Here is a 72089-nt window from a genome sequence, read left to right as displayed (position 1 = left end):
CTTTTTGTAAATATTTTGACAGCTGGTAGCGACCTCTAAATCTTAACCAAAAAAAAGCTAATTTCATATTTAGAGGTTATAATCGAATGAGAAAGTGCCCCGGGGATAATTCAAAAGTCGAAAAATAAGGACCACCCTAATAAACATACTTAATGTCTTCATAAGCCCGACGTACCTACGGACGTGACGGGTTCCCGTCCTTCTCCCAGTTTCAGTGTGTATCGCCCTTAAACGTGCTCGCATCACGGGAAAACGTTGATGGTTAAACACTACCGGAGTGACAGGCTCTCCCGCTGCTCCCTCCGTGCCCGAGACGAATTAGGTCCTTACATCACTCGGGAACGGCTCGCTGCGGGAGATAACTCACGCTAATTGTGAGCACTGACGGTGAACTGTAGAATCCAAGCTTTACATTATGGTCTTAGCCAAATAAACACTGGATTTTGAACTGATGTTTTTTGAAATATTAATACAACATTCATCATTAATGAAACCTTCTTGGAAACACCTATAGTTAATCTATACTAATAATATTGTTAAGCTGAAGAGTGTTTGCTCGAACGCGCTAATTTCAGGAACTAACTGGTTCGATTTAAAAATCTTTTTGGCTCTTTCATTTCTTTTTTGAATGCCTTATGCCCGTTTTCACTATCAATCCCTAATTTTTAAGTGACCCCTTTGTTAACAAATAATAGGGATTTTGTTTTCATAGGGGTAACTCAAAAATTAGGGATTGATGGTGAAAATGGGCATTAGGCTATTAACATCACCCTACAGCCCATAGAAGCAGTAAATAAAAATGTTGCAACAACGGGAAATATTATTCAAACTATTTTCACGCGTAGTAAATCGCGGGCACAACTAATGGTTTATAATACGAGTAGACTAAGAGAAGGAAGTTTTCTAGCTCCAGGCGTATCTAGAATTCTCTTCTTACCTTGGATATTCTGTCATTAAGTTTGTTTATCCTAGACAGTACGAGCGTCGTTTAGCTACGAGTTATTGTGGCAGTACAAATACACTTACACAAATCAATTACGTTACGTATCTGTTATTGAGGAGGTATTAAAGTAGTGTTTATTCTGTAAAATAAACAACTCCGGAGCACTCTTCCCTCTCCCGGCCTCGTGTAAAGCGAGGACGATTCCGCAACATGACAGCGTGATGTAAGGAGCTAATTCGTCTCTCGAAGCGAGCGGAGGGAGGGCAGTCACTCCTGTGGTGTCGTTAAACAACACTAAATAAACGAAGTGTACCTACTGGTGTTGTATACTATCATTTAATTTACTATACCATAACACTACGAAAGAAGTTTGTCCTTAGATAAAATCTTATTGTAGAATCTATAGAGTTAATTATAGTCTTTTAGTTGTAGAGATTGACAATTAGTAAATAGAAATAGGGATTCCCGAATGGCCTTTTTCAGTAAGGATCGTCAAAAAGCCTCTGTTTGAGATAAACTTGAATTTTGAGATGAATTTAAAACTTAATTTATTTTCCATGATGTTAATATGAGTAACCTACATGTCTATCTGGAAAGAACGATGAATTTCAAATCCGTGTACATTTACAATTCTACACGACTAAACGGCGGTTGAATTCAAAATGACTTGAAATCCAAAGCTGCCATGATTGTAGGATAATAATATCAATTTCCCCTTCCGATATCTTGCGAAGAATAATTTAGACGTATGAAGTCTATTGTCTATTATTACGGTCGTTTTGGATCACGCGATGCTTGTAATGGAGCTATTAAGGAGCCTTTGTAATGATTGCTAGCACAACCCAAGCTATTGACATCGTAGGTGTCATTATTACTAACTGGCTAACAAATTTCCGGTGTAAAAATAGCGAATTACATAGTGCTATTACATAATAGTGTTTTGTCTTCCGACCAAATCAGTTTATGTAAGATTTTACTTCTCAAGCGGTACCATCTATTTATTATACCTATATTAGTATCATTTCAAAGTTAACAGTAGATAATCACTCACAATCATTATATTGCTAAGGTAGGTACAGATTTTCATCAACCCGCTTGTCAGGCACTGCAGCACTGGGGGTGGTACAGGAGATCGTGCTTATGACACTCTTTAGCTTAAAGGAATACATCCAGCAGTGAACCGAGATGAACTTTAACAATGCATCCTATTAAAAAAGAACTGCATTGTCACCAAAATTTAAGAATAAAAATAAATGAAGTGCATAAACAACAATAGGAAATCTAAAATTCTATAACCATTAAACTCGACCATAACCGTGAATGAAATTCGGCTGCAGCTCAACACCGTTCAGCCCCATTAGTGTGGCGATTCAGACCAATAACAAGCGTCATACCGGTATGCGGCAAATACCGGTCGGTGGTATTTTACCGGTATTCGTTGGCACCGGTAACCGCGGCGTTGCGGGCTCGGCTGCGATAGGGTTAAAGCCACTTGCATCGGAATCCGAACTGTAAACATGGCAGTTTACAGCAGTCCATTTGCTGTAGTGGGTTGTACTTAGTTTATAACTGTCTGTTGATTCTACCTGGAGCATATCATACCTATTTACACTTTCACAAAGTAACGTCACAAAACAAGGCGTGTTCGGATCTAACTTTAACGACTCTACCTACGTCTACGTATACATATTTATACGACCTAGAAGATCTATATGTATAATATGGCCTATGGTCTAAAATTTTTGTCTTATTATTTTATCTAGCGCACCGGCTAGTAGCATGATTCCGCTATCGGCTTGCATGGCCATGATACCGGATGCTCGTAGCGGGATATTTAATAGTTTCCTACCATTTCACGTATACGGGCTTTTATAATTTGGTAGTTTGATGAATTTAATCAAAGACTTGCTGGATATCGCTGTTTTATTCAGATTTTCTACGAGTAAAATGGTATGAAATACTTGGCATTAATCACTTTTATAACCTCTGCCTTCATATTTTGATCGTTGGGAACAAAAGTTTCTCTATTGATTTGAAAAGATAAGCATTCTATACCAAAGGTATTCAAATTGTATGAGTTTTACAAACCGAAACATATGCTCTAAACATTTCTCGGAATAAAATCACTCCAGCCTCATTTAGGTACTTCAACATAATCTTTATAGAAATCAAACGAAATGATATTGTGGAGAAATCGCCCTTATTGAAATTACTGATCCAATAACTTTCTTTGGACCTCGTATAATGTCTCGTGACATTTGTGAGTGATTTACTTTTTCTTTTATTATCTATACTTATAATAAATCTGTAGAGAGGTCAATTCTGTACATGAAATATATTTTCAAAATAACTATCAGGGGATGATTAGTGACCGATACTGATGCCAAAAATGCAATCAGTAAAATTTTTGTCTGTCTGTCTGTCTGTCTGTCTGTCTGTCTGTATGTTCCTTATAGAAACAAAAACTACTCGACGGATTTTAACGAAACTTGGTACAATTATTCTTCATACTCCTGGGCAGGTTATAGTATACTTAGGAATTCCCACGGGAACGGGAATTTCCTTTTGTATGAAAAATCTAAACCGCTTAAGTTAGACGCTTGAAATTTGGCATGTAGGTAACTTAGTAAACTTAAAGCTTAGTTACAACAAGGAATTCCCGAAATTCCCACGGGAACGGGAATTATCGGGAAAATCCTTTTGTATGAAAAATCTAAACCACTTAAGTTAGACGCTTAAAATTTGGCATGCAGGTACCTTAGTAAACTTAAAGCTTAGTTACAACAGGATATTGCAAAATTCCAACGGGAACGGGAGTTAGCGGGAAAAAATATTTGTATGAAAAAATCTAAACCGCGTGAGATAGACGCTTGAAATTTGGCATGCAGGTACCTTAGTAAACTTAAAGCTTAGTTACAATAGGATATTGCAAAATTCCCACAGGAACGGGAATTAGCGGGAAAAAACATTTGTATGAAAAAATCTAAGATGAAGGGGGTAAAACGGGATCCACGCGTACGAAGTCGCGGGCGGCCGCTAGTAAGAAATAAACATGTTATTTTTATTAATAAATAAATAGTAATTTGATATGAAAACAATGTTATTACAAGTATGTAAATACATTTTGGGTATAGCTAAGTTATTAAGCATAGCTTTAGCAGACTCAACTCAAATACTCTGTTTTTGTTCAAATACTCAAGCAAGACTCAATATTTGCATTAAGTTTGCTTTTGTACCTGTTTTCACTTGAAATCTTACGTAATCATCATCATCATATCAACAAAAATACGAGAAGCATAATCTATGTGTATGTAATATTATAAGGTCACAGCAAAATCACGGCTTCCAATCTTTCCCTCGTTTGTTTGACAAAACCAAACAACGAGGCCGGGATTATAATCAATACCGGAATTATAATCCGGTTCATCCAACCGTAAAAGTCTAATCCGGAGTTCCGGACAATTAAATGCCCCTATTTATTATCCGACCCGGCCCGATATTATCAATAAAGGGATATTTTGCCACTACACGCCCTCCGAGGGCAATCTTGGTCATTTTATTGGCGGACCGAGTGTTTCAAGTTAGGAGACCTATTCTGGTAATGGCGCCCGATTTGGACGCAATGGTTTCGAGTTTGATATTTGATTTTACGGCTTACACGGACCCGGGTAGAATGTTGACTATCAGTGAAGAGGTCTTCAAGTATTCTAACAGAATTTCAGGCAGACATACGGAATCCATATGTTGTTATTGACTTGAAGTATTCTGAAAGCTCTCTGCCTACAAAAGAAAACCCTAAAGAAAATGTAGAGTATGGTATCCAAGAAATACTCGTAGCAATGAAGGATGTGTCTATATACATTGTACACGTCTCGAACACATTTCGTTCTACGTATTACCTAATGTACTCCTAAGCACCTACGCCAATAATTGTATTTATTCAACACTCGAAAAAAGGTCAATACAATGTGGATCCGCGAAAATAAATCAAATCACAAACCGGAGCGGCGTGGATACAAATGGAATTTGTCAGAATGCTCTCTAGAATAAGACGCGTGCTGTACCTACACCCTTATTGGGCACATTCGGTTCGCAATTTGACAAATTGATTCGCCGAGATTCGCATCTGGCAATTATTAGGGCGTGGATCGGTTCGCTAGATACGCGCCCGGCTCGCCACTTACTGTCTGTGGACCGATTGAGGCCTTTGTGTTAGGGAATGAGCTACTGAACGATGGTGGCCTTGGTTAGAGTATGTCAAAGTTAATTACAAAACAATAATTATAGCAGCGTAAGATCGTAGATCCGATTCCCACTTTGGCAATTATTTTAAGTATAAATCTGTAACTCCAACGGACTAAATCAGCTTGCAAATTTTATTTCCCAACAGATAACTATATTTATAAAGTCTAATTTTTTTTTAATACACAGGGAGATACATAAAAAAAACTATTATCTCTTTAACAGTCCAGTATGCCCAAGTTGTATAATAAATATGCTCATTGTTTTGCTGTTATGTCTCATTACAATGTGTTAATTCCTTCCTGAAAAAAAAATACACAGTACCATTTTAATACCATTAATGAGACATTAATGGTATTAAAATGGTACTCCAGCTTCCATGATCAAACATTCTTAATAATCATAATACGCTTTAGACAGCACTTAACGAGCATTAATTCAAAGTAAACAAAGTGTAATAATTTAATCATCAAGTTTTTCATTAAATTAGCGGCAAACAACTGAAAATTCGATTATAAAGGCCCGTTATAAATTCAAAAGGAAATGAGTTTTGATGGCGACCGTACAGATTAACGAATTAAAATATGCGTTAATTAAACGCAAAACAATACTTAATCGGTTATGTAAAATTATTAAAAAGCTATTTTCAGCTTTAAAATTCAGCTTTTGTGAAATAAAATTAATGCAGACGTACATGGGTAGGGAAACGTACATAACCTGAATAACCTGATTATTAAAAAGTACCTAAATGATTTAGCAATTCTACGAGCTATATCGGTCACTTTGGTTCTCCTGCGGATCTCCTCATTTCTGATTCGATCACGCAGGGAAACTCCAAGCATGGCCCGCTCCATCGCCCTTTGGGTGACCTTGAGCCTTCTTATGAGGCTCATAGTAAGCGACCACGTTTCAGATCCATATATCATCACTGGCAACACACACTGCTCGAAGACTTTTTTCTAGCTCGCAGAATTGCTAAAATCAAGTGGCAGTGGGCGGGGCACATAGCTCGTAGAGACGATGGCCGTTGGGGCAGAAAAGTTCTCGAGTGGCGACCACGGGCTGGAAGACGTAGCGTGGGCAGGCCTCCTACTAGGTGGACCGACGATCTGGTAAAAGTCGCGGGAAGAGCCTGGATGCGGGCAGCGCAGGACCGTGCATTGTGGAAAACCTTGGACAAAGGTCCAGCAGTGGACGTCATTTGGCTGAAACGAACGAACCTAAATGAAATTTTGCTAGCCATGTCTTCAGATCACCGACATTATTGTCTTATTTCTTAAGACACGCACGCGGGAATCTTCATGAAACAAGACATCGTTAATTACACTGCCTCATAAAATAATGACAAAAATGAACCCAAAATAAAATTAACAAACCTAACCATTAACGATGAAAGATGAATAGTATATCTGTGAGCGGAGCATAATAATCCGTCTAAGCTTTCGATTCATTCGTATCGAGTTGAACAATACCGATGGCCGCCGCAGCGCCGCAAACCACGGCCGGAGCAGGCTCAATGCACGGCATAATCACTTCATTTCCCGCCCAGTTAATAACGGGACCTTTTGTCGTCCATTTTCCGCAGTCCAGCTCTGTCTGATAAGGGATTCCCACTTCGCGATTTACATCCTGTTATTGGATGAACATTAAGGACATCGATGACATCATCATGATCATCGTTCATTGATAAACCGGCAGACAATGGTGACTGAGTTTGTTGCGGCGCTTCTTCTCAGCACTTGCCAAATGTTTGTCTCGAAGCGCTGGTAGGGCAAAAAAATAATGAGACATGTATAGGCTCCTTAAGAGCATTTGACGATTTGTAAGTACTTTAATTAGTCTACCACAAATAAAGATAATTTTGATTTTTTTATGGCTGGCTGACCTGGTTGTTCGCGTACCAGGTTAAGACTAATAGTGGTTTCTGGTGGTTCACATAACTGACACGAGGCCAGTATGTACCTACACTCACGCTTGAGATCTCTAAATTATTGTTCTAATGCCAGAAATTTATCGTTTCAATCATACCTTATTGTTACGAAGTAACAATCTAATATTTTTATGCACACCAGCTACAAAAACTGAAAAAAAAAAAATCCCAACCATTGCACTTTCAATGATACGTATTGTATCATTAAAAATTTTTAAAACTGACAGGCGTCAGGAAATATTTGACGACGTGAATAATGCTCTTTCCAAAGTATTAGACTGGTTTACAACTAATAATTTGCTATTAAACGCAAAAAAAACCAAATGTTTAAAATTCACTATGCCTAATGTCAAACAAGTTAATACTAATATTACAGTAAATAATGAACGCATTGAACTGATAAACTCTACTGTCTTTCTAGGTATTACCCTAGACTGTAAATTACAATGGGGCCCCCATATTGCTGCCTTGGCGGGAAGACTTAGTTCAGCTGCCTTTGCGGTGAGAAAGATCAGAAACTTGACTGATGTTGAAACAGCAAGGCTTGTATATTTTAGTTATTTTCATAGTATTATGTCTTATGGTCTTTTACTGTGGGGCTCAGCAGCAGACATAGAATCAATTTTCATTTTACAGAAAAGAGCTGTTCGGGCAATATACGGTCTTAAACCACGTGACTCGCTTAGAGAAGTTTTTAAAGAAATCAATATACTGACTGTGGCTTCGCAATACATATTTGATAACATTATGTATGTCCGTAAACATATACATTTATTTACTAAGAAAAGTGACGTCCACTCATTTAACACGAGACATAAGAATAAACTTGCTGTTCCATCATTTAGGTTGCATAAGATAGGTAATTCATTCTTGGGGAAATGTATTAGCATATTTAACAAAATACCACACAACCTTGTCGAATTGCCAATAAACAAATTTAAGAGACATATAAAAAATACCCTTATGTCCAAAGGGTACTACAAGGTTCGAGACTATATTGATGACAAGGATGCGTGGTCAGTTCAGTCTGCACATATTTGATGTACTTAAATTTGACTATTCTTACCGTTAGATAATTCCTGGCAATAAGTGGTGACTGAGTTTGTTCCGGCGTTTCTTCTCAGCACTTGCCATATGTTTGTCTCGAAGCGCTGGTAGGGCCCAAAAGATAAGGAGACATGTAAAGTGCCCCATAAGGGCTACCTTTTTCTTTTTTTATTATTTTCTATTGACGTTCATAAGTGCCACTTGTGGTCTAAACTGAATAAATATTTTTGATTTTGATTTTTTGATTTTGATTAAAAGTGCAGACCGACAAAGTTGTTACGTCATTAGACACAAAGGATTCCATTCCGATCGGATCCAAGACGGTAAGTATCGGCTAATACGGCGCGGTCGTTAGTCGCCGCAATAAAATCTAACTCCGCCGCAATCGGGCTGACGCCGGCGATGAATGCACAATGAGGATCCGATGGCCGTCTTAATTCGCCGGATTGATTCGCTGCGAGCTGTCTGAGCAGATTAGCGGGCTTTATCAGCTTCTTTAGCTTTTACGAGCGGGTGCTTGAAAAGCTATGGACAATCTATTCGTAAGTGCCGTTCTGAAGCTTGTATTTGGACGATCTAAATTCAATTTATAATCAAGAATGAAACCTTGTCTGGTCTCAATGTTGGAATTCAACAAAAAAATCTTGATAGAGTAAATGAAATGGTAAGTAATTTCTACGCCATTAATTTAAATAAAATATAAATAACTTCCTTGATCATAAATGGTTTATATTCTTGCACCGAAATTTATTCAAATGGTACGAATTTGCAATTATTCATTGTCTGATGAGGTGTTTTCAAAAAGATCAATGAGCTAGATAAAATCATCCGTTAGTTGCCTATTCGTACCTGCCTACATAACAAAAGGTAAGCCACTATCAAAACAAGTTAAGTTCAATGAAATTAGATGTTCTTCGTAAACCCGAACCACCTCGCGTACAGGCTAAAGTACAACTAATAAATTTAATTTTACCCTCCTAAGTTATTGTCGCGAAGTTTGCGGGTGCCGAACTTTGCAGCTATACCTTACCTGCTAACTTAACTCCAAGGTTTTCTTAATAATTCAGAATTATGTTGTGGTTGTCTACTTATTAGGCAACAAGTAAACGTTGTAGTTTCTAACTTTGATTAGTTTTAAGGTAATGGGCAAACGAAAATACACTCTGATCTTTGAGGTAAATGTTTGAATTTACGATATATTTCAGAATTATGTCACAGCACGGCCGTGCGACTAAATAAACTAACTTCAAATCACGTAAATAATGTAATGTATTATTATAAAATTTATTATCTGTAAATTTTATCGAGTTTATTTCAAGTATTCAATTATTTCAATTACCAATTACATGGAAACATTTAATGTAAAAAAAAACAACCATCACAGGCCTCGAAGCACACATTCCGCTCTCCATCTCTTGCAGTCTTTTCATAATCTCTTTGTCGCGTTTTTTCGTAAATAATTATATTTTTACATACATATTTATTTATATTATTAGCATTAACTAAATATTATGTTCAATGCACTGTTTTCTAATGTGCATTAAACCATTAAAATGCCGACAGATTATCTAGCAATTACCGCATTTCCCAGAGCCCTTGTTATGCAGTGGCCGTTCGTCACAGCAAACACACATGTAGAAGTGTCAGTGCTAGAATTAGATCGCGTCGTCCCCTGGAGATGGGAAACTCGATCAATTAGACGAGATACGCTCTGATTACGGAGCCCAGTCAACGGTATCGACCATGTATCTTACTGATATACGGGCTTAAACCACGTGTAACAATGAAACCTATACAGAAAATCCTGTGGGAATTATTATAAAAAGACAGGGATGCAAAAAGATTTTTAACTGAGGCAAACTGCTACGTAATTCTTTTTGCTCAATATTTGGTAAGCTAAGGATACGCTGCCTGCTGCTGTCTTTCCTGAAAACTATAATCCGGGCCACTTCAAGGCGAGAGTGAATAGGCACTTTCAGGGCAAGGTATGTACCATCCTAGACTGCATCTCATTTAACATCGGGTGTAATTGCAGTCAAATGCCTGCAAACACACAGTAAACAACTTTTAAGCATCTGCCAGTTTTAGATTAGAATCTGAACTGATTTTTGTATCATTTAATCTAAAAATGTATTCAGTCGACTATATGTAGATCAATATGCTTCGCTATACTAAATTTAGGTCGAACTGATAAAGCAAGTGACCATTATAGACTTTTCTCGGAATTAATAATGGCAAAAATTACTCAGCTCGCCAAAGTTCACCGCGATGCATGCAGCCATCAAAGCCGACAAATTGGTCAGCCAACTTGGAAAACTGTAGTTTAGGAACTGATCAGCGATGAGCGAGCCTGGTCAGGGTACGTGACTCCATCGCGGCAGTCAGCGAAGATCGGTCGCAGTATAAGTTGATACAGTAAGCTTGTTTTAAATGTAAGAACAAACGAGAGACTGGGCATATTAAAAAGGGACTTGTGATAAATTAAATCGCTGAATCCGTCAAGTTTTTAATCACAACAATACAATACGGTAGTACTATTTGAAAAGGGTGTTCTACTGGCCAGAGACTGCTCTCGTTGATAAAATAAAATCAATGATACTCGTAAAGTAAGTGAGCACATCTACGCTTTTGTGAGACAGTTTTTGTGCGTCATAACATAAAATATAATCTGAAACTATCAATAGTATCAAAATCAGATGAAGATTTTTTGATTCGATTTCTGACTGGTATGACGACTGGTAGGACATATTGATTTAAAGTTTCACGGTCACTAACAAAATACAAAATATCGGAAACTCAAAATTAAGGTACATGGTAGCAATCCCGTCAGTAATAATAACTTTGACTAGTAGGGCATTCAACAAAGTAATGTTTTAAATGAATCAACTGTGCCTTCTGCATTTTTTTATGTTACGTTTAGGTCACGTATTAAATTAGGTTATTCCGGGACTAATACCTAAACTCCGCCTGCCAGTAGTCATAAGGCAGGGCAGTAATCTCTGCCGGATTACCCTGAGATAACGCAGCCCTGGCTCTTGCAGGGTAACTGAGCTATTACTGTGTTTGAAGTCTAGGCCTTCGTTGAAAGATTATGATCCATTTTATCAAATTATTGCTAAAAATTTTATAGTAACTCTTTAATTTTATTATTTTTGAATTTCTAGAATAAATTTTATAATAATACTTACATTAACTTAAAATGACTTAAAAACTAAAATTTAAAAATTACTAATTATAAAAACTATTTACAAAATAAAAAATACTTCACCCCCAGCGCCGCAGTCAGGAATGGTGCCCAAAAGGCTGGCAGCATTGCCACGTTGAATGGCCAGGCTAATCTCTGACCAAAATAGCTGCCAGCCTTTTGATCACCGGTCACCTCGGTGAGCCTCTTTGCCAGTTCCTTATAAAAGGAACGAGCGCTTGGACCCCATGGTCCCATAGTCTCAACCCCAAACGGCACAAATATACAGTGTGTCCGGGCATGTAGTGATCAAACTTTAAGGGCGTAATCTATAGACAATTTTATCGACGAAAACACTTCAAATTTGGGTCTTGACCCATTTATCGCAAAATTACAAGGATTTAAGTTTTTAATTTTTAGTTTTCACCTCTTCCTTCAAAAACAAGTGAAAGCGTGTGTAGCTTAACATTAATAAGCAAATATTTTATATCATGCGATAGCCAATAAAATTATGTATTAGTAGAAGTAGAAAACAGACACAAGTTTCATACATTTTATGGGAGTAAGAATGGATTTAATTAGAAAAATACATGATTTTTTTCACTTCTTTTTCAGTTATTTTCCAACACAAGAAAAACCAGGTCGTCAAGGTATGTTTTATTTGCATTGTATTATTAGTATTTGAGCTATTCTACAAAACAAATGTAAATTTATTAGTCTACGTCTATTAGTTTCGACGTAATTGTTGAACAAAGATACCCCTTCCCAGCGGTTTCCACAGTAATCGGAATAAGTTGTGTGATTCTTTCAGGCAGTGCATTTTCGCATGTCGCGTGCGCTATGGAAACCGCTGGGAAGGGGTATCTTTGTTCAACAATTACGTCGAAACTAATAGACGTAGACTAATAAATTTACATTCGTTTTGTAGAATAGCTCAAACACTAAGAATACAATGCAAATAAAACATACTTTAACGACCTGGTTTTTCTTGTGTTGGAAAATAACTGAAAAAGATGTGAAAAAAGTAATGTATTTTTCTAATTAAATCCATTCTTACTCCCATAAAATGCATGAAACTTGTGTCAGTTTTTTACTTCTACTAATAGATAATTTTATTGGCTATCGCATGATACAAAATATTTGCTTATTAATGTTAAGCTACCCACGCCTTCACTTGTTTTTGAAAGAAGAGGTGAAAACTAAAAATTAAAAACTTAAATCCTTGTAATTTTGCGATAAATGGGTCAAGCCCCAAATTTGAAGTACTTTTATCGATAAAATTGTCCCAAGATTTCGCCCTTAAAGTTTGATCACTACAAGCCCGGACACACTGTATAACTCTCATTGAGAGCTGCATATTTGCGCCGCTTGGAGCACTCAGCCGAGGCCGCCGCCGCGCCTGCGGCAAGGGAGGTACCTCCTGTATGAGACGGAGCAAGCGTATCCGCGCATGTTGCGTCCCACACAAGAGGACGTCCCTGCTTCCAGGGAATGAGCGTCATGCCGTCAGGTCTCTTGCCGTCGTCACGGAATATGCCGTTAGGCTCTAAAACTGCTGGCACATTGACGGCGACAAGAGCTCTGCGGATGACGTCATTGATGCAGGCGTGTCGGGAGACTCGACCAGCGCTCATTTGGCATGAGAGGCCATGGCATGGTGTCCTAACTCACCGACGCGAGTACCGCAACGACAGCGATGGGGATGGTTTGTCTTGACGCCAAGTCTAAGGGAAATGGCAAGGGACAGTGTACTCCTGTCAAGCAGAGTCCCGATATTGGCCGAAGGAAGAGCATGTAGCCAATAACCGGACTCTGCCTGAAAGACCGCTAGTAGGCGAGCACGCTCTGTTATAGTTATTTTAATTTACAGGATCATCCAGGATGGGTGTAAAAGTCTAGAATACAAACAATCAAAGATACGAGTATGTATCAACGCCAAATCAATATAAAATTCAAGTCATTAAACTTTAAGTTTTGTTTAAACTGTTTATTTTAATTACTTTTCTCCTATTCATCCCACCAATCCCCAAAGGATCGCATGTGACCGCGTAACAATTTATTATCATGTGTCTTGATTCGCGAGGCTTATTTATGCAGAACAAGGCAGGTATTTGACCGCAATCGCACCTGATGTTAAGTGAGATCTAAGTAACTGTCTGTTCATATTTCATAATTTTGAATTCTAAGCTCGATTCTGAGTAACCTCCTAAAATATGGCTGTTAAATCATATTGTAAATGCCTGTCTCTGTTCGAAACATCAACTCCAACGCTCCGACAATAGACGTTTATCCCAGAATATCGACCTACTGAGCACTTTCCTAGAAATCCCAAGTCGGAATGGAATCCGCCACAAACTCAAGACCCTCGTGATTCAAGGACGACCAACACAAACAACTGGGGCGAGCTGCCTGGTAGAGGGTGGCTATAAGTCTTCGTGGACAGTTTTAAAATGTTATTCAATACAAATAAATAGGATATTAACCATTAGCTCCGATAGTAAGTGCGAACCAATAGCACCAACAAAAAAATGATATTATGTACATTCCCAAAAATAAATGAATGTAACTGCTAAGAGATTGATATGGTTAGGTACACCATAATTAACAACCTTTCTCTGAGGTTTTGTAAGCCAACGTCAAATATTTCCAGCATACTCGTACCAGCCAGATAACCGGATGGATGGGAAACAGGAAAAGAAGAGACGTAGATTGTTTGTGTGCTTTGTAAATCAAGTTATCTTTTACGAGGAAGTGTTCATTATTATGACATGTTCTCCACGATGTTCTGGGCTGGATTCTGGCTCTGTTCAAGTAGACTTGTATGCCTTTAAAATTAAGTATTGTTAAAAATATTTTAAAGTCTTACTTGTTGGTCACCCTACCCGTACCGCCAGACCTCTTTACCTTAGCACTTTAAGTGAGGGCCACTCCGTCGTGGACTCGGAATAATATTTTGATATCGATAACTTTTGATCCATTACACTCGATTGTAGAGAAATATTTGAAGAGACGAGAGCCCGGTCGCTTTATATTTACAAAAATGTTTTGGCTAGAGCGGATCGTTGAGTTTAATGAAAATTTTTATGAAGTTGTTAGATAGATAATGTACACTTTCTGATTATGACAGATATAATTAATGGGATTAGCACAAATCTGAAGTGTGACTATTGATAGTCTGAGTCACGCAATGATTACGTACCACAATCAAGGATTATTGGATTAGCAAATGATGATTACCTGGAACAAGAAAAATATTATATTAGATTTATCGAAAAGTCATTGATGTCAAAAGCAACACTGACGAGTAATCCGATATTTTCATACAAAACCGAATAATAAATTGCGATTTTGTTGCTCATAAAAAGTGTTTTTACAAAATACCTTTTCCTAGTACGAAACATCAACCAGCGATCGTGTATTATTTACAAAATAAAGTTCACTTAAGGCAGCCTTTCCCAAAGAGGGCGATAACGCCCCCTTGTGGGTTCCTACAGGCCTAAAAGGGGGGCGGTAAGAGACCCAGAAAAAAAATCGGGGCGTTCTATAGAGGCGATCTGTAATTTCATCTACTAGAAGGACTCTTAGACACCGACTGAGCTCTCGACTACAAATGGGGGCACTAAAAATAATTAATTCTCAAAGTGGGCAATAGGCAAAATAAGTTTGGGAACCCCTGCCTTAAAGCCTTGTCAAGGAAGTCGTTCCGTAGCAGAAGAATAAGCAATGTTAGCATTATCCTCTATTTATTCGTAATGTTATTAACTGAAATCATGGGAATAACCGTCTCGTGCCTCTGAGACGTTATTTTAATTTACAAAAACATCCATATGAAATGAAATTTCATTTATTAAGGATAAAATATAACGTTTATTTTTGGCTCACAATACTCAATTATTGAGATACATTTAATTGCGATATTTGGTTGAGAACACCTTAAGTATTACACAAGTAGTACATAGTCATTAATGCTTAAATGGAATGTATGAAATGCTATATCTAAAGTGGAAAACTATTCGTACACTATTTAAAAAGATCGTAATTCATCAATAACTTCCCAAAAAATCTAAAATCACGTTCAGTTTCCCGAGCGCCAGATTTCCAATCAATCCACAATTTGTCTCGACTTTTTAAGGAAGTTGGCGTAGTATCTGGGAGGATGATGAATACGGGCCCGCTCCCGCGATTATACTTTATGATCAGGCGCGGACGGGAATATGCGATATCAAATCTGCCAACGTACAAAGATAAATAGACCAGTAATTTTTAGTGGATAAAACCCGACCGAATATAATGGAGGTGCTTTTTCATTTTAAATGAGATGATACTTTTTACTTCATAGTTGGATGGAATAGAGAAATATCGTTTTGGTATGACGTGATGGATATTGTTGAATACCCAGCACATTGTCTGTACCTATACAATGGCGTGAAAATTATGCGAAAATTACACTAGATGCTATTACATTATTCAACACATATTTAATTTTATTTCATACTAAAATATTACATGGTATATAACAAAAATTAACTATCTATCACCAAGGTAATTTTATAGTACATGTCTTATCAACTCTACAACAACAAAAGCCACAAATCAACTCAACAAAACAGAGTTCAATGATTTCTTTTCTGTATACAATAGCAAATTTGCCTGACTCAAGGAAGCGATAAATCAAAGCCTATTCTTGTCACTACACTCCACGGAGCCCAAGCCTTATTCAGGTATAATGTGTTTTATTAACAGTCCTCATCTTGCCAATCCAACCTTTCACACTTCAATAACTTGGTGAATTTGGCTGAATTTATTTTCATAAGCAATATGAAACGGTATGAATTAAGTATAACAGATGATTTTGTAGGTAATTACGCATATTGCGAGTATCTGCTGGATATCTGATTGAAAATATTGTTAATATTTTACAATTTAATTCAAGACATTGAAAAATAGATAATCCAGTGGATTGGATAATGGATTTAAGTAATTTTTAACACTTATCCGCATCAAGATTTGATATTCAAGGTAGCTAGGTAGGCAGGCATTAGTAGGCTCAGACAGAACATCCTCTTTATTTTTTCCGGATGTAATCTCCATCAATATTTAGATCTCAAGAACTTCTTTGATAAAAATATTATACATTCATAGAATCGAAAAGATCGACAATCTCTTTGCGAATTACACTTATCACAAATTGAGAAGGAAGATGAATAAGTCATGATCCAGAGGACTGAGTTCGCATTAAGTAGAGACAGTAGATACTTTATTATGAAGGCTTTTGAGAATAACGTGACACCTTATTTTAAAAAGTTGTCACGACCGTGAGTCGAAGTCGACATGCATGAAAGAAGTCGTAACAGGTAAATGCTGAGAGAAAAACAGTATAATTTAGCACGTGGATAAATAACGGAACGTTTTTTATTTTCCTAGTAATCACATTAATGGAATTGTACCCAAGGCCTTACTACCTACTTAAATATGTATCTGTGCTTCAATGTAGATCCACTTATTGAACAAACATCTTAGCTGTGATGAAGCTCAACGACAACAGCTATTCAACGTTTAATTAATTAAAAAAAACATCTACATATTCACAGCCTAGCACACTCTTCTTAAAAATACGTTTAAATATCCTAAAAATAATTTGTATCAATCATGCAGTGTGTAAGTTATACGATGTGCGCGGCGTAACGAAAGCTCAAACTTTTGAAACGAACTTTATGGTCATGACATGCTAAAACTTCTCAACCTTAGTTACTTCTAATAAGCTATCACGAAACTGAAAACAAAACACAATAGGGAAAAATTGTTTTGTGATGCATGAATAGATCTTTTGGGCCCAAAAATGACAATGGAGGGATATGAGTACCTAGTATCCAACGTAATAATAATTGTCTTGTCTGTTTCCCCGCGGCCTGTGCGCCAGCGACACGTTCACCTCACGCGGCCAATCGATGTGGGCAATCCATTTGCTGCCTCAATACCGGCCCACCCGTTTTGTTACCCGAAACACACATTCATTCCCGCGACGGATGCCGGTAATATTAGTTTTATTGTGAACGTTCAATCGATGCCGTGTTAAATAGAGCGGCGGAATCGAATCAGCAGATCGAGAAGGTTCTCGAGTACTCGGCGAAGATTGATGAAAGTAGTGGTTTGAAGACGGATAGAATCTTTCGCTTTCCGATGTTTTATATGAAACAATCAAATCCACATTGTTCTTACAAAGATTGGAGCGTTTTATAAAGGTGGTCGTTAATTCACTGCTACAAATTGTAGATGCTTCTTATCGTCGCTAATATTTTGTGAAGGCGGAACATACAGCCTTGAAATTTAATTCAATTCTCTCACCCGATGTCAATTACCATAAATGGGGAAGACAGCCATAGCGACCTAAATCACATTTTCATCTTTGAGAGAAATACAGGAGAGGTAAGTATTTAGATTACATTAAAAATGCATATAAAAAATGAAAAAATGCATAATTATTATAAAAATGCATATTAATTTAGTCACAATCTACTTATCAGATACGGTTTAAGTGTGACCCAGACTGTTACGTTTTTGCAAAAACCATTGTCCTTAAATTGCGAGTAGGTACTTATTTGTAATAGCAGCCGAGATTACAAACAGTAGATTAGAGCGAAACGTCACGCAAAACGGAACAAAATATAATTTGCCGCGGGCTTCGTCCGAGCGGAATGAAGCGGCATATTTTAGGAACGAACGTTACGAATTCCTTTGATATTTTTCATCCTGTTTACATCTGTAATTGAAGTGACGTGGCCTTTTCTTTTTATAGTCAGTAAAGAGCGAATCAATTAACATTTAAAAAGTTTACTGTTTATTTACGGAATCAAAAGTCGTTAACTGTTAAACGAAGTGATCAAGATTTAAATTGTTGCGATAAGGCTAAGTTTCCGAAGAAAACCTGCGCAGAAAAGGCCGATTCTACAGGAGAGTGATCTCATGGAGATATCGTTTTTATGTTTATGGTTCAGAAGCCTGAAAGCATAAAAGGAAACATTATGCGATACATGACGATCCGTCCACAGCCGTGACACGTGAGCTGTAAGTATATAAGGGTGCTCTATATGGGCGCTGTGAAGCGGTGGATGACACAGTCATGACATATTTCATCTGAGAGCTTAGTATCTGTTACGATTTTAGCCCAAAACCGCAAAACAAATTTTGATAAATTTCGGTATTGGCCATTGGAAAGGATACTTTTGCAAAATATCAAGCGGGCAAAAGTGCCTTGTAACATAATATTCCAGGTATAACAACTTTGCGGAGATTAGAGTGAAATTCTAGATAACCTAAGCAGCCAGCTAATATTTTATATACCACAAAATTTACCGGGGGTGTTGGTTCGACTTTTATCATGCTTTAAAATTTTACTTTTCACGTCATTATTTTAAAGGATTACTTAACAACGTTAACAGAACTCGGTGCTACAAAACCAGCCTTATAAGTATGCGCAGCATTTACTTGTCATCATAAAACAAGTAACTTCGGCTCTTAATGTTCCACACGCCGATTACAGTCTTAAAACACACTTAAGAATTTACAGCACTCATAAACTTGTATTCGACTTGAATTCCCAGAATGCGTGACAAAGCTGAATTATTCCCGTCTTAATTCTATCCCGCGCATGGGAACCCTGGAGGATCAACACGTGTCGGAGTAAATTCACGCTGTGTGGGCCATGGAATTTTATAGTGGGTGCACAATGCACTTTAGTGGCGTAGGGTTACTAAAAACGTGGCATTTGTTATTGATTGCATACTCAGATGTTGTGACCATGGGCCGGAAGAAGTAGCGTAGACAGACCTCCCACTAGGTGGACCGACGATCTGGTGAAGGTCGCGGGAAGAACCTGGATGCGGGCAGTGCAGAACCGATCGTTGTGGAAATCCTTGGGGGAGACCTTTGTCCAGCAGTGGACGTCATTTGGCTAAAACGAACGAAACGATCTGGTAATTTATACACACAGGATCTGGCTTACATCATCCGTAGAAAAAGTACTTTCTTGTCAATGTTTTTTTTTTTTTTTTTTTTTTTACGCATGACAAGGCAGGTATTTGACCACAATCGCACCTGATGTTAAGTGGGATGCGGTCTAGGATGGTACATATCTGCCCTGTAAGTGCTTATTCACTCTCGCCTTGAAGAGGCCCGGATTATAGTTTTCGGGAAAGACAGCAGCGAGCAACGAATTCCAGTCCCTAGCTGTTCGCATTATAAAAGAGTCATCGAAACGCTTAGTGCGAGCTGGTGGAATGTCAACAATATAGGGATGGTACGCTAACCTGCGTCTGGTTCCCCGATGATGGAAGGTCAATGTTCAAGATTTAAGCACTCTGCTTAGTTTTAGCCTAAACAAAAAAATTACTTCACTTTGCTTATCAGCTACTTATTAATGCTAATTTAATTTTTCAAGTAAAACCCAGATAGAATGCAAGACGAAGTTTGGTATGAACAAGCACCAATTCTTTTCTCATTGATAGAGTAGTTCTACTGTATCTGACTCATTTGTGGTGACATCGAGACGGGACAAAGTTGGAGGTTTATTACGTTTTAACTTTCCGCAGACGACGTATGTGGTTGCGCGTTGAGTTGCATACTGTTTCCATTATATCCGATTTGAACTAGATGTTGGAAGATTTTGTTTTTAACTAACTTAGCATTAGAAGGCAGGACAAGCGAATCTGATTTATGACTAAGTAATAAGTATACTTTGAAACGTAGTTCAACGGAAGCAGGGACGTTTTTGACATTCCATCTGCCTTCTTGAAGTGTTTCGCACATTATTTTCTTTTCTGATCAATTAAAGTTAGGAAGTTACTCGAAGAATATGACGATTGTTTTCAATACAAGACTACACGTAATGTTAGTTAATAATGCATCTATCTGCAGTTCGAGATGGTAATATCTGCCCATTAGCACAGAATAATAATAAGTACTACGTACAGAAGTTTTACTTCGCGAAGGTATTTAAAAAAAATTATGCTCAATGTCATTAACAATATGGTGTAATTTAGCCTGTCTCAAGAGTCAAGCAACATTTTGTTGACAAACGTCAGTGATAGGCACTGCGCCGAAGCTATAGGGCTGACTTCGGTAAAATGATGTGACGTGAAGTGCCAAACTGCGGAAAATGGCGGAGGAAATACATGATTTAGCATGAATTATCATGAATAATATTAACCACTTTATTTACCTCTCAGTGTCTTGAGGCAACTTAAAAAAGTACATTCTGTGTTTTTATTATTATTTAGGCAGTTAAATACTGCACAGTATTTAGTACACCATTTTCTTTATTTTCTTCCATCATACACAAGAATACGCGTGCGTGAGTCAATGTTCGCTCGTATGTGAGGCCTTGTCGAATAGTATCCTGTAGGTGGGCCATCGTGCGTGTTTTGTTTTCGATGTAAACTCGCGGAGATGAACAGGCCTGCTATTAGTTAGTACTAGACTCAATAATGACCTACCAACTTATAGCCAAATACAGAAACCTTTCACCCTAGAAGATTTTTATACTAAACGCGATTATCTTCGAAACCGACCCAAGTAATGGGAACGAGCTCTCTACAGACAGGATTTGAATCATGGGGGTTGACTCGCGAGGGATATTAGCAATCTTGTCGTGTGGAGTCAAGTTTGTAGTTTCTGTATAAATCGTGTATGGCAACATTCGTATTATCAATTGCATGAATACGTACCTACAGTTATATTTAAGTTTTGTAACTACGCTTTGTAAAAAAATATCCATCTGAATTACTTTTTAACAAAGACAAATGCGGTAACGACTTTGTCTTAATAAATAAATATTTAAACACTTTCATAAAATTAATTGTCCTTACAATAACACCTGGTTGGTTTCGAAGATTGTGGAATCAAATTTTATTCTTATCATCGGAAATAAGTTACGAGAAAGTTAAAATATTATTTCTCAAAAATATACAAATGAAATGAATATACATGCCAAAGAAAATACTAACTTGGTCCCGGACGAAAAAACGAGCAGTATCAGGCGAACTTTGAAGGCAAGTATTCAGAAAGTCAACAACTCGCTTTGGCGTAAACTCGATGTGAATCTATTATTATCAAAATTTGCTTCAGAGTTTCGTAAATTGTAATATAACAAAGGAAATTTGTAATAAGCGCGTAATGCGTGCCGTAAACGTGCGGGAACAGAATTGACAATGCACAGAAGTATAGCAAGACATAGGTAATATTTCCAAATAACATTTAAAAAGGCATTTAGAATGTATAAGTAGGTACCTACCCAATATAAACTTTAACCTAACCACTACACTTACATTTCAGCTGGACTGGCGATCATAGATCGCCATCGCCATCGCTGCCTGAAATTCTGAAAGACGTACTAAGCTAATGTGAATTCAGATCAAAATATTCACCTTCCCAGACTAAGTGAAAACTGATCTGTAAAGTTTTCTTGGAAGCAATTATTTCAGAGACAAGCTTCAGAGACCGAACAAGCCGCCGAAACATTCCGCGTGAGCCGTGTAACGCGCGTTACATAACACATAACACGGTTACTCGCTATGCTCATCACTGGCGGCGAGACTCGTTGTGGAGAGCGGAGCCACCGAGCGTAAACTCCGCTTGACTTGCAAGATCACCCGCATGTTTAGCCTCCCTAATGTTTTTAACACATTTTCTTACCATTTCCACTAGGAAATGCAGCTTAGTGCAGTGTACTCAACAACAAATTGACATGTTAGAAACAACAGAAACTTTTACTAACTTAGCAATTTTATTTGCACTATTTTGAAATAAAATTAAATATAATAAAGCTTTACATATCCTTAAGGCGTATGTGCTTCTTCAAGCCCGTTGAAACACGAAAGCTCTGCAGATGCTTTTAAACTAGTTAACATTTTAAATTCCAACCAAGCAGTCTTTCGTCTAATTGCCGTCTCAGCAAAACTTTAATATCTAGATGACTGCAGCGGGTGAAGTATATTAACTCGCGGAATTTCATATCGTCGCCTCCGTGATTAATTTACGGGCAATAATCTTGCGCCATTTAGACGTGAGTTATAGTTAGGGTCACCAGCCGTTACAATTTATCTAGAAAATAAGAAATCCTATCAGTTGTTTGCAATAAAATAAGACAAGAAAGCCAGTACCCAGTGGTGGTGGTATGAAAAAAATAATAATTATAAAATATTAAATATTCGATTAAAATTAAAATTCGATAAAACTTCGATCAAAATAAAGAATAAAGAAATAATTATACAGCGGCCCTCACAAAAATTTTGCTCTACCAGGAATGGCGTAATTTCCACGCTGGATTTCGCTAGCGCCGATCAGATTAAAAAATGCGGTTATTTTGTTTCATGATTAATCTTTTTATATAAATGTCTTAAATTCCCAGTAAAACATTTTTTAGGGTATTTTCTAAATCGTATGGTAGCCCTAGCGATAGTTCCAGTTTACATGTCGCTGCCATGTCACGGGGCTAACGAAGTTAATTATGAAACACGGTGTAATGTAGGGCTGGCATTGCCGCGGCTCCGGAGGGGTTATTGTTTGATTCGGAGATACAATTGCCAATATATTGATTTGGGATTTTATCTTTACCTTTTGTGCAAATAAGGCTTATAACTATCATATTTTTTTCTAGACAAGAAAATGACAGAAACAATTCTATCATCAAAGGTATCAAAAAATAACTCTTTCAATCATTGACTTCTTTCTAAGAAATCAACTTCACAATAAAGTAAAATAGAAATCCGTAGGCAGTCGAAGTTAGAGAAAATTGTTGAAGTAGATTATAGAGCTGTTCAATTTAATGGTATTTTTATTGCTTTCCAGTGGAAAAAGCTCTCAGGCGCCATCGCCGGGACTTGCAATTTAATTGTGGAATTAACGAAGTGAGAGATCGCAATAGTTCTCAAGATGCCGATAGTAGAATTGAAAGAATTCGTTCGGGGTCACTTGAGAGTTCCCTAGGGGATTATCTTTATTGACTTAAAATGTTTAATTACAACTATTCATTGACATGGTAACTAATCCTACCCAAAACCGTTCCATTAATATTTCAACGCTCCAAGAAAGCGCAAGGAAGCCAATGCCAAGACGCATAACAACTACATATAATGCCTTTTGAAAAATGTTTGCCTTGTTGTGCCGTCACCCGTACAAAACCATCAGTTTGAACATCATTATCTTATTGACCTTGTTTCGAACTTCATTACCATAAATGCCATGTCTCCAATCACCCGGCCTATAATCTATTTGACTTATAAATTGCCAATTTTATGGGCTTATCGAAATGCCAAAAACAAAGCCACATTGTTTGTCGGCCTTCACACCGCGAGCAAGACGGCTGCGCACAAACGCGCTGCGCAGGGCTGTCGCATTATTAATATTTTATTTACAGGGGCAACCCGTGCAGACGATACAAATGCCCTGAGCCGTGAAGAGCGTTGAATTTGTTAGAATAATGTATATTAAATCAAATTTTTGTTTATCTGGCCCTCTCGATTATTACTTTTTTTTATTGTAGGGGTTATAACTACTGAGACCTTGGCTTCACTTGTCTGACATAGTTAAATCTGATCAATTAACCAGTCTTACAAACACGCAAATCCTAAGGTGTTTTTTGATGTTACTCTATTGATATGAGAAAGATAAAGTGACAGCCCTAAAAATAAGGGAGTCAGTTGATTAACGCGTATGTTGCCGACGGGAGCGGCGATTGTTTCGGCGGTGACCCCGGGTACGTAGCATGAGGTGTTGCAGAAGGATCATTATAATCGACGCAGACTTTTGTTAAGAAGTGGTGGTGGAATATTAGTTGTCCAATTTTGTCAAGGGATGAAAGCTCAAAAAAGGGATAGTCCCGATTATTATTAAAACATGGCCGATGTAAGAAAGTAAATAAGATTTCAGTTTTAGTCAAATGCAAGCACTGTAGTAGGTACATGATTCAGTTTCATAGGTTCAACCACATAAACGTAGAAAGACATACTCGCCCGTATTCACAAACGATGCTTGCTTAAGTGTAGCAGCAAATCGAACGCACAGCGTTGAATAGAGCTATATGATTGGTTCGTGTGTCACCCTATGCGTCCACGCGCACTGTGAGACCTCATAGTAATGTTTGTGAATACGGGCGACGTTCTTTCAAGATAAATATTACAAGATTACCTAATGACGTAGGTATCTCTAAAAGTGTGTTTTCTGTAACTCTGTACACTGTGGTAGTAGTTGCGAGAATGGATCGTTGAAGAAAGGTCGGCTTCGCCACAGTATCTGGCGGTATCGGCGGCGGCGCGAGATTGCCTCGCCCGGATTAGGGCCTCTACATTATTTTGGTCGTGTTTACAATCATGTGATAGAAATGTACGGTTCGAAGGTAAAAGTTAACTGAAGAGATAATGAGTTGACGTCATAAGTATTGCATTTTAGGATTGCTACGCGTTTCCTACCTACCAGCTACGTTAGGACACAACATCTCTCAAACAAAATACTTAAACTTAACCAAAAACGGTGAAATTATCATTATCCGGATGAGAAATTTTAACTTTCACCTTGCTGAAAGTAAACTCTAAAGTAAGCTCAGAAAGGATACGCACTTACAATACAATATTTATTTCAGTGGACCCTTCAGATGTGATATTTGGTAGGAAACACCGATTGCCTGCAAAATTTTGCTGAACAAAATTGCACCCCTAAGTAACATTATTTAGAAGGTAGCCAAAAGGCGAAATTGACTTTTGGGTTAAACGACGTCATTAAGCGCATGTATAATATTGTTTTAACATCCTCACAAATGTTAAATACACAAAAATAAAAGTCAAAGGCGGCTGCGCTAATTCACAATTACTTCAAAAGTCAAACATTTCGAGTCGTTTTATCACCAGTTTATAATTATAAAGTGGGTCGGTGTACACTCGAGATCAATACGGTGGGCCCAGAACCTCTATAAACCAGAATACCAAGCATCTGTTTCTGAAAACATATTGATAGTTAATATGTATAGAATAACATACATGCGGGAGTGCCTGGATGCGGGCGGTGCAGGACCGGTCGTTATGGAAATCCTTAGGGGAGGCCTTTGTCCAGCAGTGGACGTCATTCAGTTGAAACAAACGAACGATAGAATACATAAAAATGCAACGTGTGTAGATCGTGATATGTTCGTATTTTCATGAGACCAGGGAGAGGCCCGCGCAAACAACAACTAATGTAACAACACAAGACTAAAACTGAGCGGCTGTCATTGGTGAGTCAACTAAATCTTAAAACGCTCGATGTAGGAGTATTTCAAAGCATTTTAGCCAACCCTTCATCAGATGCTGCTAAACTTATTTGCGACATGGTTTCCGTGATTCTCCAGTGACAGTTACTCGTTCTTTTTATTCTTTAGTTATTTTTAATTTTTTGGTTATTTAGTTTACAATTAGGTTATGACTAGCGGCCGCCCGCGACTTCGTACGCGTGGATGCCGTTTTACCCCCTTCATCTATCTTACGCAATTTAGATTTTTTCATACAAATGTTTTTTCCCGCTAACTCCCGTTCCCGTGGGAATTTTGCAATATCCTGTTGTAACTAAGCTTTAAGTTTACTAAGGTACCTGCATGCCAAATTTCAAGCGTCTCACTTAAGCGGTTTAGATTTTTCATACAAAAGGATTTTCCCGCTAATTCCCGTTCCCGTGGGAATTCCTAAGTATACTATAACCTGCCCAGGAGTATGAAGAATAATTGTACCAAGTTTCGTTAAAATCCGTCAAGTAGTTTTTGTTTCTATAAGGAACATACAGACAGACAGACAGACAGACAGACAAAAATTTTACTGATTGCATTTTTGGCATCAGTATCGATCACTAATCACCCCCTGATAGTTATTTTGAAAATATATTTCATGTACAGAATTGACCTCTCTACAGATTTATTATAAGTATAGATGGGACTGACATACTAATAAAAGTCCCTAAATTAATAAATAGAAAAAAAAAAGCCTAAACCTAAAAGGAATGTGAACCTGGGGATTTCACAAGATTGATTGAAGAAATCTGAAGGGCTTTGCTTAGGAATAGAAAAGGAAGACCCTGAAAATTAGGTCACAGCTGCTGTATTTTCAGGCAGTGTATATTTTCAGGTTACAGGTATATTTTTTCTGGAAACCTGTTCACATAAATTACAAAGCTACTATAGTTCATTCAGCGTAAGAAAGTGATTATGACAGTTATATTTAGTGAGGCGCTCCTTTTAAACCTAATCGATATTTTTTAGAATCGAGAATATTTTCTTAAGAAATCTAATCGACTTTTTATGTTTGATTTTTAATTTTGATCAAAATTAATTAATATTCTGCTTTAGATGTAGCGTCATTAATGTAATGAATATAATTTAAAAATAATATGAATTTTACTTAAATTTTATTGGGAAGACCTTCTCTATTTTCCCGTATTGTATCCGTATCTATGAGCTGTTGTTCCTGACTTAATTACGCGAATTCAATGTTAAAATATTATGACAAAGTGTCGCTCGGCGGGCTCACTTCGCGAAATTATCATTTGTAAGCGTCTCGTTGCTACGCCTGTAATTTGTGTTGTTGTTTTGTTGATGACGATCACGACGCGCTTTCGATTCGACCGAAAGTTTTTCGTATTCGTTTGCGATACAATAGATATTAGACTGTTGGCTCGCTTATAAACTCACGGTAACCCACTTGAGGCATAATGAAAATGAAAATTATATGTATTTATTTGGCCAAAAATATTACCTACAATACATTATTGGATTACTGTTAAATTCAGTGTAAAAGTGAGTTACAATTTAATTTACAATATGTACTAAGCATCACTGGACTCCACGCTAGGATTCCCCGTGTCGTGGAGACATGCATTAAAACGATTTCCATATTCTTGACCTTCCTTTTATGGAACAAACGAATGAAATTACTACTCTACATTGGGCTTTATCGAAGCGATTCGCAAAAGAGTCGAACTCTACTAACACAAATATGTACAACAATAATAGATGTTTATAACAATAATATTATTGTCTCCTGTTTTCATTACCGAGTGATGTTTTAGAATAATGACAAGTAAGATATATGCCGTGCCCGGTGGACACTAATCTGTGTTTAATGTTTGTCTAACACGGTCGCCCACTCCAGTAGTAATGGACTATCGCTGTCCGCAGGTCGATACCGCTTAGTTAAAACAACACCTAGCACATTCACAGGTAGTAGGACCTTGGTACATTCCTTTTGATAAGCACTAAATATATTTTTTTCATGTGAGCTAAAACAATAACGTCACGTCAATCTCTATAAGCCGTAATAGGTATCTACCTGACATGGCGTGATCGGATTGACTGCGGAAAATGTTAAACCCATGAAGAGAAAATTGTGGAAAATATTTTTCTTGCTGCTACATTTGTACATTTGTTTCTTTTTCCTTCACGCTAATTATCATAATTGCTAGTAATGCGTAAAATGAATCTTATGTAATGTTTCATAAGTTTTAGATTGATTCTTTGAGTCAAAAACTGACGGCACATACAGACCTAACCAAAATTTTCGCCAAAAATAAACCCCAACAAAAATAGTTCGAAACAGTTTGATAACCTTTTGTTGAAAACCCACAAGTCTCTCAAACTAAGAGCATTACGTTAAAACACATGTAAATAGATAGATTACGTTAAATCGGTCGCATGCGGTTTCTCGGGTCCGTTAAGACCCGGCCGGGTTTTATTGACCCGTTAATGCGACAGGTCAAGAGAGTCCGCGACCGTCCGACTGTTTTGTTTTAGGTGTTTCTAATACTTTGAATATTTTGTAAACATTATGCGGGGTTCGCCATTTTGTACTTTATAAAGTGGTTTAAAATACCCTTTTACTGAGTCTTTTAATACTAAACAGTTGAGCCTACTTACAGGCAATTTTGATTTAAACGGATTTACTACACCAAGCCTTTTGTACAGCAGTAGTGGACGTCATTTGGCTGAAACGAACGAACTTCACCAAACTTCCGAAACATTGTAAAGTATTTTTTTTTTATGTTTGCGCATAAGTAGGTACCTACAAAATATTTGCACATGCAAAACCGTAAAGGAAACTAAACGTGAACGTAAATCTCTCTGTTAGTTTGGTTGCAGTAAAAATATCACATTCACATACAACATAAATAAATAGCTTGCAAGTGCCCATTAAATAAAATAGCGTTTTTGAAATACCATTCCGCAGGCGGAATTATTAAAAACCTTCGCCTTGACTTGTCATAAATTTCTCTTTATTATTCCTCAACATAAAGTTTGCCATAAAATATTTACAGAAGCGCAAATTCCAATATCTCCCGTGTCAGAATGACAGACGTAAAACATTGTTCCGAGCAATCCCACTTTTAGGGGGGTTTTAACCTTAAGAGGGAATAAAAGAAACGGAATTTTATGCTCGGGCTGTTATTTTGAATTACAAAAACAATAACGCTATACTAGTGTTGTTTTAGAGCTTGTTGAAACAGTCGCAATGTTCCCAAGAGTTGGTGAAATGTTGAAGCGTTATAACCTCAGTGTTTTTCTATTTTAATGAATCTGACGACTGGTACAGTAGCTAAGTAGTTAAGTAATCATGCAGCATTTGGACCTCCCATCTACGTATTGCCATCTGGCGGATTTTTCAATCGCGAAATCTCTTATTATTACTACCTGACTTACTCGAAATTTTCCAATAACTAATGTCGTTTGAATATTCGTCTCTAAAATAAACAACAGATAAATAATATAGCGTTTATTATCAAAGTAGGTACACAAACATAAATACTACCCAAGGTTGAATTCTCCTAACTACTGAGCAGCAATATCAGAAACATACCGTCTCTATAACATCAAATATTATGGGCATTTAGTAAATAATAGTGTTCCAAACAAACCCTTTCATCAAAGCATGGAGCTAGTATAATTGTCACTAGGTGACATTCAAAAAGCCTATGTCAAAGTGTCACATCAATTACAAGGGTGGTGGCTAGGCGAGTAGCGTATAAAATTACTAAAATATTCACATAATGTAAACCATCATGGTCGGGTAGTAACGGTATTAAATATAGGTTGGAATATTTTATGAGTTTATTTTTGTTACACCAGTAATGTTTAGATTGTGGTCTTAATGGAGGAAAAGAATAGAAGATAACACGCTTCGTTGTTTTCAACTGTTTTAACTAAAGCATAGCCTAATCAGCGAGAAATGTTTGTGTTTAGAAACACTTTTTCCCCTAAAAGCCGAAGCAAGTCGCTAGTACGCCTAAATTTGACCAACTCTTGTAACTCTTGTTAGGAAAATGAAAATGTATTCTACAAGTGAAATTGTGTCCAGATTATAATTTACAATATTCATAAGTAACTTCTTCGCGAAGTTAAATCCCTTAGGTCGGGACGCGAAGTTCTGGATCCCGAAAATGGAGGGCCCAAGTAATAAGGAAAAATCAAACTTTGCGACGAGATGAGTGCGGTAATTAGTGTAGAACAGAACATCTCGTGTATTTTAGAATACATTATGTTGTGTAAGTGTAGCTGAGTGGGATAATGATATTATCATCATCCTATCCTACTAATATTATAAATACGAAAGTTTGGATGTCTGGATGTATGGATGTGACTCTTTCACGCAAAAACTACTGAACCGATTTTAATGAAACTTTACAGTATTATTTTTTGTAACCCAGAGTAACATATTCTAGGCTATAATTTATTACGATCTGTGACAAACTAAAGGATGATGGGCACAAATGTATGGAAAGTGGTACCCGCTCCAATAGCCATAACCAATATATATTTTAAAAGGCCTTTAGATGTAGGAAAATGTCTGCTATGGGGCCAGTTCTAATTCACGTTTTGAAAGCAGTAATTCCACTAAGTATTATAATGAAAGTATAACACAATCATCCATGTATACGAGTATATATTATGACTACAATCTATTAATATAACTAAAAGAAGCCTTGAAAAGGAAAGGATTATACCTACGATGAACTACCCAAGCTATTAGCCCTTTATTCGCTTTCATCATCATCATCATGATCATTTTAGCCATAGGATGTCCAGTTGAACATAGGCCTCCCCCAATGATTTCCACAATGGCCGGTTGGTGGCGGCCTGCATCCAGCGCCTTCCCGCTACCTTTATGAGGTCGTCGGTCCATCTTGTGGGTGGACTTATTGGGTCTTGTGGGTTTATTCGCTTTAGCAACTTAGGTATAATAAAACCATTAGGAAGTAATAAAACTTAGATTTTTTCATACAAATGTTTTTTCCCGCTAACTCCCGTTCCCGTTGGAATTTCGCAATATCCTGTTGTAACTAAGCTTTAAGTTTACTAAGAGACCTTCATGCCAAATTTCAAGCGTCTAACTTAAGCGGTTTAAGGATTTTCCCGGTAATTCCTGTTCCTGTGGGAATTTCGGGAATTCTTTTCTTAGTGCACCTCTACGGTACCTAAGCTACGTCCCTTATAAATTTCAAGTGCCTACGTTTAGCCGTTTAGGCTGTGCGTGGGTATGTCAGTGAGTCAGTCAAAAGTAGGAATTTTGCAATATCCTGTAATCCTGTATAATAGCTTAGTTATACTAAGCTTTAAGTTTACTAAGGTACCTGCTTGCCAAATTTCAAGCGTCTAACTTAAGCGGTTTAGATTTTGCATACAAAAGGATTTTCCCGCTAATGCCCGTTCCCGTGGGAATTCCTAAGTATTCTATAACCTGCCCAGGAGTATGAAGAATAATTGTACCAAGTTTCGTTAAAATCCGTGGAGTAGTTTTTGTTTCTATAAGGAACATACAGACAGACAGACAGACAAAAATTTTACTGATTGCATTTTTGGCATCAGTATCGATCACTAATCACCCCCTGATAGTTATTTTGAAAATATATTTCATGTACAGAATTGACCTCTCTACAGATTTATATTATAAGTATAGATAGATAGATATAGATTATCCCCCTCAATAATTATAGAGTTAAGGAAGGATGTTGGAGCAGTAATAAAACCCTTCCTGCCTCGCATAACCTAAGACCATACGATGGACACGTATGATACTTCTTCTTCTTCCTCGGTCCCTCACTGATGAGGATCGCGACCACAGATAGTGTTCCTCTACAGACTGCGGTCATAAGCTGTGTGGACCGCACAATGCAAACTCCCGCCCACCGTCTTCCTCACCGCGTCCGACCATCTCGTCGGTGCCCTGCCCCGAGCGCGTCTGCCTTCCATACTGTATGATACTTATTAAGTAATACAACCTAAGTAGGTTATACAAAAAGTATCTTTATCTTCGAACGCAACCAGATCTGAGGCTGGTGGCCATAGTAAATGTTGTTCGTCTTGGTAAGACCTTTCAAATGACACTACAAACATAACTATTGGAGCCGGGTACCATTCAGCAAAAAAGTATGTGTATCTTCGTACACTACCAGATCTGAGGCTGGTGGTCATAGTAAAAGTTGTTCGTCTTAGTAAGACCTTTCAAACGATAGACACATATCTATTGGAGCCGGGTACCATTTTGCCCATTGTCCTTTCACGCGGGTGAAGCCGCGGGAAAAAGCTAGCAGTAGATAAGTTGAAGATATTTCACACGGTAGCACTTATACCTTTACCTACCGTATATCCATTATTAAAGTTGCTTGAAAATCACTCTACCCAGGAGTGTCTTCCTTCTACTCTGACCTATTTGGTTATACTTAGCAATGGTCGAGTAAATCAATTCACTAAGAAGAAATGAATTTTATCAATTTTATTTTAAATACTTCACGCGCAAAGCCAAATTACATTTTAAGCATGCAAAATAAAGTATCACATTTAACGTTCCCGTAATAAAATGCATCGCCAAGTTAAACATTACCGAGCACGGCCTCAGGTGGAGGCGCAATTAAGATCTACGCGAAAGCGAAGGCCATTTTACATTTCGTCGAAGTAAAATTACTGTCAATGAATAAAGCGACTACAGTTTCACAGACTCACACTTAACGCTTTATCTGAGAAGCAACTTTGAGAATAATTGACGAGAGTGATTTATCAAAGAGAATACAGAGGGGTTTAAAATTGTGTTTATGTGGGGGAAAATGCGCGAAACTTGTGCATTGATTTTTTCCGTTCTTTACATTCTGTCGACAACTTGGTAGAGTGTTAATTCTTTTATAATAAAGCAATAATGCATTCTTATGTACCTTCGTTCGTTCGTTTCAGCCAAATGACGTCCACTGCTGGGCAAAGGCCTCCCCTAAGGTTTTCCATAATGATCGGTCCTGCGCTGCCCGCATCCAGGCTCTTCCCGTGACCTTTCTTATTTACCTTATTGCGCTTATATGCATTAGGTATTATTATTCAGTACCTATACAAACTTAACTTTTTAAAAATAAATCTTTGGTCTCTAACAATTACTTTGCAAGTCACCGTTTTGTGTAAGCAGTTGAGTTGATAAACGCCAATATTATTTTAATGTATAAGTCACAAGCTGAACAAAGTTTCAGCACCCGCGCACCGCGTTACAAATGATTCACGTGTCTCGTATTTCGTAAACACAGAAATCGCACTTGTTGTTTTGAAATAATATCATTTTATCAGTTAACACGCTCGCTTTAAATGAATCGCTTGTTGCTTCACAATGGAAAACAATGAAGGAAATCACTTAGCACAATAGAATCGAGATGAAAAAACTCTCTAACGACGTAAAAAGTGTTCGAATGTTTGATTCCAGAATTCAGTAATTCCGGCAACGAGCCCCGCAGATCCCTCTATGAATAAAATATAGACTCGGCCTAAGGAGGGCTGAACTGTACTGGAAGACAAATGGGGGCAACGAAAAGGTAATTGCGATCAAAATTAAACCACCCTCGTTTTTGTAGTAGGTAACTTTAAAGGAAACGATTAGAGTTGGCACATCCTACATTATAAATATCCTTGAATTGCACAGAGCGCTACTAAAGAAAACTTGTTACGGTTACTAGACAGCAGATTTAAACTTATACAAATACATTTTATAAATATACCTACCTACGTACCATTGTAGAAAACATCCCCCAATCAATGGAGAAAAGTATATTCATGCAAACTAATGTTTGTATTGCGCGACGATCAAACCCTTGACCTTGCCGGAAGTAGTATATCCTAATCAAAGGAAGTAAAGTTTCCACGAAGTAGTCATGGCAACTAAATAAATATTGAACAGATGTTCAAACTTCAATATTAAAGTCAATACAAATTGCTGTTAACTTCGAGGGCTGCTACCAAAATATTACCCAATACTAATCAAATTAAACTCGCATCAAGTTGATTACGGCCAGCTTAATAACAGTGGAGTGGGTAAGTTTATTTCATCTGCGCGTGGACCCAACTTTCAGTTTTAGGAATTTGGAGCCCTTCTTAGCCTATTATAGTGTGAATTGAAAATTCTAATCAATTTTCAGAGCTACGGAGACAAGTGGGGTAGTGTTTGAGAGCCCTAGAGCTCTAAATGAAAAATAAACAAGTGAGTGAAATCATTTTGGGACCATTCAATAAATTGACGGCCTGGCCTGGTGGTTAACGTTCCGAACAATAACTAGCTACAGCTGCAGATTCAAATCCCGCTGGGAGCCATGTTTACTAAATTAGTAATGTGACTAGATTAGCCCTGATAGAAATTTTAGTTTGGAGCTAAATTAAAAAGGACGTATCAACATAAGCTTAACTTCCGAGTGAATTTTGATCAAAGTCAAAAGATTAACTTAAAATTGTTGGATATCAAAAGACCATGAGATCTAAAATGTAACTTCTGTTGATGGCATTTCGATACACAAATTTTCACAAAATTGTGAGAGTGGAAAGTCCTACCTGCTTTAATTTCAAAACAGTTGATGTTTGTTGACACAGCTTTGTTAGTCAGCAATTAATTTATCATTGAAATTGTACACCGGTGTTTCAAACAAAGTATCCTTTACGAAGCTGAAATTGTTCCAAGATATCTGACAGTGTTAAGAACTGACTTGTCGACTTAAAACTCGTTGTTATTTTAAGCTAAAGTCAGATAATGTTCTGTTCTTCTCAGATATTGCTAGATTTATTTCTACCTCAATCTCAATACAGGGTTAAAGTTTATGAGGCGATCTTCATTATAATAAAAACATTTATATAAATAATAAAGTGCACTAAAGTAAATTAGAAAGAAAGTGCACTAAAGGCCAGAGGTTATGAGAACAAAAAGTGTAAAGTTTGAAGTAACAATGCAAGTTCTTCAATATTTACCGTGGAGAAATTTCTCGAGAACCTTTGAAAATTCTAACAATTGCTCTATAAACAGCAGGCAAGTCAATAGCATCTTCTTACTGGATAAAACTTCAAAGAACTGCTTGAAGATAATATACTAGTTTATAATAAAAAAGAACTGCAAATCTAATGAAAGAAATTAAGAAATTGCTTTGCTAATGACGTTGATTTGTTTTATTAATATTTTCAAATAAATTTTTAAGAAAGTTTTCCTGTTCTAATTTCGGAAGGTTTTCATTGCGCTATCCTAAAATTCAGCCTCAGATAAAATTACCCCAAAACACAATCCGCAACATTCACTTAGGTTAGTAAAATTACTTAGTTTTAAATAATTATTTAGTAAATCTGTGTTTAAACACGGCAAATAACCTGAGAATGGCCGCTATTAACCGAATGGCTTTCCCCGGCCTCTAATGACGACCCGGCCCAAACTATCACAACTTCCATGACGATCGTTCGACAAATACCTTCGCTAGGCAACTTTGACAGTGTACATCGCTAAATGACGTCGTTAAATTATTCTAAGTGCTTAGTTTTAACGCGGGACGCGACCGCCGATTACAATGTTATGGCTGGTCGGACAACTTAACGATTGGCCACGAACTTTCGGTAGAAACTTTACGCAATTCATAAAGCACCGTTCGTTGTATGTTGAACCAAAACGAGCCCATTACTGGCCGTTGAATCCTATTACTACCATATATTGGCCCAAAAATGGAGGCTAAGGCAGTCATTGATGCAAAGTGACCGAATAAGTTCGAGCGCGGTAGAGACACAAGCTACAATACCAGTATTGTAGCTTGTGTCTCTACCGCGACCTACAATAGCTGTTTGTGTACCGGATCGAATTTTCAATCAAATTATTCATAGATTTAAGCTATAAATAGCAGCGTTAAGTGGCTTGACGACGTCTTTAGCCAACTAGCTAGTGGCCCCGTGAACTAGTACCATTACTGCTGTAGACGTAAGCCACCGTCTCTTTGTGCGTTTCTTAGGCGATTAACAGTTAAAGATTATTTACTGTTACAAAGTGACATCTAACAAAAGACTGTACAATTATACTCGAGGCTTATAATTTATTTAAGATCAAAATATCTTTCTAAGCTGTCTTGTATCTCCGTTAAACGGACAAGTCGTTAAATAATTCAAAGTCCTTAGTTTAATGCGGGCCGGCCGAGCCGATTACGCGGCGCGATCGGGCGACTCGGGCCGGTTTACACGGGGGACTAAGCTCTTGTTGTCCGTGCGGCTTGATAGTTCCGCTCCTAAACAAACTCGGGGCTAATCATCAAAATAACAAAAGAAATATCGTTTCTTGAAGCTTGTAGGTTGGACTTTAGAAACTGCCAAAGGCATCTGACACAGCTAATACTTTGTTGCTTCATACATATAACAAAGGTGATATAAATACAAATAATTGAGATCATTAAAAACCCTGTAGGGTGGATTTAGGTCACTTCCGATTAATGAAAACTCATAGTACGTGATCTGCAAAGCAGTTTTTTTTAAAGATACAGTCTAAATATTCATGCTGGCATTTTGTATCATAAAGTAAATAGGAGTTACACTTCCGTGCTAAATGCTTGTTTCACAGCACTAGCATAATCCTGTAAATAGCTGGCAACATATACTACATCTTATAACTACATAGGTATATTTTATCCACCTGTACGTCACCTAAAGATATAACTGGGAACACGCCTGTCTCATGTCTCTATGAAGCAATGTCTCACACAAATATTTCTTTCAGACTATCTTAATATAGCGTTGCTTAGCTGCCTTGACCTTTATCACAACGAAAAAGTTTAATCAGGAAACCATAAGAAACTGAAGCCGAAATCAGAAGTTTCCAATATTTATAGCTTCAAAGCCAATACTTGGCTATATTCAATATTATTCTTTCGTAACCTAACTCCACAAACTTTTCCACAACCCAATACCCGTGATCCCTTTTCCTGTTTTACGTTGACTTGAAAATTCATGGGTACAAAAACGTTGCTAAACATGTTATTGATAAAACAGACAACGCACGCTCGCTATCAAATTACCGAACGTTTTATGAACCTGCGGCGCCTTGACTTGCACGTATTTTAGGCTGAACAAACTTCTCAAGGCATAACTCCATGCTAAAACCGAGAAAATGGTAGCAACATTTTAACAAGAGAAAAAGATAAGGTATGACTTGTGGTATATGAAGGCAAGTCACTCACTGTGGCATCTTAGATGTGCTCTTTTGTAACAAAAGTGTATAAATATTGTAAGTATATCAAAATGGATGGATGAACGTCACCTGCTCTTCAACTTACTGATGTAATATTTAGTGAATTCCAAGACGGCTAAAAAGGCCAAATTTGACAGTTAAGTACCTACCTATGGAAAAAATTGGTTTTCAGGGAAATATTGCCAAGCATATTAGGGCAATTTTTCAAAGAATTTGAAAGTGTCTCGGGATTTATTGGCAATCAAATTTTTTACCCAATTTTATTCTAAAGTCAAAAGTGTAAGTATTTGTTGCAAATAAAATTTAATGCTCTTTTTAAGGAGAACTTAGGTCAACTTTTCACGGCGTGTAAGTAAAGTTGCTAACTTCTGGCTCTACATTGTCGCGCGACCCGAGCACACGGGTCAAGTATCAAAGTGACCGTCCTGCCGGTGCATGAGTATTTTATAACACACATTGAATCCGAGCTGCTCCCTAGCTGCAATCGATGGCATGCATTCCAGCTTTTGAAACGAAATACTTCCTTTAAACCAGTTTTGCTGAACACCATGAATTACTACCGAAATTAGGACCTAAATAATGTTATTGACGTTATCAGAATCCACGCAGACGAAGCTACCAGTACCCAGTTTGATATTAAAAACAGTTATCCCAAAAAAGGCCTATCTCGCTCTACATAATTTTATTACGGCGCACGTAAGACTTTGAACTTTTACGCCGCCACAAAAAGCAAATTAGGTGATGTACAGAGCAGCGCGGTGGCCAGGGCAATTCTGGAGCTGTAGCGGCGATATTTTGCAATCTAACGACTGTTTGAACTGTCTTTAGACTCGTACCTACTTTGGTGCATTTACCAATAGGTATTTTGGTGCTTCTCGGTTTGGCAGAAAGTAAACTTTTGAATTACTTTACATTTTATAGTGTTCTTCTAAAATTAAACTATCTAAATATATACAACTCAAAGGTGACTGACTGACTGACTGACTGACATAGTGATCTATCAACGCACAGCCCAAACCACTAGACGGATCGTGCTGAAATTTGGCATGCAGGTAGATGTTATGACGTAAGCATCCGCTAAGAAAGGATTTTACGAAACTCCACCCCTAAGGGGGTAAAACGGGATCCACGCGTACGAAGTCGCGGGCGGTCGCTAGTTACTCACACAAAATCGTAATCGGTTCCTTTACCTACTCCAAGTCAATATGATTATGATCGTAGTACAGTAAAGTTCTGACTCTGGTATTTTTTGTGGATTCATCATCATAAAAACTGTAAAATCTAAGCTATAAATAAGCACCAAATTAAACAAATATCAATCAAATCTATCTTATTCCAGTTACCCTGTTTATTTGTACAGTCATTAACAACAAATGAATATGACATTAGTTGAAGAGCTTTACAAGTCGTTTGCGTACGAATCTAAATAATAAATGAGTCATTCAAATTCAAAGGGAGCAAGCTAAGTTTCTGCTTTCAGTGTTACGTTTTGACAAAGGGTACTCCTGAATGAGGGGGATGATGTTCGGTATTGAGATTTAGTTTAAATTTTCATCGCTCTGTCTGTATTTAAGCATCGGTAATAACTAGGTAAGTATCTGTTTTGTTTGTTTAGGTTTCTGTTTTATCGTCATATTGTGTTTTGAAATATTTTATTGTACGGTATCTAATTATCTATGGTACCTACTTACATGGTTATTTTATTTTCAGACATTAATGCCCGTTTTCACCATCAATTCCTAATTTTTAAAAGACCCCTATTTTCATTTTGGACAGGAATTTTGTTTTCATAGGGGTCACTTAAAAATTAGGGATTGATGGTGAAAACGAGCATTAGTCTGGGTGTGCGGTGTGTAGATAAATCACCTAAAGGAAGAATATAAGTATTAGATCGGCACTAAAAACTAAGGATAAAATGCCAGTCTTACAATATTTTAAAACACTGTAACTTATGAATTTCCTTTGTTCGCGTGTCAATCGATTGCGTTTCCCGATCGATACGGACAGCGTGCATAAATCATAATCGAGCTATTTCCGCGGCTGAAAACTGTATGTTCAAAAGTGCCGCAAATCACGCCACCGTGTCTAGGGTATGAATCCCTAATACGTTACACGTATGTACTCGTATATCAATCTATACGATAATCGCTCTAAAATAAGCCTTATTTTCATTACTACAAGGAACAAATAGAGCGACAATGTAAAAATTGGCGAGGATCGATAAAATATGTCGAAGTAGCGTCATCGAAAACAGGGATTTAAAATGAAATCGTACAATATTGAGAGATTTCCAACGAAATTACGAGTAAATATAGGTAAATATGTTATTTGTTTATCCCATGCTTTCCCTACAATGAATTTAGGTAGGAGATTGCCAAAAAATAGGACAAAAAAATAATTTAAAGGTCAGACTTCGAGCTTTTTTCCCGGAATCCACCCGAGCCCCTTTTTCGGCAACACGTTAAAACTGCATTTGCCCCGCTGTCCCATTTTAAACAATTCTGTATAAATTAGCTGACAAATTAGGGGTCCGTCCCGCGGGTCTGGTGCGCGCCTTCGGGGGTCAAGACGGGTTGAAATATTTTGCAATTACTTCCACCGTGTAATTTTTAAGAGAAAAAAGAAAGTAATTACGTATTTTCAAAATGAGTTTGGTTACTACATTATTTAAAATGAAGATACTCGTATGTGTTTTTATTTTAATTTGTAAAAATATAATCTCCATCATCTTTTCATGAAACTATGATAGTATGGTAGCAGGTACCCCAACTCTTTCATTTACAATATTTAAATAAATAAATAAATAAATAATATGTATGTAATATACTTTGATAGAGGATAAATCCTCAAAATGTGTGGTCTGTTTCGACAAAAGGCAGAATATAATGTAATATGTCCCCATATACTTTATTATCTACTCGTACTTACATTGAAAACTTATTTCTCAACGCTCCTCGACATAATGGCGCCCATTATTTACGCTGAAGACGAATGTACAATACACTCAGATTCCGATTTATTTATTTGCTTACACGCACAACGTACAAAAGTGTTTTTCCCAAACTAAAAATAGAGCATAACATCCAGCAAGAATTTACGTAATCATTGTTGTTATGTTTTGTTTTAAGTGATAAGTAAATCGCAAAATATTCAAAAGTTAATGACTCTGAGTTCTTGACTTAAGAGTTCTTTTTTCTACAGAATATTTGGACAATATAATAATTACTAATTCCAACATCACAATACCCAAATGAAATTCATCCTAATAAAACTAAAGTAGTCGCAAAATATATACAGATTTTGTTTAAATATATAAAATCTGAATAATGCAAAATAGCATGATTGTAAATGTGTATTTTCTTATGTTCAAGCTTCAAGTACCTTCCAACTCTCGTAATCATCACGCAGACATTAGCCTCTTACGAGACGCCGGAAATTGGCTTTGCTTTCATAAACGACTGTAAGTTTTACAAAATTTCATATCCACGCTACGTAAAAACGCCATTCCCTTGCTTGCACGGGAATTTAATATAAAAGCAGCATTGTGAAAGAAAGCCAGCATCAGATAACGAAGATCTTTCATCCTGGGGCATGTCGTTAGGGCTGCGCACTTCCTTTGCGGACAATCATCTTATTGTACTAGCGATCCGACCTGGCTTTGCACGCCCATGTATAGGCGCACAAAAATAATGACGAAAACCGTATTTATTAAAAACTTGAGGAAAATTAATATAAGTATAATATAGTGAATAATTCAATTGCTGTTAATTATAAGAAATATCAAAATAAATAGATCAATTAAAATAAAACTACCGAATACTTATTGTTATGAGGAAACGAGAATGCCATGATCACATGAAATTACTTCAAAATTAAGGAGGAAACTTTAATAGATCTGGAAGCTTACTTGTAAAATTTAAAGGTAATAAATAGGTAAATACAATTTTCTATAGTATAATCAATTATTATTTAAAACGGCCATATTTATAAGAGGTATTAGCTGCTTAAACGATACTTAATGTTGTTTACGATTTTTTTAATCCTATTTAAAACAGTCAAACATTTGTAAAAAGCTTTTTCTTCAATGATACCTAATTTGGTTTTATGTTATTATTCATTCATCTCACTTTTCAGAAAAAGTCAGTTGGTTTTATGTCATATTCATTCATTTTAGCTAAAACAATCATAAAATATTTGAACCACACCACAATCTAAATCAAATTATTTTACTAATAACTGTCTAAAATATGACTTCTAATTACGCGCATATCTACCCCATCTAACACCATAAAACATAAAAACTAGCAGGAACACAAATACCTAAAGAAAAACAACCTAATCTAACGCCATAATTAAACCGTCATATTAACGCTTCAACTTGCATTCATTTACATCCATTAAAACTCTCCATTTGTTTACCCACAATTACAGACGTCGGAGCATTTTAAAAACAAAGTTCCAAATTCAAACTCACCTCCAACTCCAACCGGCCAATCACGGACGATCACTAAACAGTTCACTCAATCATCCGAAACTTCACTTCGAATTTCGAACACGCGCGGGGGACGTGCGGCGAAATCGCCCACCCCTGGCAGAGTCCGGAGGCCTACTGCAGAATGAGGATCCGAGTAGCATCCCGCATGATTCGGCGCGCAGGCGCCGTGGAGGATGAGACGTCAGCTGACGGGCGGCACCTAACCAAAGGTCAGTGTGTCAGTTGAGCCTTCTTTAATCGCAAAGTGCAGGTAGGACGACGACCCTACTATTAGCATTCGCGTGCGACTTCCAAGTTCACTTGGGTACCAAGTAAAGGAAATTAAGCTAATTTGAAAACGGCTCGGATAGACAACGTATTTAAGGGTTAAAAGCATTTTTATGCACTTCAAACCACTTTTATGACTTTAACTTGATTTGGCTTTTAACGTCTGAAAAGTTTTGAATTGTAAAACCTATTTTGCAATAAGTATTTATGAAATTGTAACTTTTAATTATCTAAATAGAAATAGAAGTTGGGTGTATTAAATGTAAATCGACTGAAGCTAGTTCAGAACTGTAAACTTTTGCTAAGCATAAAGTTTGGACTTCGCTCTATCAATGCGCAAATCCTGCCCACAGGGCTGTGACTTCAGTATCGTTTATCATAGCCAACTTCATCTTAGGATTTTTCCCGTCACGACGAAAAAGCAGCCACGAACGTCAAGATTTCTAAAGCTTAACAAATTCCAATATGTTTCTAAAATTTCTGTCACACATCGTGTTAATGGAAAAGCATTCCAAAAAGGCCTACTCAAATTGGAAATCCGATAGGCGTACTCATCAGGCCGAAGCCTCTTCGGGCCGATAATGCGGGGCTCCGGCATTTAGCTGCGTTTTATAACTGCAGCCGCTCATCCGCAGCCGTGATTGAATACAGCCTACAGCCTCCCTAATTATTACTAAGGATGCTATTGGCAACGGGGAGATGCCACAGTATAGGATAGCAGCAGTAAGTTATGAATTTCTAATCGTAGTAATTTAATACTTAAACAACTTTTATTTAGTTTATTCAGAAACTTAACAGCTATATTACATTTTCTTTAGAATATTTTTTCTTAACTATATGTATAACAATAACTTACAAACAAGTTGTAAAAGATCAGTTTGTCGTGAAAATAGAGGTTTGAGAGGGAGGAGACCTTTGAAAACACCACATGTCATGTAACGTAACACAACGTCCAAGAAAAGATTTTTAAATCTATTATTTCCCCTTAATAAATAAATACAAATAAAAAGAAACTAATGTAAATATAAATCGTGGAAATTTTCATAGTTTTCCAACCATGAACTTTTGATATCTTAACATTTTTCCCTACGGCGCCCTAAAAATTACACAAATATCATAGCTGCAAAAGACCATTTAATCTATCGGTCAATCATTTTTTGTACAAATAATATTAATTGATAGTACTATGGTCTTTTACTCGTACACTATGACTGAAGCTCGGTGGTCGAGATGATCGTAAACCAGCGTCGGTTTACTGCCCCATCGAGATTTCTTTCCGATCTCGTTCCGGCGCCGATATGTTTACGTTTAATGCCTCGGGTTTATGGCACACGTCTTAATTATAGATCGCGATAGTCGGCCTAAGGAGTAAAGGATATCGGGATTAGATTGGCGAATCCATACAATGTTTAGGGCCAATAGCTAAGTATACTTATGAGCAAAAGTATAAAATCATCCCCTTGTGTTTTGTTCCGAGTGATCTTTAGAACTGAATGAATATGTATGTATCTGTGGTATCAATTTAAAGATTATTATAATATTACCTTTAAAATGGTACCATTTTTATTTGTATTCTATTAGTTACTTAGTTTTTGTGATTGCTCGAAACAAACAGGCTGATTCCATATTTTTGCTCGCGAGTGTAGATAGACTTGTAATTGAGTTACCATTTTTAAGATACTAATTGTGCATCAATTTCACAACGTGTGTAGGAAATCATAAAAATTGTTTAGTCAAGATTAGGTATCCGATTTAGCTCTGAGATAGTTTGAGCTCCGATTACAGCCAGGCATAACATTAGAATAATACAAAAATAACAAAAACGGGCTTCAAACAACAGACATTTTCACTCATTATTATTGTTTAAATTCACCTCATCCCTACAAGTTCGAATAAATGTATTAGTTATTATAACTGACACGGGGTTGCTACCATGTACCTTTGTGACCATGAAAGTTTAAAACAATATAATGTATTAGTTGGACCGAAGAGGTCTAGTTCCTTACTTACATTATTGTAGGATCTGCACATTAGGGATAGATAGGGTCATTTTTTTTAATGCTAGACAAGGCAGGTATTTGACCGCAATCGCACCTGGTGTTAAGTGAGATGCAGTCTAGGATACATAATTATCTGCCCTGTCTGTAAGTGCCTATTCACTCTCGCCTTGAAAACGCCCGGATTAAAGTGTTTAGGAATTATGTTATTATGGAACTAACGGATAAGTTCCATTGAAAACCAAATGTTCTTCATAAAAATCTACTGGCTTATTTTAGTCTAAAATCCTTTAACAGAATAGTAAGAGCATAGTATCACATACAATGTCTACACATTTCTTCTGTAAAGCCTTAAAATTAGCAACAAAACAACAAGGACAGAAACGTAGCAGCTAATGAAACGTGCTAACGCCTCCATAACGCCGCGTTGACACTGCGTTTAATGAAAAATTTCATAACACGCGCCTGTGTGGCGGATCCGGCCGTTAGCCCGCTGTAATTGTAACTTTGTTAACCTCTGTTTTATTTTGCTATTTCATATTGTTGACGGTTAAATGTTTTTCCACGAACTTTCGGAAGTAGCAGTTACATTATGAAACCATACCAGTTATAGTTTTGAGGCATATGATTTATTTTTCGCGGTAGAATTGATACTTTAAGTACAATAAATTCATCCCAATGAAATATCATAGGTACCTTTTTAACGCAAACTATAAATACTCGTAATCTTATCTCACACATGACTTAGAGACTTGATTTAACATTATTGGAAGATGCAACTCATTCAAATGTAGCTTGCGATAGTTATCACACATTCCACTAGAATGCAGCGATGCTTGCCGATCTGCCAGGAACCCCACTGTGTGCGCTGAAACGTTGCCCGAGTGTTTTCTTGCATCTCATGAATTTGAGATGCTGGCGTTAGGAGATTACAGACAGCGCTGATGGAATAACTGTTAGTTTAGCGTTGAGTTCGTTAATTGCATTTGGTTTAATTCGCCTTTGTTCAGCCAGATTAGTTATTTTCATCTTGGTAAGTGGCTGACCTCCGCCTTGTTTCACCTCCTGTCCAATCACTTAAGATTATTTCTGTACCCCCAGTGAAAAGGGAGTTAAGTCGAAAATGGTGATTTTTGGGAAATCGCATTTGAAGTTAAAAAAAATCCTGCTTCATCGCTATTAGAGATAACTTGGTGAAATATTTTTTAGGTGAAAGGTAATGTTAGATATAATTAGGCAGTGTGCCAGTTTGGGAAATATAGCATGTGGTTTTTTCGTAATTAAATAAAAACACAGTTATATCACCATGCACGACAACTCTACATTCGTGTAAAGTGATGTAATGGGACATAAATCATTTTACACCACACTGAATTGACCACACGCTAACAAGTGCAAAGTGATACATTTTCCGCCATTTCTGTTGATAATTTTTTGTTTCTTCAATTTTAGAAAAAGTTGTAAAACAAACATAAGTAATTACACTATGAGGAATCATTATTTCAGGTTATTTAGGGTAAATCGTCCAAAAATTTTTACTTATATCAATATACACCAATTTTGTGGTGAGAAAAAAAATGTGTAAACTGATCTAACTAACATAACAGCGATCTAAGTATCCAAATAACTATGTGTAAAGTGATATAAGTGGCGATTGTAAAGGAATAAGGCTAGTATTTGAGACTGAATTCTAATTATTTACTCCTTAAATGTTTATTCTGATCTGAAACTACTATTTTATTAATTATTACACCATATACCATGAATTATATCGGCCTAAATCACATACATTATCTCCTATTTTAAAGTAAGTATAGCTGAAGCAATTGTGTAATAAAGACCAGAAACAACAATGGTTTCACATCAACTAATTAGACAGAAGATAGAGAAAAGTTTGTTTTCTACAATTACCCTATTAGGAATCAAACTCTGGACCAGAGATGATGATGTCAAGCTATATTGATTGCCTTTTGGCTACAGAAGGATAATATAAAAGTAAAGTCATAAAATGCATTAATTTGTTTTCAACAAAGAGGCTTTTAGAAAGCCCTTTAACACGTCCTAGTATTACTTGAACCCTACTTTTATTTTGGGACATAAATGGGCCAGTGCTAAGAAGAAGCAGCGCAAGAAATTTAGGCACCCTTGTCAGCCTCTTCTTAAATCATAAATAACTTGAAAAAATCGAACTGCCTAAGGCGGGAATTTTCTTAAATCAATAGAGACATGAATTAACAAGACATGTTATACTTGCGAGCTAAGCAGATAAAGTCCAGCCACACATGCCATTTGCATAATTATTTACTTTATACATAGTATCCATTATAAGGCCTTTCGTAGTTTTGCAGGGCAATCGAATATTGCACTTAGCCTTTTGATTAAACCATTGTGCGCTATTTGTAGTTTATCTTCCTATTTCAACCACTCCAGATCCCCCAGGTAGCAGCAGCCTACCTAGGTCGCTACAGGCCTTCTGCAGCGACCCTGGTGATTGGAGAATTTGAGACTGTTGATCTGCTACGCTTGTGCACTCCTTGTGCACGTGCTGCGGTTTTTCTTCTGCCTCCATGCATCTTCTGCACAGTAGACTATCCATCCATATCCGGCTGTCTGTAACAGCTATATTGAGTAGGTGTTTATTTAACATACCTGTTATTATACTTAGGACCTTGCGGATGTTGTCCCTGTTTATCCACAACTGCATCTTTTGTTTGCCTGCATCTTTCACAATCTTTCCATTCTGTGTGGTGTTATTTTTCTATTTTGGAGCGCAGCCAGGTCTTGATCTGTGCTTATGGTATCGGCATTATAATTGTTCCGGACCAAATACCGTCGTGTAAGATCCCCTTCTGGCCAGTTCATATGCTGCGTCGTTGCTCAAGGAGTTACTGTGCCCTTTGATCCACAGGAGTGCAGGATAACGCTATTTGCGTCTGCAATGACTTAGGAGCGCGTCATGGCATTCCAATATAAGTATTATAATGTATTATATTAAGTTGCTTTGTATTGCTTGCACTATCTGAGATTATTTTTATATTCAGACCTCGGATGTCTATGGTTGCAACCACCTGTGCTGCTCTGATTGCATTCTGCTTGGAAAATTGTATTGTGTTTATCTAGTGATGTTGATATTCTTAGTATATTTAGGTAATTCGAGAAGACACCAGCTCCCGTACCTTTTTGGGTTTTGGAGCCGTCAGTGTATATCCTAACTTCATTGATTCCAGAGCAATCTTGCGTTTCCGTTGTAAGCTGGATATTATTTATCTCCAGTCGAAGATGTGAACACAGGGAATTCTGTCGATGGGTGCCTCGGTGAGAGGTATTACTTTTATTAGGGTTTTGTGCAGGATCGTGGAATGTCCTGTCTCCTTGTTTTGCTTCTATATGCCGTTCTTACCTTTAAGTCTTAGAGCGGCTGCTTGCACTTCCTCCTGAATGAAGAGGTCTAAAGATCTAAGATTCAGAAGGTACTCAAGTGATGTCGATGGAGTGGTTCTCATACAACTAGTGGCCGCTATGCTTACTAGGCGTTGCAGGCTTTGGAGTTTTGATCTTGCTGTGGATAGTTGTGTTCTGTGCGACCACACAAGTGATCCATAATAATATGTGTAAGAGGTCTATATTATTATAACCAACGTGTAGAGCCAAAGTGTTATTTTTGGGTTGAGACCTCATCTACTACCAATGAGTCTCTTGCACTGATGGAATGCTATACAGGCCATTTTTATTTTGTTCTCGAAATGACTCGCCCAGGTCAATTTGTTGTCAAAGGTGATGAGTTTTGTTTATAAAGAGTTCTGGTAGTTGGAGCTCTTGTAAATTCGATAATGCACTTATTAAGTACTTTTATTGACAACGTTAGGCACTATGAATTCAATTATATGTTTTAATAGTAGATGTTCACCATTATTTATTAAAACTAATAACTAAAATTCTTTGATTTATAAACTATGACATTATTTTTTCCTTTAATCTGACGTTTGGGCTAAGTTATATCATTTTACACCAAATAATTAACCAAATTATTAGTTGCGATTTTCACATGTTTTTGATCTAAGTAACTTATAACATTTGACACATTTACGAAACTTTTGTGGTTAATGGTATTAGTCTAATTGAATCATTATACACAAAATAAATAATCTTTTGTCTTTTACTTTTTGTGCTATAAATTAAGTTACATTCTTTTTCACCAACCAACAATACATAGTTTTTTTTGTGTATATTAATATGAGTCATTTTATATTGTTAATCACAAACTCAATCTGAACAACTTCAATCGTGTAAAAAGTAGTAACACGAGTCATACCTCTTGACACAATAAAAAAGTGAAAGGAGCCTCCGGTACACTTTGTTAAAAGTAGACATGTATCAATTTACACGAAAGAAAACTCAAAATTGGTTCACAAAGCCTTACTTGTATCATTTGGCACAAACTTATTTTCTTTTCTATACGTCGTAGAAACATACCGATTAGATACAAAAATAGCTAATTTTTCAGAGATTCACATTATGTTATAAAGTCAATTTTGATCTAAGTCGAGTTAGATCCCTTTTCACTGGGGGTACAGATTTTAGTAAAATACCATAATAATTTTCAGCGCATGAATACAAATTAATGCTTTGTCCAAAAGAGGACGTCACTTGGCTCAAACGAATATGTGATGTAAATGAATATGTGTTTGTGTGGGAGCAGTTAGCTAGAGACCTTTGGCTTTGTTCAATACGGAACATAAAAAAGTTAAAAATATTGTCTATGATTAGATTGGTCTTTACTCTATGCTCTCTCTTCTATTTTGGAGCGCAGCGCAGCCATATTGTGTGCATTTATAAATTGGTTTCAATAAATCAAAATTTGCTATAAAATTCTCCGCCTGTTTTATTTAACAGGCGGAAAGTGGTCCTTCGAGCTATAAAATAACCTGTGAGTGTTTTCGTTCGTCTTTACTGCGGATCGGCGATAATTTCGGTCTATAAGCCGGAACCGGTCACGTGCCAGCGAGCGTCCCTACATCGAGAATTCTATAAATTCTCGCGTCTACGACAATATCATCGTGCTACAAGACCCCAGGGTCATTTTTGGAGCAACCCCGTGCGACACCCCGGCCTGGGAGGCAGGGGTCACCGGCGACAAAATCACTTGGCGGAAATTCGCGGCGTGGGTGCTGCCGGGTGCCGGCCATATTCGTCAAAAGTGCAAGTGTTTGTGTGTTTTTATCAAGTGGTTCTACTAAGTGCGGTGTTTACGTTTCGTTATTATGGCTACCACGGAAAAGGAGCTGAAAAGACTTTGCAAACAGCGAGGACAATGTAAGTCTGCAATCACTCGCTTAGAAAAATTTATTGATGAACCTAATAACCTGGAATTATCCAAGGTTGAGATGCTGGAAGCGCGCAGGGACAAACTCATCACCACCTACAAGGAGTATGAGGGTGTATGCATAGATATATCATGTTTAGACGAAAGTGATGAAGAAGACCAGGAATTGGTCGAAGACAAATACTTTAATATTCTTAGTAAAATCAATGCTGCCATAGTTAAACTTAAATCAGAGTCAGTTTCAGAAAGTCAGTCAAATAGTAAATTGCCTAATATTGAGTTGTCAACATTTGATGGTAGAGATTTTACTCAATTTAAACCCTTTATGGATTTATTCAAAGCAGTTATTGACAATAATCAATCATTATCCAATGTTCAAAAAATGTTTTATCTAAGGAAATACTTGCAAGGTGATGCGTTGGCAGTTGTTATAAACTTGCCTCTCGTTAACGAATCATATCCCGAAGCGGTTAAATTGTTACAACAAAGATATGATAATAAAGTTAGAATTATTGCAAACCATGTCAATCTTCTTTTGGATATGCCCCAAATGCAAAAGGGGACAGCGGCAAGTATTAGGTCTTTTATCTCAGATGTGCGTCAACAACTTCATGCTTTAAAAAACTGTGGCCAACCTGTTGAGGAATGGGATATGTTATTAATATCTTTGCTTTCACGTAAGCTTGATAGCTATACCAACCGAGCTTACCACCTTGACAGGCCATGTCCTGATAACTTACCTACTATGGATGAATTTTTATCATTTTTAGAAAAAAGAGCAATAGGTCTTGAAGACAGTTTACCTGTAAAAAATACTTCATATGAAGGAAAAACTAAATCTAACTTTAATCAATATAAAGTTTCCAATGTTGCCACAAATTCAAATAACAAAACTGTGAAAAATTGTTTCTTTTGTAGTAATGATCATCCCATTTATGCATGTCCTAAATTCAAAATGGCACCAGTCGCTGACCGTAAAAAATTTGTATCTGATAACAACTTGTGCACAATATGCCTTGGAGTTCATTCAGAAAAATGCAAATACAACTTTAAATGTAGGGTTTGTAAAAATAGCCACAATACTCTTTTGCATGAAGGGAAACCAAAGGGAGATGTAATTACTTTGCATTCCAACTTATCTTTGAATGAAAAACACATACTCTTGCCTACATTAAAAGTTAAAGTTGTTGACAATCTCGGGCAGGAAACCTTTGCAAAGGCACTTCTAGATTGTGGCAGTCAAGTATCTATTATAAAGCGCTCACTAGCAAAGCAATTGAACTTGACCCCTATGGCTCAAGATTTTAATATCACTGGTTTGGGCAATACACCAAACAAAGTTCATGAGTATACTAACCTACTTATCAAATCTTCAATACAAGATGTAAAATTATCAATTAAATGTCATATTGTGGATGCAATAACTGCTAATTTGCCACAAAATTATTTCAAAAAATGTCAAATTCCTCCTCATATACAATTAGCAGATGATGAGTTCAATAAACCATCTGAGATATGTCTGTTATTAGGAGTAGATGTTTATTCTAAAATTATCCTCGATGGCATAATTAAATTAGAAAATGGCCTTGTTCTGCAAAACACTATATTTGGTCATGTGGTCTCTGGTACAGTTGAGAGCACCAAATTACATACAGCCAATGTCAACCTAGTGTCAAACTTTATTATTCAGGATGACAACTGCAATGATAGGTTAGAAAATATAATGAAAAACTTTTGGCTTTCAGAAAAGGTACCAGAGGAAAATAATAGTCAAAATTGTGAATTTATGCAGGCGGAGGCATGCTTTAAAAACTCTGTAAAATTAGAAAATAACCATTTCTATGTTGACATTCCATTAAAATTTCCTTTGGAAGAATTAGATATAGGAGATTCCTTTTCACTTGCCTTGCAAAGATTTCATGCCCTAGAGAAAAAATTTGCTACAAATCATGAATATTTTGTAAAATATAAACAGTTCATTGACGAATTTGTGAAGCTAGGTCATGCCAAGGAAGTTGACATTAGTCAATACAATGTCTATGATGATCCCGTTTACTTTCTTGCTCATCATGCAGTTCACAACGAAGATAGCAAAACAACAAAGTTGAGAGTTGTGTTTGGAGGTAATGTTAAAACTAAAAATGGTGTCTCAGTGAATGACTTGATGTTGAATGGCCCAATAGTTCAAAATGATTTATTTAACATACTTACACTTTTGCGAACCTACAAGTACACTCTCATGTGTGATATTGAGAAAATGTTTAGAATGTGTTTTGTTAGTGAAAAGTTTAGACCATTGCAGAATATCTTGTGGAGAGATGACCCTGAAAAACCTATTTCATGTTTACAGTTGCAAACAGTAACTTATGGTCTTAAATCCTCCATGTTTTTAAGTACCAGATGCTTAATTGAACTTGCTCAATTATATCAGGATCAGTTTCCAGCTGCTGCAAAGGCTATCAAACAAAGTACTTACGTTGATGACATAATCTGTGGTGCAAATAGCAAAGAGGAAATTTTTGAGCTAAAACAACAGTTAATAGAACTAATGAAAATAGGCAGTTTTAACTTACATAAGTGGTGTTCAAATTTCCCAGAAACTCTGCATGATTTGCCTGATAGTATTAAATATTTTGATCAGATTGCCCTCAATAAGGACAATATTATTAAAACACTAGGTTTAAAGTACGATGTACTTACTGATACTTTTTTATTTTCATGCTCCATAGCTGATGAAAACAATAATCTTCAAACCAAGAGAGACATATTGAGCTTTATTGGAAAAATGTATGACCCTCTTGGCTTAATAGGCCCTATAGTAGTCAAAACTAAATTGTTCATGCAGGAAGTGTGGAAATCTAAGATAAATTGGGACTCTACCCTACCTACTGCTCTGTTGCCCACATGGCAAAAAATCCTTAGAGAACTAAAAGACATGGGTACAATCCAAATACCCAGAGCAGCTGTAGGCTTTGATAATATAGAGACAGCGGAACTGGTTGGATTTTCTGATGCATCTCTACATGCCATAGGTTGCTGTATATTTCTTCGATCTTTATCAAATGATGGTCAGGTCCAGGTCAGTTTATTGTGCTCAAAATCTAGAGTTGCCCCTCTTAGTAGAAAACTTACCATCCCAAACCTAGAGCTTAATGGCGCTCTCCTACTTTCGGAACTCTCTTCAAAGGTCTATAAATCCTTGATTGACAGGTACCCCAACTTAAAAGTGGTTTTATATACAGACTCGCAGATAGTCTTAGCATGGCTCTCCTCTGATAAAGTCAAAGGAACCTATGTTTCCAATAGAGTCAGAGACATTCAAGCTTTAACTAAAAATTTCACCTGGTCTCATGTCAAAGGAGTTGATAATCCTGCAGACCTCCTATCAAGAGGTATTGCTCCATACAAATTACAAGATAACCAACTATGGTGGCACGGCCCATCTTTTCTATCAGATTATCAATTTCAGCATAATATTACTTTTTCAACTCCTCAAGTTTCAGAACTTTATAAAGAAGAAAATCAAAATGTCTGTCAATTACAACAAAATGACTCTGAAATTCAATACAATATTTTTGATAAATATTCAGATTTCAATAAGCTTCAAAGAGTTATAGCTCTACTCTTACGATTCAAAAATAATTGTCTAAATAAAAATAATAAGTTATCTGGTTCCATCTCTCCCCAAGAGTTAGACTCGGCTGAGCTGGTCATCATAAAGCATATTCAACATGAAACATTTTCAAAAGAAATTGCGTTATTGCAAAAGGGTAATCAAATTAATTCACACATGAGCAGTTTGCATCCATTCTTGGATAGTAATTCAGTATTAAGAGTAGGAGGTAGGCTCCAAAATGCAACTAATTTGTCCTATGACAAAAAATATCCTATTATTTTACCAAAATCTAACAATGTTGTGTATATGATGATAAGAAAAGAACACTTGAGACTCCTTCATGCTGGAGCCAAGCTAGTTCTGAGCTCTCTTTCACAAAAATTTTGGCTATTAAATGGAATTAGAGAGGTAAAAAAGGTAGTTCACAAATGCTTAACTTGCTTTCGAAATAAAGCAATAGCTGCTAAGCAACTTATGGGTTCCTTACCTTCACCTAGAATTTCAGCATCTCGACCATTTCAAGTCACTGGAGTCGATTTCTGTGGACCATTCAACATCAAGGTTGCTCGTGTACGAAAACCTATTGTAAACAAGGGTTATGTTGCTGTCTTTGTATGTTTTTCTACTAAGGCTATTCATGTAGAGCTAGTCAGCGACTTGACAACTGCAGCTTTCTTGGCATGTCTACAGCGTTTTATAGCTAGGAGAGGTCTACCATCCTCCATATATTGTGATAATGCTAAAACCTTTAAAGGAGCATCTAACAAATTAAAAGAATTGTATGATTTGTTTTCAAACAAATCTCATGTAAATGATGTAGAAAATTATTGTTCAAATAATTTAATAAAATTTAAATTTATCCCAAGTTACAGTCCTGAATTTGGTGGACTCTGGGAAGCAGGGTCAAGAGTGTAAAATACCACATTAAGAGAGTAATTGGTAGCTTATCTTTAACTTCAGAAGAATTTAATACAATTCTTACACAAATAGAAGCCATTTTGAACTCCAGGCCACTGCTTCCCATGAGTAGAGATATTTCTGACTTAAGTTACTTAACACCTGGGCATTTTTTAATTGGTTGTCCATTAACTAGTTACCCAGAGGTGGATCTTACTAATAAAAATAATAATAGACTCAAGATTTGGGATCTTTGTTGTAAAATAAAGCAGGACTTTTGGAAACTCTGGTCTCAAGATTATTTAACATCTCTTCAAAATAGACCAAAATGGAAACATGATCATGTAAACCTTAAAGAAGGTGATCTAGTTATTGTAAAGCAAAAAGATGTTTCACCTTTATGTTGGTCTATGGGTCGAATTGTTAAAACTTTTCCAGGACCTGACGGTAGAGTCAGAGTCGCAGATGTTAAAATGGGTCATAATAATAAAATTTATGTAAGGTCTTATACCAAATTGTGTCCTTTACCCTTGCAAGACATCTAATATGTTTATTGTCATTTGTATTAAATAAATTAAAAGTAAATAAGCATAACAAATATAAAAATAAAATGTAACAAGTAGTATAATAAATAATTTAAAAGTAAATATAACTAAGGTAAAAATAAAGATGTAACAATTAACAAAATAAAATAAAAAGGCACTAACTTAGAATACTTTATTAACATATAATTAGCATTTAATTATTGTAGATGTTAAGAATAAGTTTAAGACATAATGATGTTTTATGGTTTACAATATTAGACAGTATGTCTGTCACTTAAATTAAAAATGGGCTTTACTTTCTAACTGTATCAAAATTGTTTTTGTAACTCAGTGCCCGCCCCAACTTATGTTCAATACGGAACATAAAAATTAAAAAAGTTAAAAATATTGTCTATGATTAGATTGGTCTTTACTCTATGCTCTCTCTTCTATTTTGGAGCGCAGCGCAGCCATATTGTGTGCATTTATAAATTGGTTTCAATAAATCAAAATTTGCTATAAAATTCTCCGCCTGTTTTATTTAACAGGCTTAATTTTTTTATTTGTGTATAATACTGTATCTCATGTTGATAGCCCAATAAAATAAATAAATAAATAAAGGCCTAAGTAATAATCTTCACTCAACATAGAGTTCTATTTTCTCTTAAACAGCAGCGCGCCTGACAGGCTGCCTTTAAACACCGCGACAGTGAAGGCTTAATCCCGCAAAGCTACTCGCATTGGCGCCTAAGCCGGCCTAATAGCTGGCACACTCGTTCGGCCGTGAGCCTTAAGGTGTAGTTTCGATGTCAGCGACAGGTATTTGGATCAAGTGGAAGCGACAGTTTAGGTATAGCGATATAAAAAGTCCCACGGCCCGCAAGCGTAGAGCTCTACTAACGTCTGTAGGCCTAGGATGCGCCACCTCAATAAGCTTTTATCACGCCATTTTGTCGATTTTACGCGATAAGCCCATTCGTTTGTCGTTCAAAATCATCGATAAGATTTTGTCACAGCGCGCATCCTAGCCCGGCTGAACCGCCTAAATCCAGTCCACAGACTCGTTAATCGTGAAAGACCTATGGTGGCAAGAATCTTTTTCGTACATATTTTTCGTTCATGCATATCCCGAGACCGAGACCAATGGAGCATGAGGCTATGAATTTCTCCGCTTTATAATGAATATTTTTAGGATAATTTTTACTAACTTTAATAAACTAGGTAACCTAAAGAACGCTTGGAGCGTCCAAGATAAACAACAGTCTTGTTGCACATCTGGTATCTACCAGTTAAGCCAGGCTATCACTCCTTGTCGCCAGTGCTTACACCGCACCTTTGCCGCGAGCCTCACGCGTCGTTGTCGGTAACAAGCCACTCGGAACCACCATCGCTCGAGGACACTTGCGTATGCGAAATCGTCACCTGACGTGTCGCGGATAATGAGCTGGTGCTAGACTTTATAAGGGTCTAAGCATGAGGGCTTAACACCTTTAAAAAGAAGTAAGACCTAAAGACTTTAAAATTGCCTTTTAGTACGTATTCTGGGCAACCGAAAGCTATAAATTACGGCTATACCCGAGTAATTCATTAAACCTGAGCAAATCTGCGATACAAAAGATTTACTACACTGCACCATCCACTGACAGCCAATTAAATTACATGCCTTTTGGAAGAATTCCACGATCCGTAAAAATATTAAAAACTTCTTATACTTAATGTGAAAAGTGCAATAAATTATAAAGAGAACACTCAAATTAACTATTCGTAAATTCTTGTGAATACGAATGTAAGCTAAGAATTTTCTCTCCATAAAAAGAGAATATCTTTTCATTTGATTTTATTGCTGAACATTCAGCAAATAAAACAGAAGCAATGCACCTTTGTGCTTGCCAAAAGAACTAACTGAACCGATAACAAATACCCTAGATTCAATTTGTGGTATTAGCTTTTAAGATGCACGAGGAGTTGCATCAGTAAGAAACTGTATCGGCATTCAGCACTCGGAGGTATGTAAATAGAAATAGCTGGTCAAATGCGCGTGAAGTTTCGCTTTGAAACGGTTCCGTAGAATGCATCCAATCCGTATTTTATTGCTTGAAACTATTCAGGGTTAGGTGCCTGTTTTACTATTGTAAATGTCTATTTATCTTCAAACCAGCTCTATTTATCTTCAAACCAGCTAGTTAACATCTAAACGATTATTATCTGCTGCTTTTGCTAAGAGTATAATTCATAATTTAAACTCCATAGTTTTACTAAGCATTGCATCGCCCCCCATGGTCCCGTATTTTTGTCACAATACATCTTCGATCAACAATACCAATTGGTATTGTAAAGTAAAACGTGATATGTCATAAAAAGGTGTCTCCCTCATTTATGTGCAGAACCCCAAGCAACAAGAGAAAGAAAGCGCATTACAAAGGCAGCGCAAAAGGAGAATGCAAACATTTTCTATTCCACTCGACTTCCATTACGGCTCTGTCCGCTTTTTTTTTTTCAATTGATGTAATTTGTACTACGAGTCTCGACATTCGGCAGGTTAGTATAGGACTTAGGACAGGCACAGATTAACCGATTTAAAATTACCTAAAGCAATGATGAAGCTTAAACGTTTATCCTCTACTATATCCAAGATTATTAAGAAACCTAAAAAACATTTAACTAATCCCAAATTTGAATCCTGTTGTTAATTATTATTATTGTTAATCCAAACTTAAAAAGTCCTGTAAGGCTGTGCTTATAAGCCGGCAGGACGTTACAGAATTACGCACATTATTCTCCGGAACCAACAGCTTAACGTCCCTTCCATGGCTAAAATCATATTTTTCATCGTACAATCAGGTTGATACAGCCCTTGCTAAGCCGGGAATCTCTCAAAGGGGTTTTATTATCATATCTCTGGGACCCTACAAACGTCGGCCAAACCACAGGATGAAGTACCTGTATCAACAAACTGGAATCACAAAACATTGACACACAATAAAAAGTTTGATGAGGACCTTGTCAATTGCTATGTTATTTGCTAATTTAGCTTAGTATATCATTCATAATCCTTTAGTCAACATTGGCTGATATGTAACGTAAGCAAGGTAGGTAATAAGTAGACACATTAAAAAAAAGTTTTATTTTTTTACGAACCTTTTGTTGGATTAAGCCAAGAAGGTTAAGTAAAAAAAAATTTGGTATAACGATTTATGTAGTTGTATGGTATTTATGTAGTTGTGGTAATGGACTGCTTAAATTAAATTCCCGCTCAACTCCATACTCTCAGGGTAATACATTATCCCTAAGCGTCGAACCTTGTACTAAGTTGTGTTCCCACGAGAACATATTTAATTAATCGCAGTCTAAAAGGCGCACTCTGGCGGATTAAACGCTGCACTTTAATCTGTTTACTGCTGGTCCATTGAAAGGTTAGCAAACTGCCGTCAGTGCAAACTCCGGATCAAAGGTGCTCTCTGATACGAGCACACAACAAGCATTTAGTCGGCCATTAGATAAAGACCTTAGTTGATCTTGCGACGATCGATCTTCAAATGTACCCTGAGATGTTATTTTTAAAAAGAGGCAAGCCTGAACCGGTGAACGGTAATCTATTTTCTTAACCACGCACATTAAAAAAAACCTTACCGCTATTTTTAACAGCGAAAAATGCTAAAAGGAACGATATCGATAAAGAACTATATTTATAGTAATTTTAGACGTAGCCTACGGGTTCTTTCAAATTAGACGTTTTCAGCAGGACGTCTGTCGTGCGTTTGCAAGACCGCACACTAACTATTGGTAATTGACAATTTTATTCCTACGCAGTTATCTATACTGAAGATTTTTAAAGAAAAATGCCAGCTTTAAAGGCTCTGTAAAGGATTCAATCCGGCGAAATAGCGGCATACTGTATCTGCCTGAAGGTACTAATGGAGGAAAATATCATCATCATCATCATCATTTCAGCCATAGGACGTCCACTGCTGAACATAGGCCTCCCCCAATGCTTTCCATGTTATCCGGTTGGTAGCGGCCTGTGTCCAGCGCTTTCCTGCTACCTTTATGATGTCGTCGGTCCACCTTGTGGGTGGAAACCCCACGCTGCGTTTTCCGGTACGTGGCCTCCACTCCAGAACCTTGCTGCCCCATCGGCCGTCAGTTCTGCGTACTATGTGCCCTGCCCATTGCTACTTCAGCTTGCTAATCCGTCGAGCTATGTCAGCGACTTTAGTTCGTTTACGGATCTCCTCATTTCTGATTCGATCTCGTATTACGTACATGAGACGTCTTGTTACTAAGAACATACCGTAACTTCTCTGTCCTACATTATCTACTAGCCAAGTAGCCAATCTTATCAATTGAGTATTGCCACTATTTGCCTCAAGCCCGTGCACCCGTACAGTAATCTGACAATATGCGAACATGCTAATTCGTTCATGTAGTGCAGACGTCTGCATGTGGTTTGTATGGAAATGAGAAGACGGAGCGATAGGTTTGTTCGCCGAGTCGATTACATCGCTAGGATGTTTGGATGTAATACAGATTGAGTTTTCATTCAATTATCTTTGAATGGATTAATTGATACACTCCTCGATGGATCGACGGTCTTTAGACGATTGGTCTCCAACTGAATACGACTACGAGTATACAGGGTGGAATTTTGTAATGCCACCTGGAGGGAAAGTACCCTTAACATTGTAGATAGAACATTTTTCTCAAAGAAAACATTCCTTCATTTTTGAAAAGAAATAGAACTGCATTCAAAGATTTCCAAAAATTTGCTTGCCACACCCGTGTCGATACACCAACTAAGATCTGTTAAAAATTACACCCTGTATTTTTATTACATCGATCGTTAGGGTTAAGTATAACTCTAACAAACTTGATAAATCAAATAAAAGGAAAACCATGAAATCTTAAATTATTTTAATTATGTACAGAAAATTGTATGGTATGGTCGTGAATTTTCGAAAAAAAATCGAAAATCTTTGAATGCAGTTTTCTTTCTTTATAAAAATAAAGGAATGTTTTCTTTCAGTATATTTTTCTATCTACAGTATTAAGAGTAACTTTCCCTCCAGGTGGCATTACAAAATTCCATCCTGTATGAAAATATCGGGCCATTGATTGGGGCTTGTCTAGACAGGCATAACGTATATTAATTAGTTTTAGATTCAACTATTTCCATATTATGTATTACTAGCTTTCCGCCCGCGGCTTCACCCGCGTGGAATTTTTCGGATTTTTATATAACCTAATGACACTTAGCAATAATGTGGCTTTATATTGGTGAAAGAATTTTTAAAATCGCTTCAGTAGATCCCGAGATTACCCCTTATAATTTAACAATAAACAAACACACAAACTTTACCTCTTTATAATATTAGTAAGATTACATACATAACTAATAATATAAATTTCTATGTCGGTAATAAGCGCTAGGGCGAGGCTAGTACTCATCTTACACAACTAACATTTGCGGTTTCGGATAGTGCAACCGCAACTGGCGGTGTACTCTATTATACAAACCACCAAGTCAGGCGGCTGTCAAATTACCAATGTAAATATAATTTATTCAGTCCATAGGGACTGGATAGCCCTTATATCATATTTTAATCACACACTGGAAGGGATAGCACTTATATCATATTTTAATCACTCACATTATGTTAAGTTTTAAATTGTAAGTAAAATAATAAGACACTTTTAATCTTTTCTACACTTTTAAAAGGCGCTCTAAACTTTTTATTTTAATCTAAAAATAATATAATAAACTGCAAAATATTAATGTAACAGCTATTATCACAATACCGGTAACTGGTAACCTAAATATACTCGGACCTGTCGATACGAGATGTAACTCCCTCGGAGCCCAACTTTGACGGTAGGTCATTCACGGCTCGACAAGATTTAATTAAACATTTGCATTGTCGCTAGTTGAAGGGTGCCGCTGTAATTAAAGACGAAGGATACCAAAGCTCAGTCCCGGCTGCTTGGCACGGGTAACCTTTAACAAAAACCGTGGGAAACTGTTGTGATTATTTCGAGTGCGATTCATTCGTGAATATCCAGTTAATGAACAAATATTTATTTATTTATTTATTTCCACACACATTATCACTATCTTTACAGGTACTTAAAACCTAATGCGATAGCATAACTTAAACATATTGTAAAAGTAAATGAATAAATGAAGGAAACCATTTAACAAAAGAGAGACATTATCTGAATTCTGAAATACATAACGACTCACAGTTCAAATAACTACCTAGATGATAGTTTAGTGGTTTCCTTTGTGTGTTTGTACATCGGTAATTTTTAAACTGCAAAAAAAAACGACCCCGAAGAATATGCGGTAGTCTTGCAAAACTTTCCCGTTTATAAAACTTTAATATGAAGAAAACGTCTCTAACATTTCTTTACATACCGTCAAGTAAAGCTTATCATTAGCATCCCACTACAAAGTTCACCGTAGCAGTCTCGTAGCTCGTAGCCCGTAGTCCGTAGTCGAGGACGCTCGACTACGAGGCTACGAGCGGCGTACTGCCGCTACCGCAGTATACACAGTGCGAGTTCAGTCAAAGATCTTGAGATAAGTTTGTGTTTCATCGAGTTGTAATACAAATTTCAAGGAAGTTTTGCTATGTAGGGTGAATATAAAGTTGATTTCTTATGTATTTTAATTAGCTGCTTATAACTTTCCTCCGGCGCATAGTGTAACACTAGAAAAAAATAGCAAAAAATATTTTCCGTTGCTTAAAGACATAGCCCAATAGATTAGCAAGCTGAAGTGGCAATGGGCAGGGCACATAGTACGCAGAACTGACGGCCGATTGGGCAGCAAGGTTCCGAGTGGAGGCCTCGTACCGGAAAGCGCAGTTTAGGATGTCCACCCACAAGGTGGACCGACGACCTCATAAAGGTAGCGGGAAGGCGCTGGATGCGGCCGCCACCAACCGGCCATTGATGGAAATCATTGAGGGAGGCCTATGTTCATCAGTGGACGTCCTATGGCTGAAAATGATGATGATGAAATACAGTACATGAAACTTAAGGCTGCAACATCTTATGTAGGCACAATACGTGCGATATTGCAACCAACATGTAGTCCGATATGCTGTTGACTGTACAATAAATTGTAAGTTTTCGCCTATAAAACGGAATAGACACGAGCGAGGCGTTCCGATCCGTCCGGGGCCGCATAACCGGCAAATACGTTAGCATTGGGGCTCGATAACGTCCGCCAGAACAAAATATGGCGAACATCCCGCAATTTATTCACTACTAAACACATTTCGGTGCGGAATCGCATTGGACATTCGTTATGAGGAATACATTAGGTATTTTGTATATTTTAATCAACTTCTTTAGTCAGCAATACATGATGGACTTAATTAAGCTCTTTTGTAATCACTCTTGCTATATTTAAATGGTGAAAAGTCATAGTTTCAGCAACTTTTAAAAGAAAATTACTTAGTACCTCACAACAATTTTCAAACATTGTTATTTTAAATTATTCGCTCCATTTGGCTATTTTTTCAATATCAATCAGAAAAAGTGTTCAAATAAAATGATACCTACCTAATTTGAAAGTCAAAGTTAACTGTACAAACAGTAGCCACTTTTAAAACAACCCCATTTGCTCTAACCATAGAAACATAAATGACCACAAACAAACATAAAAAAGTACTCCAATTGTTTTACGAAGTTGAAAAAAGTTTTTCGTAAGCACAAAACCGATTTCAGTCTAGGAAACTCCGGCGCGAGAGCGGGTAGGTGAAAATAAAACACGCAAAAACTAAGTTAAACAACGAAAGTTCGGTTATTGGTGAATGCAGGCAGACTGGTACACAAGTCTGCTTGAACTTGCAGTTTTGGCAAAGAGTAAAATACGGGCAAGATTGCCATTTAAATATTAAAATGCCTAATATACTTACCATTCATATTATTGTTATAACAATTCGCAAGCATTATGGGATGAGGTAGCGATTCAAAAAGCATACAATAACCTGTTTTTCGTTAAATTTAATATTAGGCAAGACCAATCAGTGGCCCGATTAATTCTTGAATGTAGACTATGCTAAGGGCTTAAGTGTGTCAGACAGCTTATACTCGTAAAGTCCGTTCGGTCAGCCTGTCCCTCTTTAATTTCTTTACTTAATTCAATTGTTAATACTCTTAGGCTGGGTTGCACCATCTTACTTTAAGTTTGACAAATGTCAAAAATCTGTCAAACTCCATACAAAATACACCGGTTATCATAACAGTTACGGTCAAAGTTAGGTGGTGCAACTCAGCCTAAATATGTAATATTAACGTCCAACTATAAATTATTTGCTAAAATCGGCATAATGAGAAGCGCCGCCGGCGGGGACTCCCACTTTAATGCCTACGAGGTTCCAGGCTAGGTTTTGCGAGTTCAGTAGCCGCGTGGTTCGCTGAGCCAACACAGCGCCTTCAGTCTCTTGTAACGGTTTTAAAATTTAAACGAGGCCCCAAGTGGTTGGCAAACAAAGCCAGTATGGAGATTAAACAGCCTTGCGTTCATAATTTAGTAAAATTCAATCAAGTTTGCAAAGTTGGCAAAGCCCGCTCTAGTGCAACAAGAAAATTGCGATAGAATGGAAGTAAGAAGGAAATAAAAAGCATTTTTTGTTTAAATTCTTTTGAAGACTAAAAAGGCTGCCTAGTGCCAAATTAAATCTCAAAACTTAGGTAGTAATTCATCCCGTACACCGATTAGTTTATTTTAGAAAGATTTTTAGACGCGGGTGAAAAAACAGTACTTTCAGACAGTAAAGTCAGATTAAATACAAACTAACTAAATGTTCTGAAAACAACAGCCTTTGTATAAAGGTGCTATGGCAGCCTACATTTAAAAATCAATAGTGAAGGACAAAATCCGGCTTAAAATGTGAACACCCCACAAAAAGTCAGCTAACAACCTAATGATGCCCAAAACGATACTGTTATGAACTTCACAGACAGTTACGACCAAAACGACTTAGTACAGTCGCTAACAAAAAAAATTGAACATACATTTTACACCATGGAAATTAATGAACATTTATTTTCAAGCTAACGCTACCTTGGATTCTTTTAAATAAATAAGCATAAAATCTGTAAAACTCTCTACACTAAAAGTGCGAGTATAGTTACTTATTTATGTTAACAAATTGAGAATTTAAGAAACAAACACAGATTTGATTTGGATCTAGAAAGTTACTATTTGAACTATCTCCCCGTTTTCTCTACAAATGGGTCGTCCCACTGGGGGATACTATATTATTTAATTGTGATTGATTGTCAGTATCTCTACCACTAGCAAAAATCAAAATTGGGGTCCTAAAATAAACACTAGGTAGAAAAAAGTGCCATTCTATTAACCTCTCGACTGTACAAGGGTCACTTTATTTCGTGACAAAAATTTAACGGACGCAGCGCACTCCGGTTGTGGAATTAAAAATAAATTCGAAATTGGGTGCGATGTGACTGTAAGCGGGAAATTAAACACTTTTTGTAACGGTAGATTGGCGCAACTTTAGATAGAAAAAGTTGGGGCAGCTCGTCAACACAATAAGAGTTGCTCGCAGTCAATTAGGTGGCAACTTTAGAGTCCCTCGCACTCAAAAATTGTATCGTAGGTTCACTTTGTTCACAAATGATATAACTTTAACAATGTAAGGCTAAGTTGTACCACTTTATTTTGACCGTAACTATAGCCTAAGCATTTTAAAAGCGTTTTCACATGCTTTTACAGACTATTGTAGTGGTACATATTTTTGAGTCAGTCTATTGCTGTTCCTCATTCTTTGAGTAAGTGGGATGAATCGATAAGCAAGTGAACGTATACTTAGTGCTTGCTGCTTTACATTGCGGGAATTTAACATTAAAGCTTGTTAATTGGAGCTAATTGTGGTTTTAGAAAACATTTAATTTAAAAATAAACCGTTTGAGCCTTCTGTTTCGTTTCCCATTTTCCTTTTTAAGAGGCTTGAACGCTTTTATTAATCAAAAACTCGATTAAATATTCTTGAGGTATTTTGTTTTCCAATTTTCAGTTAAAATTAGATAAGTATAATTTATATTTTTTTTAAATGCACCTATGTAATGTAAGCAAAAAATGCTTTGACTCTACATTACGTATTTTTATCATTAATATCACTTCTATCTGTTGACGCTTCCAAACTTGAATCAAAAAGTTAATTTTGTGAACCGAATTCAAACTCCACGTACTCACTAAAATTTAAACCACTGCGCCACTCAACAAATTAAACACTAGCATTAAAACAGAAGTGAAACTTTGTAAATGTTTACCACTTTTTACCTACCCAAAATGCGTTAACTATATTTCCGTAACGGACTATAAATATTTAAGAATTAACAAAAACCGGGGTCTCTAAAACCTCAGTAATTAATTGTAGCGGTACCTAAATCACGCCGGGAGTAAACACATAGTTTACGGATCCAATTTGGTAAGTGTGTAGTTTAGGCAATGGGTGGATTTGGATGAGGAGTAAATCTAGAACTGTGTGATGCGAGTAGTTTACCGTGAGTGCCGACTATTTTGTAAAAGTTCAAGTTAAAACGAACCCATACTGCATGTAGTCTTATATTATTTTCTCTGACTTAAAAATTCACTAATTTTAAAATGAACAGTCAATTTTTAATGGATATCAATTAACTACTACACTTTTTTATGGGCAACACAATAAATAATATAGATTTAATCAAACATCATATTCTGCTCTTGAAACAAATATTTCTTTGTTGTTTTTAAGACAACATAATATAACAAAATACTTTTACAACCAAATGCGTCTCCTGTTGGGTGTGTTGGAAACTCTTCTCTGTGCATGTTGTTGTAGGGTAGAAAAACTCAAGACCTCTCTCAACGTCCTAAAAACGCTAGCAATTAATTCTGTCCGAGCCTAAATTGCTTCCGTAAAGTAAACACGTACGATCGGCACCAAAAATATCTCAACAACTCCTCTCTATGCGTATACAATTAAGGTTGAAAATGTGGTTTGTTCATAAAACAGTTTGAGTGCAGCGGTGAAGGCAGCTGTTTGTGAATCCGCAACTCTAGGGCGCGTGCGGGCGGCGTAAAAACTTTGCAAGGCGCCCGAGAACTGTGAATTAATCACTGTTTTTTTAACGGTCACATACGGGATATTATCGTGTCAAGCTTGTTGGAAGAAGAAACTTACCGTAAAGTGTTTCGAAACACGTGTATAAGCCAGCTGTTCTGAATTAGTGCCTACCTACTACTTCCTTTATGTTATTTTCGCTGTTTGTCCGGTATTTCTCATTTTCCCTAAGCCTAAATATAGCCTTCACTGATTTGAGATGTGAGGTCGGTTAGCACAAAAAATTTAAATCAATTTTATGTTTGATTTTTATAATAAGTTTGATCCAGAAAATCCCCTTTTGTAATTGACAATCACTGTGGTCCAGCGATATCAAAACAGCTCGCGCGGAATTGACGCCGTAATACCACACACATCCTCGATGCAAACCGACGACCCTTTGCCGCGTTTAAAATGAAAAAAACATTCTGGCCCGGGTTATTAATGCGGCCAATTTGAGCCGCCGCTGACCCGCTGCGAAATACAGCCCGGAGAAGTGACTTTCAAAACGAAATTTTAGATTGGGTACTTGCGTTAAAAGGCTACTACATTCATTCAAAATTACTAAAACGGCAATAACTTAAAACAATAAGTAGCAATAATTACTTAAAAATAAAGCAAAAGCCCTCCAATTTATTTAGGGGAGAGTTCGGTATATTGTACCGCCGAGTAAATTGTACCACCCTCATATTTCGTAAAGTATTTATTGAATGTTTGTAATTGCAACACTCAGCGATACACAACTAAAATAAATTAATATCGGCCATGTGGTTATAGCCGTGACAACAAACACGTGTGTTTTATTTTGAAAAGTATTTTTTCATTGTTTTCAAGTAACTTTTGACAATACATGTTTAGTTTGTAATTTTGCTTTTAATCACAGGGTGTTTCTAATATATTATTTAGAAGCGTAAATTAGTGTGGATTACAATTATTTGAAACATTTTTCGGTATTTATAAGCTATATTTTTTACCGATTTTTTAAAAGCACAATCACCTAGTCGGCTAAATTGTACCACATCAAGTTGTATGGAACTTTACCAAAGGATTTTGAAATTTTTTTTGTAAATCATATTTTGAAGTTATAATAGCTTAGTTATGTTTGACTAACAATAAATAAAAGCAAAAGACTGGCAATGTAGATTAGCTACAAGTGTGCGTTACGATAATTGGAATTACAAAACTTGTACTCAAAATCGTGATAACGTGTAAAACAATATCGATTATCTATGTTATTAACTACTGTTCCTTTTCGTTTTCTAATTTGTTAAGAATGCATCGTATAATATTTTGCCCTAGTTTTATTATAGGCTTGAAATTTATTGAAATCCATTTAGTAACCCTGTGGTACAAATTATCGAACCGGTTGGCTAAATTGGACCGAAGCTCTGAACTCGTACTTTGTTGATTTGTGCTAAATATACAACAATCATGTTAATTAATACTCGTGTACTTCTCATTTACACTCAAATTTGATGGTCACACAATAATAGTTCATAAACGGTATAAGTTAGAACAATAACTTTGAAATCAGATGATAAAATATCTATTTAGCTACATACAAAATAAATTTTATCGTAATAGAAGCAAAAATAATACGAAAAAATCTCATGAAACGCTAAAAAACGGGGTCATTTTTGGCGTTCTCATCGTGTCACACCTTCGGTTGCAATGAAACATTTGGTTACTGCATTCACAATTTTCATTCAATTTGTGTGTAGCATATACTAAAATCATCGTAATTAAATATACTTTCTACACAATAATCAAAAAAATATCTTCTTATAATTATTTTGAATTGAGAAAGCGAAATACGTTGGTCACACGATTTTAGGTACCTAAAATTTTGAGTAATAATACAAGATTGCCGTTAAACCGAACACCAGCAACTAATCACAGCGTTCTATTCGGTTAACGTCAGTCGCACTTCGACGATTGGGGAGGTGAGATATGTCGATCGTCGCTTCGCGAAAAAACTACGTAACTTTTTGTGATTATCCATAGACATACCGTCGCTTGCTTGAACAATATTTTCTACCTCTAAAATTTAAACAATTTAATTGAAACTTTGCCATTGAAAACTTAACATGTTAGACTTATTTGTGTAGTATTCGACTTGAACCGTTAAATTCAAATTTAAGGATAATTCATAAAAAACTAAAATTTTCGTCACCTTCGTGCCATCACCTTCGTGGTATTTTATACACGAAGGTGATTTTAGGCCACGAAAGTGATTTCTTGCTTTGGATTATTTTAAAATATAGTGACTGGTGTTTATGTTTTTACAATATTTTAATAACTAATAAATTATGACGTGGTAAGTAGAGATCAGTACATCAATAAATAAATAAGGGCCTCGTATTTTTGTTGTCTGTCTGTATGACTGTATGTATGTCTGTATATGTGACTGTGTATCTGTTTGTAAGATAAATTTAATCTGAAGTTCGAGTTAAAAGTTGTACAGCAAAAATACGAGGCCCTCTGGCCTAAATAAAAAATATATTTTCGTTGAGGGACTGATAATCAGTTAGAGTTCTTTTTTATTGAGGTACTGATAATCCGTTTTTTACTTCTTTAGCATTTCAGAATGCCACCAGTGTCACCCTTAAAACCAATTGCGTAGAATCTTGTAACTTAGTAGGTGACGTAATCGGTAAAATTTTAGCTTGTATTTAAGTAGGTACCTATTTATATTATGTTATTGCTATTTATATATGAAAATAAGACAAAATATATGTTTTATAAAAACTTAAGAGTCATTTACAGTAGTAAAGTTTGAAAAAATTATTGCTGTGAAGTACAGAATCACTTTCGTGGCATCAAAAAATTCAAAACGTTAAAGCTTCCAAACGAGACTCACTATTTGACTGATTTACTGAGAATACAATCTTTACATCAAGCGCTACAATTTTTGTTTAAAAAAAGTTGAAATAAGTTAGAAATAAAATTCGCCACGAAGGTGACGATGAGAACCGTGGCGATGAGAAATACCCACTCATGAAATAGTAAGTTGAATAATGTATCTTTTATTACATACCATGGACATTATCAAAAACAAAAGAAAACTGTGTGTAAAATGGGATTGAAAAAAACTGGTCCAAATTAGCGGACTCTCCCTTAAATGTTATTCATACCATAAAATTAATATAAGTTTGTTGGCTTTAAAGGTGCGATTGCAGTCAAATACCTGCCTCGTCATGCACAATAAAATCATGAATCAACCTCATTATAATTGGAGATTCTGATTGAGTCAAGTTTGTCACCATTTTTTGCCCTGCAGCAGAAGAAGACTAACAATTAACTTTTCGCCTTCATTTAACTTTATTATGTTCCTTACCTCTCTTTATATTTCCTTTACCCGGTCCAATTTGAGAAATTTGAGAATGAGAGAACCCTTTGAGAAGGAGCCCCCGAGCAGATGCGTGCCGACACAAAGCGGCCGCCCGGCCACATAATGAGGGCCAATAAAAACATTTTCATGGTCAGTGAATGCAATTTTTCGTCAAATTTTGTTGTTTTTTGTAAATCTTCTGGAGGAAGACAAATCTATGGTAATATTTTTTACTTTTTTATTCCATTACAATCTAATATTTTAAATTACTTTACATACGTGCATTTAAAATGGCTCCAAATACTGAGGACTTTGTCCGTGACTTTGTCCAGCGGTGGAAGTCTTTCGGCTGAAACGAACGAACTGACGATCTTACGATCATCTTATTGCACAATTATTTTTCTTAGTTGATATTAATCACGATCATTTGACCTTTTATCTTTTGCACGTTACTGAAAGCTTAACAAACATGTGCCTACTTAATTATGAATTATCGTACCATTCTTTTGTCGCGGAATCCCGAAGTTTCGATCTATCGCCGGCGCCGGGATCAGAGGACCACCGCATATATTACGAGCAAAATTAAAAATTCCTCCGCCCTATGCCTTTGAGCCGGCCATTGTGCCACATATTAAGATGTCGGTACTTAATTCCACAAAATATTGGAGCTTCGGGCAGATTTTCTTAATTAATTCGCCTCACTTAATAAGCATCTTCATCTTTTGTTAGAGAAATATAGGGAGATTATTTACAAAGTGTATTATCAACAAGAACGTAGCTAGTAGGATAAAATTGCTATTGGATAAACGATTTAAAATAAACGGCCTTTTTTAACAATTCCCACTTATCTTTATCCTCACTGGAATTTCTGTTTAGCTATCTACTTGGGAATTCGTTGAAAATTTTATTATTAAGGCAATAGTCTACTTACAAATTGAATATTTTATTGTGATACGAAAAACACTTTGTCTATCTATTACACGGTACATTTTTTGTATCTCAAGTAATTTTGATAAATTTTGAATTGTCATGTATCTTTAATTCAATGTGTACACAACGTGAGACGAGTGTTTATGATACAGAAAGATCTATTTGGTGTCAAGGGCCACATTGAACTTTTAAAGAGTGAAAAACAAGAGTAAATAGCCACCAAAGAACGTTGATAATTATAATCTATATATATAAAAGAAAGTCGTGTTAGTTACTCCACTTATAACTCAAGAACGGCTGAACCGATTTAGCTGAAAATTGTCAGGGAGGTAGTTTAGAGCCAGGAGAAGGACATAGGATACTTTTTATCCCGTTCGAAATAAAAAAAAAAGTCTGCTTATTTATTGCCATTAAGGCGGAACAAAGTTCGCCGGGTCAGCTAGTGTTAGATATTATAGTGTCTTTAGTGTAGTCATGACTACACACTTTTTTCAAATACTCTGCACTGTTTCCAAATTCATGTTTATTGACTTTTCGAGAGCAAAATCAGTGTGCATTACAGATTACAGCGTTCCACGGTCGCGACACGTGCCGGACAGGCGTCCCCGGCGCCGCCTGTCGGGCAGGGAACAAGTTAATCCGGCGCCGGCCGAAAGTCAGCCAAATCAGGTTACCTGTACCGAATGGGCACGGCAGGTGACGTGTGGCTGGATGTTACGCGGGAACTGACTGTAGGGAGTTGGTAAGTGTGAGACAACTTTCCAGCTTTCGGAGCTGAATATCATGACGATAAAAAGCTACATGATGTCTTATTTAGGTTAATTAATTAGTGTTAGGTAGTTAATCTTAATTTTTATTAACGTTAGCATCTCAAGATGCCAAAGTAATGGAGATAAGCTGTATTGTTTCCATTGCTGGGTTAATAAAGATAAATAAAAGAAAACATAGGTAAATCAGTTCTTGTTTGTGTAGGTATGGTGAAAGCTTTAGTGTTATCGTGTCCCAGTCAGTCAAAACAGAATAAGGTTAACGACGAAGTATTTATGTGAATAATATCATTCCTGGGAATCTAAACGTAAACAAGGCTCTTAAACAGATGACACACTTTATGTAGAGTGGCTTCATTTCCCTATATTCGACGTAATGCCTCATAGATCGTGGAGATGACGTGACCGTCTTTTTCATGTCAACTAATGAAGTATTCTCTCTCGTTATACAAAGAAAGTTCTCCCATTTTCTTCTTCGTAAAACCGTGTTTGACTTAGCTGAATGAGGTTAGGGAATTGGGTTCCTGGCATCCTTAAACTTACTTCTTTAATATTTCAGTTTCATTGAATTACTAGGATTGTTAAAAAAAATAATTACATTCTCAAGCTTCATTACACATTAAGCGTCTGTCTGATTCAGCCATGTCACGCATATAGGCTCAGAGAGTCTGATGTAGTTGAAAAAATGGTATAAAAAGTAAATTGACTTATTTATTTTTTAATTTACGGTCTTTTTCAATGTGACGTGTTAATTTAATAAAAGCTCGCACATTTGGCAGGGATCAGTAAGAGCATTATGGGATAAAACAATGTACAAAAAATATTTTACAACAATTTTATTTTTTGGGGGCGTATTTTCACATTGGCTAGACGAGACAATTTAAATAAATTCTTTTGAACTTCAAAGAACTCGAATATGAAGTAGGTAATATTATGCAAACCTCAAAATTGAGGTTTACAAAGTAGCAAGAGTTTTAGTAATAATAATTTCACAGTTACTTTGTTCACTTTGTACATTTTACGCCGCAAACCTATTTGAAGTATACATAGACACTAACTTCAGTTAGCAAACTTCAGGCAAGTTTTGACACTAACATAAGATGAGGACAAATTCGTTAAGTACAATTTTAAACACACTTACAATTTATGTTTAGCCATCGTAAGTGTTATGAGAACCTATAAAAAAATATTGCTAAAGGTAAATGATAGGTCTCCTACAAGATCGATGTAAAACTATGAATAATAGATGAATTTGTCGAGCGGAGTTGTTTACCCTCTCAATCCCCGTCGAGGCACTGTTTATCAGCCCGATATTTAACCGCTCAAGACCAGCACAGGGAAACTGCGTAGAGTCTCCTTCAATTTTTTTCATACTTTAATTTTGCTAGACAAAGAACATAATTTATGTCACCTGTAAGTAGGTAGACTTAGGATGCACGCCACGATAAGCTTCACGCGATAAACCCATACATTTGTCATATAAATCATCGATAAGATTTTATCACAGCGCGCATCCTTACCTGGTTGGAGAGATTTATTTAAATTATTGATTGGAAAACAATTTAGTTTATTGGGAAAAATAAAAGTAACGTGGACCAAAAGCCCTAAAGGCCTGTCCTTTGAAACAGCAGCTTAAGCATACCTATTGTTTAAATTAGACTTGCTTGGCTAAATTTCATCGAAGCTAGGTATTAGGCACACTTATCAGGGAGGCTTAGGTAAAATCTGTCTGTACTTTTGAATACACACGATGTTTGCCATTGTTTCTCAAGAGCACAATATTTAGACTTCGAAGGTAAATGCCAAAGGTCCATGCCGAGCGAAGTGTTAGAATTATTAATACAGGCCTTAGGTCTAGGGACTTTGTTTAGTACTTACATTATGTACTATACAAAACTGAGTAGATCTAATCTTAGGGGACCGTGTAGAAGAATATATTCGCTTTGAAACTGGGTCTATTTAGATTACTTTTCAGCC

Source organism: Ostrinia nubilalis, chromosome 7, assembly GCF_963855985.1.
Source record: "Ostrinia nubilalis chromosome 7, ilOstNubi1.1, whole genome shotgun sequence".
Classification (NCBI taxonomy): Eukaryota; Metazoa; Arthropoda; class Insecta; order Lepidoptera; family Crambidae; genus Ostrinia; species Ostrinia nubilalis.
This window is presented reverse-complemented; position numbering follows the sequence as displayed.